Source organism: Gossypium hirsutum, chromosome D05 (assembly GCF_007990345.1).
Source record: "Gossypium hirsutum isolate 1008001.06 chromosome D05, Gossypium_hirsutum_v2.1, whole genome shotgun sequence".
NCBI lineage: Eukaryota > Viridiplantae > Streptophyta > Magnoliopsida > Malvales > Malvaceae > Gossypium > Gossypium hirsutum.
In genome coordinates this window covers 45,564,218-45,636,306 of record NC_053441.1, presented here as the reverse complement: position 1 = coordinate 45,636,306, position 72,089 = coordinate 45,564,218, and the positions used below count along the sequence as shown (strand labels likewise).

Genomic DNA, 72,089 nt, shown 5'->3' with positions numbered 1-72,089 from the left:
ATTGATTCTCTTTTATGTCAGGCAGCTCGCTATTGCATCAGTTAGTGTTCCTTTGTTTTAGATATTACTTACGAAGAAGTGATGTCGATGGAGTTAGAAGAATTTAATGATGACTTCCTTTGTAGTGTATTAGATTATCTTGTGGGTTGTAAATCTAAGGCCAAAGCTTTTTTAGCTAAAAGTACGAAGCATAGAAAAATTTGACTTCAAAAATTTTCTCAAGGTTGAAGATATTGACGCTTTAATATGGTGTAGTACTAATTATGTTGTGTAATACTAGTTATGCACTTGGAAAATATTGTAGTTATCATGTGATATATACTACGAATTATGCGCTTGGATAATATTATTAATTTGTATTATTAATTGTGGTTTGAAAGCTAATTTTTTATTATTATTTAATCTTTGTTTTTTTATAATACAATTAGTAATCATCTATTCGCTTTGGTTGTTTTCAAATTTTTTATTGTTAATATTTTAGCTTAATAATTCAGTACTATTATATATTTAATTTGATGTATTTATTTATAAATAAATCATTACAATATATATAAAAATAATGTAAAATATAAATTTAATAGATATAAAATAAACTCAATTAAACAATAAAAAATAATAATAAATTCTCAAATGTATATTTGTTTTATTTAAAACAGTTTTCCTAAAATATTTTCAGGAAATCTACCAAACAACAAAAAAATATTTTACACAGATTCATCCAATCACCAGAAAATAATAACTTTTCAAGAAAAGTAAGTCATTTTGTAGAAATCATTTTCCAGAAACTATTTTCAGTCAAACAAACGGACACTAAATATCAAAATTAATAACATTGTGCCCAAAATCGACTAAAATAAAACACATAAATATGTCAAATTCACACCTGGGTAACCATCATATTCTTCACCTGAAATCATTAGTGGGTTAAAACCATTCTAATTAAATCTGGAAAAGAAAATAAGGCAATTGGGTGATGAGGAATAATTAATATGGCAGTTTGTAGCCTTTTATAAACCAAAAACACAAATTGAGTTTTGGTAGAAAGAATTGTGAAGATCCTTGTACATCAAAGTCTAAAACTTTTTAATCACTCTATTATTCTCCTTCACTCTTATACTTATTTGTCTAGCTATTGAGAATGCATGTCTCAATCATGTCTTCGACAATGTTTTCAATACAACATCGACAGATTCAATTCAAGCCAGCGACACCTTTGCCTTTCCTTGCTCTTGTTTTTTGTTTTTGTTTCTGATTTTTTATTAAGATTTGGGGACATTGAATATTTGATTAGCATATTTAAATTAAGATATGACTAAAACAAATATATATGATATGCTATGATTAATTCTCAATTTGAATTCATCTCACTAGGACTTAGGACTTACAATTGTATATCTTATACTTACCAGAATATTTATTAAATTAACGTCTAGAAAGAACCTATCAAGGAATAGACGATATGTGTCAACCCATTTGTTAACTGAACCAGGAGGCAAATAAAATTGTCACTTTCTAGCAGAGTCAGCTAAAGAAAAAAGAAAAGCTCGAAGTTTAATTTGGTCATTGGTAACTCCAAATGGTGTCATACCCAAATAAACCATGTGGAATTCCTTTCAAATTCTTATGCAAATTTTCATCCTACATACCGTGCAAAGGGGGCAATAAGTGTATCAAGATTGATTTAAGTTTAAATGGTACATCTACAGTTGGGTAAGCGATACATAATGATTGTTGTTCATTCGGTGCTGCAACAATTTGCCTACTAGTACGATCAGCCATGAGTTTCGATTTTCGAGGTGGATCTTCGTCGACTGTTGTATCGTTAGGTAGTTCGTCGATGACCTTTGACACTTGTACTTTTCTGGTTTCCTTGTCAACAACTTCAGAACCGTCTGGTAGTTTACTGCGTCTTATTGTTTCTTTTTGTAACGCCTGGGAAGTTTTCTCGATTCCGAGGTCAAAATCTAGTGGTTCTCTTGGATTTGACCTAGTCATAAGAAAAAGTTAGATTATTGGCAATCCATGCAACAATTCCAAAATTTGATGGGTGTCGAATCCACCAAAAATAAATCCTATACCAAAAAAAATTAAATAAAATTCATAATTAACATATTAGGGTTGATTCTACAGGGATTGGTCAACAACGTTCGAATTTCTCACAACTAGGGCACTTCGTGGGCAATTTAATGCCCACGACTCTTGCAATCTTGCTTAAAATAAATAATGGACGATTAAAGTAATACGAACTTAACTAAATAGAAATCAAAGAATCATAAAACAATAAATAAAAACTTATTTCTAAATTAAATAAAATAAACCAAATTGATGATTGTTCCAGCCCCAGAAATGACTTTGGTCTCAGTTCCAGAATTGTTCACGAACAATTGATGTCTTCTATCTCACTTGTAATCTAATTATAATGATCGAGGACGCCTCAACCACCAATTTTTTCTTAATCGTAAATTAACCATAGGAACCACCTAACAATTAAGCCTTATCAAACAAATAGTCCCGAAATTCGCTTCCATGGTTTAATCCTTCTGGAACCTTCCTTAATCGTAAATTAATCATAGGAAACACATGACAATTAAGCCTTATCAAACAAATACCCCAAAAGTCGCTTCCATGGTTTAATCCTTCTGCAACCTTGCGAACTATAAGAACTCCACTCTAATTAATGATTTCAACCGTGTAGATCATTTAAATTAGATCACTTAATCTTATGGCGTCACCCAACTGTAGTCCTAGTCGAACCACGCCAACTTGTTCTTCGGTAAAGTAATTTGACGCCGAATTAATTGTACTAACTATGTATCATTCCCAATATCATCCAAGGGATCCTTCTTGAAAAAATGCTAAAAATAATACTATGAGGTAATCCTATTTATGAAACAGAGAAAAAAACATATACCCAACTAAAAGAGTTAATTCCAGTACCAAAATTTAATTGACCTTTAGTTAGAAAATAATTTAGTTACACATAAAACAAAGAAATTTAGAGTTGAACAAAGCTAAAAGGGAAAATAAAAAATAAAATAAAAGAAAGAAAAGCAAACAGGAGCATGGAATGGCGCATGCCAAAATATGAAAGAAAGAAAGAAATTCAGTTTTGTGTTTTCTCTCCAGCCAAATCAAGGACGTCATTCCCTTTACAGTTTTCAGTTATTAAATTGGGAGTGAAATTTTAGTATTCAGTTCCTACAAAATTTCTTAGTAAGAAAATTAAATATTTATTTAAATAAAATATAAGAAATAAAATTTAACCCTAATTACATTTTTAATAAATATCATTATAAATAATATTTAAATAAAATAAAATAAAATAATAAAATAATCTTAATTTTTTTTAACAGTCTCATTATAGTTTCAGATCGTATCTACTCTTTTTGATACAATGCCTAGAGCTATTCATAATCTCTCCGTAATCCATATATAAGAAGATAATGTGCTTCAGCGCACTCAAACCCACATCCTCCTATATTGGCAATAATGTTCATACCAATTGTGTTAAGACTCAATCGACAAAATAATCCAAAAAATTGAAACGGTCTTGTATGTCAAATTGTTGTTCCCATACTCAAATCTTCCATGTGACTTCATAATTTCATTTATTTTCCGTATTTTAGATTTACACTGCACCTATATAAAAATTAAATAATAAATATCAAAATTAATAACATTGTGCCCAAAATGACTAAAATAAAACACGTCAAATTCACACCTGGGTAACCATCATATTCTTCACCTGAAATTATTAGTGGGTTAAAACCATTCTAATTAAACCTGGAAAAGAAAATAAGGCAATTGGGTGATGAGGAATAATTAATTCGGCAGTTTGTAGCCTTTTATAAACCAAAAACACAAATTGAGTTTTGGTAGAAAGAATTGTGAAGATCCTTGTACATCAAAGTCTAAAACTTTTTAATCACTCTATTATTCTCCTTCACTCTTATACTTATTTGTCTAGCTATTGAGAATGCATGTCTCAATCATGTCTTCGACAATGTTTTCAATACAACATGGACAGATTCAATTCAAGCCATCGACACCTTTGCCTTGCCTTGTTCTTGTTTTTGTTTTTATTAAGACTTGAGGACATTCAATATTTGATTAACATATTTAAATTGGGATATGATTAAAACAAATATATATAATATGTTATGATTTTTTACTTGTAATAGACAAGTATGCATGTGGTATCATATCCTCATTTGTTATCATTATTATTTAACTTTATAATAAAATAAATTAATTCAGTGTTAGTTTAATTGATATTATTGTTATTATAACATATAAAAGAAAATAAGTTTAAGTGTATTTAAACATATATCATCCTCCAATTTAAGGGTTGAAAAATTATAAATAATAAGAATTATATAAAAAACTTTATAACGCTCAATAAATGTTTATGAAATATTAATTTTTAAGTTTTAGAATCAACACCTTTCATTATAGTGTTGAATAAATATGTAAACAAAGTATGTTCCCAAAGAACTTAAATTTGACTTGAAAATTTAAATTTAAATTTGTTATTATGAAGCTTGAGAGGTAAATTTGAGTATATTACATTTTTGTAGTCATGAGTATCTCATTTCTTTATTTTTAATTGATATTGACTCGAGTTTTAATTTAAATATAACTAATTTAATTTAAAATTTGAGTTAGTTTTTAGTAATGAAATAAATGTAATTCAGTAAGCTCGAAAAATATAAATTTCTAATTGAACTAAAACATAAAAAAAGAAACACTCAAGTCAACTCTAGACTTATATATGGAGTTCCATATCAAATTTGATTTTTTAAATTTGTTGGCTTGTTTTTAAAGTTATCCGTTGTCAATTCATGTTAGAAACTTTAAAATTATGTTTACACGCATTTGTTAATTTAATTTAAATGAATTTATTCGGAAATTGAACAAATGTATTCATGAAAAAATAATTCAACATTTTTTTGAACGATTAAATATATGTTGATGAACAAGAAGCATATGTTTTTCTTTAATTTTTAGATATGAAATAATGAAACATAAATATTACAGATTATATCATAAACAAAATAAACCAAATAATAATGATTATATGATAATTCAACAATTAACAACTTTTAAATGAGTTTTAAACCATTCGATAAACTGAACTTAATTCCCAATTTGAGCCCATCTCTCTAGGACTTACATTTCTATATTTTATAATTATCAGAATATTTGATCTCACTTCATTTTGAAAAATTAGATTAACGTTTTGGAAATGATATTTGTATTAATATATGCAATGATCTAACTTTTAAGTGAAATATCTTAAAGAGTTAAAATTGGATTATTATAATACACTACATAAAATATAAGATATCAATTGAGATATAAAACGAAAAGAATATTAGAAAAATAATTGGGGCAATTTACCAAAAAAAGCTTTTCTTAATTACCGAAATGGCCCCGGTATTTTATTATTTACCGGAATGGGCCTTTTTCGGTAAATCGCGTCCACGTCAGCGCGACGTCAGGGGACGTGCCAGGAAATCGCGGCGACGTCAGTGCGCGCGATTTGTTGCCACGTCAGCAAAGCGCACTGACGTGGCCGCGACTTGCCCAACGCGTGAACAGTGCAACTAATGAAATTTCATGTATATAGTCGCACTAAATTATTTAAATTATTTATAATGCCTAAATTATCCTTATTTATTTTTATATTACATAAAATACTCCGTTGAAAATACAAAACATTATGATAGCTAATTTAAAATTTATTCTCCACAACTAATGAAAATAATTTAAAATACTAAAACGAGATCTGTCTGAACAAACTATAAGAAAATCCCTGAAATGCTGTGATTTCTTCGTCTTCAACGAAAGATCTCGAGAAAGATCACGGTGAGGAAAGCTTGTGCTTAATGAGGAAGCAAATTTGGAGACTCGGAATCATCTAACAATTATGCAGAACAGCAGCTGTCTTTCTTCACAGCTGAAACATCATCCCTAGAGCCGACATTGATGGTTTGTCCCTTGGGCAATGTTTTTGATCATTCCCTCCTTCGAGTGCTTTTTGACTGATCACATGATGTATTTGAGTTAGTACTTCAGTGAATGCATGCTCAACATTTGTAGATTCAAGGGTATATGTTTCCATAAAGAAGCATGTACACGTGGGCGCGACTTATCTGTTTACTTTTTTCTCTAAATCCCTAAAAATCCTAAAAACCCTAAACCCTAAACCCTAAAATCCAAAAACCTACAAATCAGGAAATCGCGGCCACGTCAGCGCGCTTTGCTGACGTGGCAACAAATCACGTCCACGAGGGGGCGATTTGTTGCCACGTCAGCAAAGCGCTCTAACGTGGCCGTGATTTCCTCGCACGTCCCCTGGCATCGCGCTGACATGGACGCGATTTTCCAGAAAATGGCCCATTCCGGTAAATAATAAAATACCGGACCCATTTCGGTAAATTTATAAAAATTAAGCTTTTATTGGTAAATCAGCCAAATAATTGAAACATTCACAAAAAAAATTTAAAACTTATAAAAACTACCATTTCGCTTGTATTCACCTTCTCCTTACATTTTGAAATTTTATAATAAAGTTTATAAATGATATTTATAATAATTTATGCAATGTTCTAGTCATACTAACTTTTTGGTAAGTTTATACCTTTTGGATTTTAATAAAAGTTTTACTTTAACAAAGAAAGAATAATTAAGGTATAATAAGAAAACAATATTGGGGAATAATGGAAACAATTCATAGAAATGACATTAGCACAAGACCCATACATAAAATGAAGTACCATTATTACAGAGAAAAATAAAAGTAAATTTTGCTGTCTTGAGCAATTTATTGTCTTGGTCCAATATATATATATATTGTCTTTATTTAAAACAAAACAACAAATTTCTATAAAGTAGTGACTTTTGCCCTTGTTCCTTTCATTCCTTTTCTTCAAAGTTAGAGAGCTTCTTAATTACAGCATGGATCGCCTCCCCCTCCACTTTCCGTACTACCATATGTGTCGGAAGGGCTATCGTAATATGGAGGATTATTCCGACCTTGGGAAGGGCTGTAGTAATATGGGCTATTGTCATTTCGAGGATGTCTCCGACCTGTAACTCAACATCATCAGGATGAAAATCAAGTAAGATTATTTAATGAACCGCAATTAGTCTATGAGCTAGAAGCACATTTTCATTGGTGTTGTGTTTATTGCGATTATGAATATGATTGATGCTATTGAAATTAATTATGAAAAAATATGAATGACGAAAAAAGTCAAAACCGTAATGTCTGGATCGGCTTCTTGCAGCTGCTGAGGACATGAGAAGCATGATGGCCAAGAAAACCACCATAATCTTCACTTGAAATGAGTTGTGGGTTAATGCCATTCTGAAGAAATCTTGTGACACAAAATAAGGGCGTTAAGCTTGGAAATATAGCAGAGGCGTGCAATGGGGTTGATGAGCAATAATTGGCACTTTGTAGCTTAGTATTTATAGACAAAAAAATTCATTGACTTTGGTATAAAGATGTCTCAAGAATTCATCATCTGTCTAGCTATTGAGAACACATGGTTGAAATGTCAATGCTCAATCACATGTTGGACGAACCTTCCAAAATGTCAATCCCAACATGGCCCCATTCTATTCAAGCTATGTGTCGCCGCCATACATACCATGAACCTGTTTTGTATTCCACTCCTTTTTAACTCAGCCATCAACATATTTAAGTTATCAATAAAAAATATAGTACCATATTTTACTTGCAACAGAAATGATGCATATGTACTCGCAACATTATCAATGGTTCTTGAGCTATTAAGTAAATTAAAGTTCAAAATTCTAATATTTGATTTTAATAATTTACAAATTTAATTACATTTTTAAATTATTAATTAATATTAAATCCAACTCAAGCTAAACTTGATTCAATATTCAAATTTTGAATCAAGTTTGAATTTATTTTCAATTTGAATTTAATGTATTTTTTATCATCTACTAATTCTTGAAATAAATTTTTTAACTTTTTGTTCCATTCAATTGTTACGCTCTTTGTTCAAACAGCAACTGAAACATCAATTTAGGATGGTTAAAATGTGTCTTCTTTTGTTGGCATTTCTGACTTGCATAAATTATTGAAAGTTTTTAATCTTATCACTTGGTTGACTTTTAAATTAATGTTTGAAAAATGAAAATGAATATATGTAAAAATTAGAAAAAAAATTTCATTAATTGTTTTTGCTTTGTAAGAGTGAAAATGATGAAAATAAGAATTTTTAACCTTAAGTGAATTGACCTAAACTTAAACCAATATAAACACAAAAATATTCATTTTTTAAACAAATTTTCACATATTAAATTTAGTTGTTTGATCTGTCAAAATTCCTTACGGCAAATTAGAATATTTTCCACACTTAAGGAACTTGTTTTTGAGTCTATAACACCCTAAAACCCTAATATCTCAATCCTGCTATTTAACTCCTATATCCAAGCATATAACATGACATCGCAAACACAACTACAATCCATGAATTCATAACCAATAACGCTAACCATAACATGATCAAACATTGTTCCAATACATTTCAAATATAATTCAATTACCAACATACAACAATTCAAAACTGTTGACTTGTAAAACAAGGTCGACTTGGATTTTGAAAATGAAAACGAAAATGGGAGTCGCCACCAACCTTTTTTGATGAGGTGTGATCGGGTCACCTAAAAAAGTAGTTGTTTTTAATAAACAATTTGATTTTATTAAAGCAACGATTTTGGGTCGACAAAATTCAGGAAAACGGGTTCGAGAGTCGGTTTCGTACGAGGAAGGATTAGCACCCTCGTAACGCCCAAAAATTGGTACCTAGTTAATTAATTAGTGTCTCAGTGTCGAAGATTAAAAATTTTGAAGAATTTTAAAAATACGATCCTTTATTGAAATGTTGAAAATTTTCGAGAAAAGGGCATATTTTACGTTAATCGAGGAAAAGAGTTATATCCAGTAAGTTAGGACACAATGTCTTGAATTCCCGATGCGCGAATGGATGCCAAAAATTTACTTATTTAAAAGATATTTAGCTATCTCGGATTAAAAAAAGGGATCATGCCCATTAAGTTAGGACACGATCTTTTCTTAATTCCGGAGATCGTTTAAAACTTAAGTTTGAAAAGATTCGTGTATTTAGATTTATTGTGAAAATCGAAACCCCGTAAGTTAGGGTACTTCCTTCTCGAATTTAAACACGAGATTTTGCTTATTCAAAAAGATCATAATTTATGCATTGAAATTAATCTAACTCGGAATGGTAGAGCACGGCGTTAATGTTCGTAGCAAACAATGTTGAACACGATAATGTAAGCATAAATAATACGCACGACATAGTAAACGAGATAAATAATAGGAGAGACAAATCAATCATATCACAACAAATAAATAAATGAATAATTAAGACATTCCTTTAAAATAATAACGAACATATACGCAAATAAATAAATTAACATCGAGTGAAACAAAAATGCAATAAATAAAATTAATAAAACTATAAAAAGTATAAGAATATGTGTGCACATATATATATTTTAAAGTTGTCAAAAATATAACAAATATATATGTATATAAATTATAAAATATATGTAAATATATGTATTATAAAATGTATATAAGTATACGTATATTTTAAGATTATAAAGTATATACAAAAAAAAGAATATATGTATGTATATATATAGGAGTTATAAAATGTAAAACACATATATTATAAGAATGTATGTACATATATATATTAAAGTTATAGAATATAAAACACATATGTATGTATAAATATATAAAACATAAAATATATGTGCGTATGTACATTATAAAAACGTGTGTATGTAGGTGTATAACAAAGTTTTAAATAAATATATAAATAAGCAAACAAATAAATGAATGAATAAATAAAGAATTAAGATAAAAATGGCTTAATTGTAGCTTAAATTAAATTAGCAGGATAGATTACAATAAAAATAAATAAATAAATAAAGGGACCAATTTCAAATGCGCAAAGAAAAGCAGGGATTAATTGGGAAAATATCCCATGTCGGCAAAACGGCGTCGCCCAAGGAGGCACCTACGCACGGTCTATGGACCAAATCAAAAAAGAAACAAAATTATGTGGCCAAAATCAAAAAATGCAACAAAGACAGCGTCGAAAACGCCGCAAAGGTGAGGGGCCTATTGCGCAAATAGCCCCTTCGACGAAAACACGTGGATCCTCAGGGCCATCGGGTCGGGTTGTGGGTTAATGTTAAAACGACGCCGTTTTGGCACCTAAAGCTTAGGCCCAAAATGAAGTCGTATTGGTCCTATTATAAATAATAAAAACATAACAAAAAAATCATTTTGAATAGCTTTTTATAAAAAAAAAATCTTCCTTTTTTCTCTGTTCTCTCTCTGGAACTGGCCCTGAATCCGACCATTGGGTCGCTGGACCACCGTGACGGCCGCCGGTTGCCGTCGACAGCGTCGCCGTCCATGGTGGCCGGAGATCATAAAAAATTGGCCATTTTTGGCCTTTTCGACTCCCGATCCCAAAAATGTCGTCTTTCATCGGAGACGACAACCTCGGCCCCCCCACGACGGCGTAAACACCGAGAAAGGTAAGATCTGCTTCTCCTTTTTCGATTTTGTATTTATTTATTTTTTGAAATGCAAGTAAAAAACAATAATAGAAAAAGGAAGAAAAATGAAAGCATAAAAAACACCTTTTTGAATCTGTCAACTATTTTTTTGTTTTGTATTCAATTTTTTTTTTCCGAAAAAGAAGAAGAAGAAATACATTGATATTTCCAATCGTGTTAAAACTCAATCGACAAAATAATCCAAAAAATTGAAAAGGTCTTGTATGTCAAATTGTTGTTCCCATACTCAAATCTTCCATGTGACTTCATAATTTCATTTATTTTCCGTATTTTAGATTTACACTGCACCTATATAAAAATTAAATAATAAATATCAAAATTAATAACATTGTGCGCAAAATGACTAAAATAAAACACGTCAAATTCACACCTAGGTAACCATCATATTCTTCACCTGAAATCATTAGTGGGTTAAAACCATTCTAATTAAATCTGGAAAAGAAAATAAGGCAATTGGGTGATGAGGAATAATTAATATGGCAGTTTGTAGCCTTTTATAAACCAAAAACACAAATTGAGTTTTGGTAGAAAGAATTGTGAAGATCCTTGTACATCAAAGTCTAAAACTTTTTAATCACTCTATTATTCTCCTTCACTCTTATATTTATTTGTCTAGCTATTGAGAATGCATGTCTCAATCATGTCTTCGACAATGTTTTCAATACAACATGGACAGATTCAATTCAAGCCAGCGACACCTTTGCCTTGCCTTGATCTTGTTTTTGTTTTTGTTTCTGATTTTTTATTAAGATTTGGGGACATTGAATATTGGATTTGCATATTTAAATTAAGATATGACTAAAACAAATATATATGATATGCTATGATTAATTCTCAATTTGAATTCATCTCACTAGGACTTAGGACTTACAATTGTATATCTTATACTTACCAGAATATTTATTAAATTAACGACTTGAAAATGATATTTGTAATAATAGACGATATTTGTAATAATATATGTAGTTAGCTAATTTTAAGTGAAAATTTAAAAATTGAATTATTATAATACGTTACACAAAATATAAGATATCAATTGAGATATAACACAAAACAGTATTAGAAAAATAATTCAAACATTCACAAAAAATTGCCTTACATGTGAATAACATCTTAAAATTTATAATAATTGCCTTTTCGATTATATTCACCTTCTCTTTACATTTCGAAAAATTATAATAAAGTTTTAAAAATGATATTTATAATAATTTATGCAATGGTCTAGTTATACTAACTTTTTGGTAAGTTTGTACCTTTAGGATTTTAAAATTTTTTTTACTTTAACAAAGAAAAAATAATTAAGATATAATAAAAACAATATTGGGAAATAATTGAGACAAATCGTAGAAATGACATTAGCACAAGACCCATACATAAAATAAAGTACCATTATTACAGAGAAAAATTAAAGCAAATTTTGCTCTGTCTTGAGCAATTTATTGTCTTGATCCAATATATATAATATATATTGTCTTTATTTAAAACAAAATAACAATTTTCTATAAAGTAGACTTTTGCCCTTTTTCCTTTTTTTCCTTTTCTTCAAAGTTAAGAGAGCTTCTTAATTACAGCATGGATAGCCTCCCCCTCCACTTCCCGTACTATCATATGTGTCCGAAGAGCTATCGTAATATTGAGGATTCTTCCGACCTCCAACTCAACATCATCAGGTTCAAAATCAAGTATGGTTATTTAATGAACTGCAATTAATCTATGAGCTAGAAGCACATTTTCATTGGTGTTGTGTTTATTACAATTATGAATATGATTGATGCTATTGAAATTAATTATGAAAAATATGAATGACAAAAAAAGTCAAAACCGTAATATCTGGCTCCGTTTCTAGCAGCTGCTAAGGACATGAGAAGCATGATGGCCAAGAAAACCACCATAATCTTTACTTGAAATGAGTTGTGGGTTAAAGCCATTCTGAAGAAATCTTGTGACACAAAATAAGGGCCTTAAGCTTGGAAATATAGCAGAGGCGTGCAATGGGGTTGATGAGCAATGACTGGCACTTTGTAGCTTAGTATTTATAGACCAAAAAAACATCATTGACTTAGGTTTAAAGATGTCCAAAGAATTCATTATCTGTCTAGCTATTGGGAACACATGGTTGAATTGGCATTTCTCGATCATGTGTTGGACGAAGTTTCCAAAATGTCAATTGAACATGGCCCCATTCTATTCAAGCTATGTGTCGCCGCCATACATGCCATGAACCTGTTTTGTATGCCATTCCTTTTTAACTCAGCCATCAATATATTTAAGTTATCAATAAAAAAATATAGTACCATATTTTACTTGCAACAGAAATGATGCATATGTACTCGCAAGATTATCAATAGTTCTTGTGCTATTAAGTAAATTAAATTTTAGAATTTTCTAATATTTGGTTTTAGTAATTTACGAGTTTAATTGCATTTTTAAATTTTTAAGTAATATTAAATCCAACTCAAATGAAGTTTGAATTTAATTTCAATTTGATTTCTATTAGGCTTGATAATAACTAATTTATGATTACCTAATAATTCTTATAATGAATTTTAATTCGTTGTTCCATTCAATTCTTATGTTTTTTTGTTCGAACATCAATTGGAGCATCAGTTTAGGACGATTAAAATTTGTCTTCTTTTGTTTGCATTTCAGACTTGTATAAACTATTGAAAGTATTTGTACAACAAATGAATGTTGATTCGTGCAAAAGGTAACTATATATAATGAGTTTTTAATCTTATCACTTGGTCGACTTTTAAAAATAATTTTTAGAAAATAAAAATGAAAATATGTGTAAAAGAGAGAACAATAAAAAATTGTTTTCATTGTTTTTCTTTGTAAAAGTGAAAAAAAGATGAAAAAAGAATTGTTATGTAATACCCCAAAATTTAAGCTTTTGTTTGTTAAATTTTGTCAATAAATAAGTATATGTTTATGTGGTTAAGGGTCCTATTTGTGTGTTTGAGATCGTGGTCTTCAAGTCCCCTTTTTGGAAAATTTATTATTCTTTTGATTCAAACCTTATCTAGAAATGATCGGCTTAAGTTTAATTCTATGTAAATTTATGTTAAGGATGAGTCTACTGGTTCAATAGTTAAATTTGTATACTTTTTGGTCTTGTGTTCGAGTCTCTATGTAAGCATTAGGGGAACATTTTTATGTTGTTTTGTAATTTAGTTATCCTTTATTTTTAAAAAAAAATATTGATTAATGTTTCACTTTCCCAAAATTTCCCTCAGTTTCAACATGTCTTTTTTTTTCTATCGTTCCTTTCTTTTTACTCTTTTTTGCTTCGAATCAATTTCTTTTTCCTCTTGGTCGCATCGATTGGTTGTGGAATCTGTTACGTTACATTCCGTTGTGATGCTAGTTTTTTTTTTTCAATTAAACTGTGTAAGTATTCTTTACTCAGTTGTTTTTGCTTGAGTTTGTTAATGGTTAACGTGTTTTTCTTTTTCGTTTACTGTGAATTCCTGATTTGCATAATTCTTTAATAGGTGAAGTTCTTGAGAGCAACGTTTTTCCATCGACGTATAATTCTCGTAATTGTTGTTGTATGCAAAGGTAGGTGTTAATTTTGACTTATTTTCTGTCAAATTTATTCAACGTAAATTCTGTTTGGATGTGAATTTAACGTTTTGGTTCGATTTAATCGATTAATTGGGTAATTGATTGTCGTTTTTAGGTTTCAGGATCATCTCTATTGCTTCTACATCAAACCTGTGTCAGCTGTGTAACGAAAATTGAATTTTCTATGAATGGCAAAAGCAAAACTCCATGGATGTTGACACCACAATGCCGTGTGCCAGGTTGTGTGATAGGTCGTGTAACTCTCTGACTTAGGTTACACGGGCATGTGTCCAGGCCGTGTGAAGGACTATTTTGATTGTGAGTCACACTGGCGAATGACATGAGCATGTGTCTAGACTGTGTAACTCTTTGACTTGATTCAGACAAGCGTGTGTCAAGCCGTGTGAGACTATATGATGAGACATACGGGCATGTGCCAAGCCATGTGGACCACATGTGCCAATCATCCAAGTCGTGTGAATCCACACAGGCGTGTGAGCCAAAAATTGATTTTTTTTCCTAAGGCTGTAAATGTCATTCAAATCGAACATAAGCCTTCCTATAGGGTCTATATGATTTGAATTAGGCTATAAAACTCATTATCCGATGGTCTGTTACTGGAAAATTTGTTATATGAACATATATCTGATGTGTTATCTGATAAGCAAGTATGATCTATATTGTTTGAATCTGTACCACTATATACGCATATATGATTTCTGTTAATTATGCATCTACATTGGGATGAGATTTGTGATAAAGGAGGAAGTGTGGACAGTTTAATTATCTATTGATTCTGGTGGCTAAGTCACATATATATATGATTTTGGCAATTTATCGCACTCTAATTTGATAGCTAGTCTGCAACATTCTAAACGTGACATACTGTCACTATGTGGTATGTAAACATGGATGGGTACTTGATACCCTGTTTGGTGTATGGGGATGAACGGAGATGGTTTGTAGTCGAAGAGGGTAAGAAATCTTCATCTGTATCTGATATGATCTGTATCTATATCTGATATCTGATATATCATTTATCTGTATCTGATATATCTTGTAATTGTATCTGATATATCTTGTAACTGTATATGATATATCTTGTTTCTGTTTATGTATTTGATTCTAAGAACTGTCTGAGTAATGGGAACCCGAAGACTTGTCTGATATTTTCTGCTTAATTGAACACATAAGTTACACATTAAGTATGAAAACTCATTTCATTTGTCTGATTGAATTTCAGGTAACCCGCAGACTTAGATAGCTCGCCGTAGTAGGAGCTCGGTCATCTCTGTTTGATTACTTATTTGTTTTATCTGAATTTATACTATTGCATATTTTTTCAGTAAAGATTGGATTTTATGGGTTTTTTATGATTTTGTAAATGGTGTTGGAACATTTGAATTTTATTTTTAAAAGTTGGACTTTCCAAAAGTGTTTTAATGTAGCTCTCTAGATTCGATCATAACGTCTAGGCCGGGTTCGGGGTGTTACATTTAGTGGTATCAGAGTCAGGTTATAAAACTCGAGTTGTGTACTCCAGGCTGTTTTTATGAAAAGTATTTTTAGATAAAATATTTATTTGATTAATTCTAAAAATTAATTTTATGAAAGACTGATTCCCTAGCGCCGAACATGTAAGTACTTCTTCTTTAGCTATACTATTTAGCTAAAAAATGCTATAGTGATTAAACTTGTTTACTTTAGTTAGAGACTGTGATATGAACTGTGAAATAAGACATCTGATAAAAACTTCGAACTGATCTATAAACTTCTGATATTTCTGGATAAGTTGATATTATGAGTTCACGCAGTAGTCTTGGGCGTGGTTCTTATGGGCGTCGTGGGCGCCGAGGGGGAGCTCGAGCTGAGTCTTCCTTAATGGGAAGTATGCCCAATCTAGACACCAGTAAGACTGTTGGTACTCCTACTACTTAGACGGGATCTCAAACTTTAATGATTGGGGATGACACACTGTCTCAAGCCATGCTTCATGTTTTAGAGAGGGTCGTTGGGACACATTTTGAACGTGGAAGCTAAGGGTCGATTACTGAATGACTTTGGTCAAATAGTGTTAAAGTATTCAGGGGCGTCACTAGAGTCACCCCAACAGTGGTCGAGTACTAGTTAGATGCCACCGAGCACATCAAGAATGATATTGACTGCACTCCTGCATAAAAATTAAGGGGTACAGTGTCTCTGCTCCGAGATAAGGCATACCAGTGGTGGTTAACAGTTGAGGAGGGCACCTAGCCCGAACGTATCACATAAGATTTCTTCTAGAGTACTTTTTAAAGTAAGTATGTGAGGGTGAGTTATGTGGAGGCTCGTAGACACGAGTTTATAAGCCTAGTTTAGGGTGAGAGGACTGTGGCTGAGTTTCTAAGATTGAGTAGGTATGCTCGCAATTTGGTTTTGAATGATTATGAAAATAGTATCTGATTCGAGGAGGGGCTGAGATACGATTTGAGGGTTCTGATAGCTCCTTAGTGGGAGAGAGTGTTTGAGGCAGCCTTGGTTGACAATGCGAAGATAGTGAAGGAGGTGAAGCGCATTGAGCGCGAAAGGAGAGATCGGGAGAAGGGTCAGAGTAAGCTTAAGAGGGATTCAAGTCTTTCTAGTTTTGTTCAACGTACTAAGAAATGGGCTAGGTTTGATGGGCCTTGGAGGGCTGAGGCACCAACTACACTAATTAAGATTCAGATTTGTGGCAACTGTGGTAGACACCATCTGGGCAAGTGCTGAAAGAGGTTGAGAGCCTGTTTGCAATGCGGGTCAATAGAGCCCGCATTAAAGGCTGTCCCTTCTGATCTGATCAGGGGCAAGCTCCTGCGAAGTTGCCAACTTCGAGTTTAGTTCAACCTCCGAGGGTAGCACAATAACCACCTAGGGGTCGTGGTACGACCAGGGGTGATAATGGTTCTTGCAGAGGTAAGAGAGCACCAGATAAAGGTTTGGTTTAGACTGAGGCACGATAGCCTACTATCGTGTATGCGGTAGGACACTGTAAGGACAGAGACAATGCCAACGTTATATCAGGTACATTCTTTATTCATTATGTATTGTATTTTACTTTGATAGATATTGGTTCTATACACTCGTTCGTAGCTAGTACTGCTTCTATGTATTTGGGAATATATGTTGAGAATACTGCTGGAGAGGTTTCTATGATTAGTTCTCTGGGTCAGTCAGTTTGGGTTAATAAAGTTTATAGGAGGGTTTCGTTAGAAATTTAGTGTCTTATGTTTTCGGCTAATCTGATGGAATTGTCGTCTGGAGAGTTTGATCTAATTCTAGGAATGTATTGGCTCGTGGAACATCGAGTCAATTTAGGCTATGCCTCTAACAGGGTAACTCTGAAATCTGGTAGTGATACTAAGACTTTTATGATCGGCGAGCGTCAAGATTACCTTTTTAATGTGATCTCTGTTCTAATAGCTAAAAGGTTAGTTCAAAAAGATTGTGAGGCAATATGGCCTTTGTGTCTGACTCTAGTTTTGCATAACTTTTTTTAGAAATATTAGGACTGTAAGGGATTTTCCAGATGTCTTCTTTAAAGAGTTATTGAGGATACCCCCAAATAAGGAGGTTGAGTTTGATATTGAATTTTTTTCAGGTATCGTTCCTGTATCCATTGCTCCTTACCGCATGCACCAAAAGAGCTTATGAAATTAAAGCCTCAGCTTCAGAAACTTCCCGATTAAGGGTTCATTAGATCGAGTGTGTCCCTGTGGGGAGCATCAGTTCTGTTTGTAAAAAAAGGATAGCACGATTAAAATATGTGTGAATTATAGTTAATTGAATAAGTTGATAGTAAATAATAGGTATTCATTTTCAATGATCGATGACTTGTTTGATCAGTTCAATAGGGCATTTGTATTATCTAAGATTGATCTTCGTTCTGGGTACCATCAGCTCAAGGTAAGGAGGTTGATATGTATAAGACTGATTTTAGGACTTGTACAGACACTACAAGTTTCTGGTCATGCCTTTTGGTTTGACGAATGCTCTGGCTGCATTTATGGATCTAAAGAATCTGGTAGCTCAGCCGTATCTGGATCAGTTTATCGTGACCTTCATCGATATTTTGATATACTTTAAGACTGAGAGTGAGCACAATGATCATCTTAGAGTAGTTTTGTAGATACTTTGTGAAAATCTCTATGCTAAGTTGAGTAAATACGAGTTTTGATTGCGAGAGGTTACCTTTTTGGGACATGTTTCTGCTGAGGAAATTCTAGTTGATCCTAAAAAGGTTAAGGCTGTGATCAAGTGGAAACTGCCGAGTAATATGTCTGAGATCCAATGTTTCCTAGGTTTATCGAGTTACTACTAAAGGTTTGTCGAGGGGTTCTCACTTACTGCAACTCCCATGACTAAGTTATTACGTAAGAATATGTCTTTCGTGTGGTCTGAAGAGCAGCAAGTGAGCTTTGAGAGGCTTAAGTCCATTCTGACTCAGGCACCTATTCTGGTACAGCCTGAATCTGGTAGAGAGTTTGTAGTTTACATCGATGATTTGCATGTCAGATTAAGTTGTGTTCTAATGTAAGATTGTAAGGTTATGGCTTATGTTTCTCGACAGCTTAAGTCACACGAAGGCAACTATCCTACCCACAGCCTTGAGTTGATTGTAGTTGTCTTCGCTCTAAAAATCTGGAGACATTATTTGTATGGTGAGGATGTATCATTTTCACTTATCACAAGAGCCTCAAGTATCTATTGACTTAGAAAGAGTTGAACTTTAGGTAGCATAGATGGATTGAGTTGCTTAATGACTGCGATTACACTATAGAGTATCATCCTGGTAAGGCCAATGTTATGGTCGATGCTCTTAGTGGTAGAGCGATGTCTGATTTGAGAGCGATGTTTGCTCACCTAAGTTTGTTTGGCGACGGTAGTTTGTTGGCCGAGTTGTAGGTTAAATCTACCTGGATTGATCAGATTAGAGTTAATGCTGTGATTCCAGTCACTTCATGTTACAAAGCCATTTGAAGATACCGAGTTTGGCTTAAACACTAGGGGCCCAAGTGCAAAATGAAAGTTGTCGTTCAAGATGGGTCAGTTTTAAAAGCTTTTAATTAAGTTTGTTTGCAATATTAATTCCATAGTTTCTGTTTGCATCTTATTTATGGGTTTCGTATGTTATTCGTGTTATAATTTCATAATTATATGCATATGGGATATTGTCATTACATTTTCTTTATATATATGTGTGTGTTAAGTGGATGCATGAGTGTGTCATTTGTTCATATGCCTATGAGTGTTTTCATAATGTGATAAATCTGGATTTTATGCGTGTGAGTCCTAGTCTAGAATTCTTGCCAAATTATGGTATGGAATGCTTAAAATAACGTCTATTTATATGTGTTGTAGGTGACTATTTGGTGGACCAAGGATAACTCTTCATCTTGTCGAATGCATACACAAGGAAAGCTTCTAGAATATTCAAGAATCAGCCATCAATATGGTGCATGTAACCGATTATATGGTGTGTTAAATGCATGTCTCCATGCATTTCCTAATGAAGAATAATTCATGAACTTCCAAAGGGAAAGTGCTACATAAATTCAGCACATTGAATTGTTAATATGCATGCACAAAAGGAAGGAAGAATTTACAAGATACATGCTGCTAATTCATGAACAAGCAAATTAATAAGGTACATAAAATTATGAAAATGCATGCTGATGCAAATACATATACGGATATGGGAGATGAAGGTGAACATTCAAGGCATTCGGAGTTTTCTTCCATGCTAAGGATTCATGCACGATTTTGGAGGGACGAACATGGTTATTCAAGTGATCCATGAATCTGATTTATTCATGCATATCATTAATTTCTTCATGCATGAAATTTTCCAAGAGACATGAATCGAATTTATTAGTTGTGTGTGAACATGTTAATGTTAAGTGTGAACATGTTTATAGTGTGTGAACATTTTAGTTGCTGAATTTTAATGGTCACTTAGGGTCCTATAAATAGTTGAAGTCTGGTCATTTGTTAGAGAACATCTTTCTTGAATATAAAACATATTTGTGAGATTTTCTCTTTATGGTTCTTAACTGAACTTATCAAATTGTCACGAGTTTGTGCTGTTCACCCTTTGTCTTATCATCCCGTAACCCATCCCGGGGTGCGACAACTTCTACCATACCAAGGTTCAAGTTACTTGACAAGTTTAAATTGGTCGAGGTCCTATATAACTTCAGTTCCTTAAAGCATTCGAGTACTTCAGTTTCCACCATCAAATTAAACCATTCAAGGCAATCCTTCCATCCAAGCTATTTTTTGAACATTCCAAGTCTCAAGAAATCGCATCAGTTAAACAGTTGAGTGATGAGTCTTTGGTGTCGCATTTTTGACAAGTTGAGGATAATGGGACTTCTGATTTTGGGCTGAACGACGACGGGGTCTTGTGTTTTAGAGGTCAGATCTATGAGCTTAACGATGCTGAGTTGAGCCAGTCAGTTTTGCGGGAAACGCATTGTAGACCTTATGCTATGCATACTAGTGGAAATAAAATGTACAAGGATCTCTAAGAGCTTTACTAGTGGCCCAGTTTGAAATAGGAGGTAACTGTCTTTATTTCTCATTGTTTGACGTACCAGCAGGTTAAGGTTGAGCATCAACTACCTTTAGGTCTGCTACAACCAGTTAAGATTCCCCTTTGGAAGTGAGAGCTTATGATTATAGATTTTGTTAGCAGGTTGCCTCTGGCACCCTCTAAGAAAGATTCTATTTGGGTCATCATAGATCGATTGACTAAGTCTGTTCATTTCCTACATATTAAGATGGACTATTGGTTATAGAAGCTAGCTAGACTGTATGTCTTTGAAATTGTAAGTCTGCACAGAGTTTCAGTTTCGATCATCTCTAACAGAGACCCACGTTTTAGTTCTTGGTTCTAGAAGAAGCTTCACAAGGCATTGGGCACTTAATTGGATTTCACTATTGCGTACCATTCTTAGACCGATGGACTGTCTGAGCAAGTTATTCAGATTCTAGAGGATATGTTACGGAGCTTTGTCATTGACTTTTGAGGTAGTTGGGAGGATTTTCTATTGGCTGAGTTTGCATATAATAACTTCCAGTCTAGCATTCAGATGACACCTTACGTGGCTCTGTATGGTCGTAAGTGTCGTATCCCTCTGTGTTAGACCGTGTTAGGTTAGTGTCGAGTGTTAGTTCCGATTTGGTTTCTGAGACTGAGAATATAGTTAGATTGATTCGAGACTGCCTTAAAGTAGCTTTTGATTGGCCGAAATCGTATGCGGATTTAAAGAGGAGACATATTGAGTATTCAGTGGGTGACTAGGGTTTTTTGAAAGTATCTCCTTAGAAAAGGTTCTACGGTTTAGACATAAAAGCAAGTTGAGCCCGAGGTTCATTGGGTCTTACCACTTTCTGAAACGTCTTGGACTTGTCGCCTATCAACTAGAGCTATCTCCTGAATTAGATCAGATTCACAACATATTCCACTTCTTTATGTTGATACGGTACTTGTCTGACCCATCTCACATTATTCCCGTTGAGGAGATAGAGGTACGACCGGATCTGACTTTCAAGGAGGAGCCTATTCAGACTCTGGATTGAGATGTTAAGGTCTTAAAAAGGAAAATCGTTTCTCCGATTAAGATGATTTGGCAGAATCACGGCATCGAGGAAGCCACTTGGGAACCTGAGGATTCGATTCAACAACAATACCCTAATTTGTTTAAATAAAGAAAATTTTGAGACTGAAATTTCTTTTAAGGGGAGAGAGCTATAACGCCCCAAAATTTGAGCTTTCGTTTGGTAAACTCTGTCAATAAATAGGTATATGCTTCTGTAGTAAAGGGTCATGTTTGTGTGTTTTAGATCGTGGTCTTCAAGTCCTATTTTTGGAAAATTTATTATTCATTTGATTCAAACCTTATCTGGGAATGATCGGCTTAAGTTTAATTATGTGTAAGTTTATGTCAAGAATGAGCCAACTGGTTCAATGGTTAAGCTTTTGTAGACTCTTCGTCTTGTGTTCGAGTCTCTACATAAGCATTAGGGGAATACTTTATGTTGTTTTGTAATTTAGTTATCCTTTATTTTTAAAAAATATATTTGATTAATCTTTCACTTTCCTAAAATTTCTCACAGTTTCAAAATGTATTATTTTCTATCATTCCTTTCTTTTTACTATTCTTTGCATTGATTGGTTATAGAATCTGCTCGTATCTACGTTTCGTTGTGCTGCTAGTTTTTTTTTTCAATTTAACTGTGTAAGTATTCTTTATTCAGTTGTTTTTGCATGAGTTTGTTAATGGTTGATGTGTTTGTTCTTTTTCATTTGGAGTGAATTCCTGATTTGTGTAATTCTTTAATAGGCGAAGTTCTCGAGGGCAACATTTTTACCTTGACGTAGAATTCTCGTAATTGCTATTTTACGCAAGGGTAAGTGTTAAGTTTGACTTGGTTTCCATTAAATTTATTTGACATAAATTCAGTTTGGATGTGAATTTAAGGTTTTAGTTCGATTTAATCGATTAATTGGGAAATTGATTGTCATTTTTAGGTTTCGATATCATCTCTGTTGCTTTTAGATCGTGTTTTCTATGAACAGCGAAAGTAGAAATCCATGGTGGTCGACACCACACGGCCGTGTGCCAGGTAGTGTGGTAGGTTATGTAACTCTCTGACTTGGGTCACACGGGCATGTGTCCAGGCCATGTGAGGGACTGTTTTGATTGTGAGTCACACGGGCGTGTGTCTAGACCATGTAACTCTCTAGCTTGTTGGCCACACAGGCATGTGGGCCAAAAATTGAAAAATTTTCCCTAGGGACGTAAATGTCATTCGAATTGAACGTGGGCCTTCTATAGGGTCTGTATGATCTGAATTAGGCTATAAAACTCATTATCTGATGATCTGTTACTGGAAAATCTGTTATATGAGCATATATCCGATGTGTTATTTGATAAGCAAGTATGATCTGTATTGTTTGAATCTGTACCACTGTATATGCATATATGATTTCTATTAATTATGCATTGAATCATAATCATAATCATATATATATATATATATCTAAAATTCAATTATCTGTCGATTCTAGTGGCTAAGCCACGCACACACACACACACACGTACGCACGCACGCACGTACGCGCACACACACACACACACACACACACACACATGCACACACACACACATATATATATCTGATTTTGGCAATTTATCGCACTCTAATCTAGCAGCTAGTCTGCAACATTCTCAACGTGACATACAATTACTATGCAGTGTGTAGGGATGGATGGGTACTTGATACTACCCTATTTGGTGTGTAGAGATGGATGAAGATGGTGTGTAGCGGAATGGGGTAGGAAATCTGCATCTGTATCTGATATATCATGTTTCTGTTTCTGTATCCAATTCTGTGAACTGTCGAGTAATAGGAACCCAAAGACTTGTCTGATATTTTCTGCTTAATTGAATACATAAGTTACACACTGAGTATGAAAACTCATTTCGTCTGTTTGATTGAATTTAAGGTAGCCCATAGGCTTAGACGGCTCAACGTAGTAGGAGCTCGGTCATCTCCGTTTGATTACTTATTTGTTTTATCTGAATTTATACTATTGCATATTTTTTCAGATTGCTGCTTTTAAAGACTGGATTTTATGGGTTGTTTATGATTTTGTAAATGGTTTTGAAACGTTTGAATGTTATTATTAAAAGTTGGACTTTTTAGATGTGGTTTAATGTAGCTCTCCAGATTTGGCCACAACGTCTAGGCCTAAATTTTATAGTCTAGTTTGAATCTAGATGAATGTAAAAAATTATTTATTTTATTTCTCATAATTCTATTATAAAAAATTACCAACCATATTTTCATGTTTTATTAATAATTTTTATTATTTTTATTTACCAAAGGCATGTTTCAATTTTAAAAAAATAAAAACTATTTTTTAAAATAAAAATGAAAACGTAAAATATTTCCAAAAACCAATCAGAGCCTTAAATTTCCTTAGAGGTAAAGCCATTTTCGAAAATAAAAATGGAGATATCTTGGAGGATAAAATTAGCTTAAATTTGAGAGATAACTTATCTTTGTGTTTAATTAAAGGTTGATCGAATAAAGTCTATAAATAGGTTGTTGCGTCCCACATGCTTGGTGTGCTTTTTGAGTATCTTAGTCTATCATTTTGTATTGTTTTCTCAATATATTTTGTATTCTTTTTAGGCTTTTATTAGAGAGTTTCTATTGAGGGCAAGTGAAGTTATTTTTAAAAAGTGACTCTAATAAATTTTAGAGCTGCAATTATTTAATATTAATTGTAATGGGTTAATTGTTGAATAAAATTAATTTTTGAGTGAAGTTACAAATTGATGAAATTGATAAAAATATTGTATGTTGGATATTTCTTCTAGCTTTATTCTCCTCGCATAATTGTTTTGTTTCATTTTGTGGTCTGGAACTCTTGTTTGAACAGCTATGAAACCTTTGTATTTTTTATTTAAAAAAAAAAGTAATTTTACACTCTTCCCTTAATGGCGGAAGATGCTTGCAACTAAATATACATTCCTATTCAAATATAGATTAAAGAATTTATAACTGCTTAGCAGACGTTTTAAAGAAACAAAAAACCAAGCATATGAAAAAAATTAATCTCACCGACAATAAATATTTTATTAACAAAACTTTTATATTTTTTAGATTTATAATCATACTTATTTAATATATGTGTAATATAAACAATTCATTTTATATTGTATCATGTTTCGGTTATTTCTTTTTATTTTATTGCATGGCATTTGAATATTTATTTCGTATCTAAAATAGATACATGAGATTTATTACTCGCTTTTAATATAAAATAAAAATATATTTAAAAGAAACTCATCAAGAATTAAAATACTTAATTAAAGTTGCTCAACTTCGCAATCTTGTTAATAATAACTTAGCAAAGTTCAATTTTTTAAACAACACTATAATTTGATAAATGCGGAGAGGTGTGTTCTTTCTTAGGTTGAACATCAATTTTATTACTCACTTTTACTAGAATAGTTGAACATCAATTTCAGTAGGAGAGTTGATGAAAAATAAGGTTTTATCTTATTATTCAAATCATAAAAATAATAGTGTAATTGTCCATTATGTAGTATACTCTATTCATGCATCGTTGTACAGTAGGTTAAAATATTGTGGTTGAATTTTTAGATATTTTAATTTTTTTTCCTTTTTTTATGAAAAAGAAACTGTTTATTTTTTAAAATTAAATATTTTTTTCAGCGGCGGTGTTGGCTTTTGGGTTAGTCGCTAGTCACAATTTCTCTAACATCTTTTTTTGTAGTTTTATTTTGTTTTAATTTCAGTCTACATTATCGTAATTTTGTTCACAATTTTGTGATTTTGTTTTGCCTACAGTTTTCGTGGTTTTGTTTTGTTCACTCTGTTTTCAAAATAGTTTTATTTTTACTTTTTAATTTTTAGCCATATTCTGGCGTAAATGTAAGATTTGCCAATATAATGGTGTTGCCAGATCTATTAGGAATCGTTTTCAAAGGATTCTATCATGATAGATCATACTGATGGTGATAGACTTGAGATGATGAGGAGAAGGATAGGCCATCTGAGACTTGGCTTTTACTGTATCATTGATGCAGTGGATCTCTTGACGCTTTTGGTAATTTTTTATTGGTTGATCGTTGTTTATCGTTAGGTTGATGTGATGATGGTGAGACTAGATGCAAAATTCAACGATTTGGTCAAATTGATGCATCTCTTATTTGTTTGGTTTTTTTTTAATTATTTCAGTGTTTAATTTATCATTCTCTTTGTAAGGTTACTTTGTTGACAAAACATTTTTGAATTAGTTTGTAAAAATTTATTTATTATTTATATTATTATTGTTCATAATTTTTATTAATTCTTCTTTCTTATCAAATCATTTTGGCAAACTAAACTTGATTGATTGCTTCCTATCTATTTATCTATCCATTATTATTAGAGAGACTCACAGGTGAAAAATTTATATAAAAAAATTATATTAAAATTATATAAAAAATAAAAAAAATGGGTTGAAATAATAATGTGTTGTAAGTTTAAATGGGGTATTTTTAAATTTTATATAAAAACATAAAAATAAAAAGTAGTCTAATAATATGACTCGGTAAGTAAGAATGTATAATCTCATAAAAATACTTAATATTCTTTTTATATTGGTAAGTAAAACATAAAAATGCTATAGAATTCAGTATTTAGATATACCGCAGAAAAGCCTTCCGACACTTTATTATGGGGATAAAGATGATGATGTTTCCATTATTCTTGATTTAGTAAGTAAGAATTTATATTGTTTTTATTTTATTTATGAAATTACTAGTTTGCAGTTATTAATGACTTTAGTTTTAACATATGATTATATTTATATGGGAGGATGAAGGAGTATGATACTCGTTGAAAAGTCTTTGATGCTACTTTTTCATTTTTATGCTTTGGAGATATGATTCATCGTTTTGAGTTATTTGGAATATGTTTATGTTGATGTATGGAGAATTCTTTTTCTTGTTTAAATATAATGAGAATCATAGAACCAAATTAAAATGAACAAAACTGATTTAATATTATTAATATATTCAGAGTACAAACCATAGTATTTATAACACAATGTATTATCAGGTAACTAACTATAGCTACCTTCACTACCAAACTCTAACTACCTAACTACTAACTATCATAACAACTTTCATTCATTAACATGCCTCCATCTTCTTAATACCTGCCGATTGTTCAAATTTTGCAAACACTTTAAGATGCAATCTAAATTTTGTAAACAAATGAGCTGTCAAAGGTTTCGCAAAGACATCCGCAACTTGCTCATGTGCTAGAATATGCCCCACACTAAGTTTTCCAGCTGCAATCTTCTCTCTAACAAATAACAGGTCTAACTCAACATGTTTGAACTTTGAGTGTAACACTTGATTTACAGATACAATAACTGCTCCTGAGTTATCACACCATCCTGTGGCCTTTCTTGAGGTAGAAACATGCAGTTTAGACAAAAGAGACTCAAGCCAAACCACTTTTGTAACAGTGTGAGCTAGCTCTCTATACTCAGCTTCTGCTGTTGACTTGGAAACAATCTATTGCTTCTTCGATCCCCAAGCTACAGGGTTACCCCCAAAGAACACATAAAACCCTATAGTAGACCTCCTATCATCAACATCAGTACCCCAATTTGCATCCGAATAACCAACCAAATCCAAGTTGGCAGCTGCAGTAAAGTGAAGACTATAGTCCATAGTACTTTGAAGATACTTGAGAATGTGTTTTACAGCCTTAAAATGCTGGTCAAGAGGCCTATGCATGAATTGACACACTTTATTAACAACAAAGGTAATATCTGGTCTGGTGATGACCACATATTGCAGAGCTCCTACAATTCTTCTAAACTCGGACTCATTCTCAATTGTATAGCCAACATGCTGAAACAAGTTTGATGAAGTGATCATGGGAGTAGGAGATCCATTTGACTGATCTATTCGAGCCTTTTGTGAGAAGATCAAGAACATATTTATGTTGGCTTAAAAATAATCCATTAGTGGTGGAAGTTACTTCAATACCAAGGAAGTAATTGAGAGGCCTCAAAACCTTTAAGGAAAATTGAGTATCCAAGGTTGAAACAAAGCTATCTATGGTACCTTGATGATTTCCAGTGACAATTATGTCATCTACATACACAAGAACATACAAAAGCACCCCTTCAATTTTCCTAACAAAAAGAGAACCATCTGACTTAGCCAAAACAAACTGTGAAGTGAGCAAGAAGTCTCGTAGCTTGGAGAACCAGGCTCTAGAAGCCTGTTTAATACCATACAGTGTTTTCTTCAACTTGCACACCAACGATCGGTCACCATGGTTCTGCTCAAAGCCAGGAGGTTGAACCATATAAATTTCCTTAGACAAGTCACAATTGAGGAATGCGTTGTTGATATCCACCTACCTTAGCTGCCAACCAAACTTGACAGCCAATGTTAAAACAACTTGAATTGTTGTTGCTTTCATAACTGGACTAAAAGTTTCATGAAAATCAATACATGCCTCTTGAAGATAGCCCTTAACTACCAAGCGACCCTTGTAGCAAGTAATAGTGCCATCTGAGCGGCGTTTGAGTTTGAACACCCATTTACAGCCTACAACTCCTCTGTTTGCAGGTAAAGAAACTAAATCTCATGTGTCATTTTTCAGTAGAGCATCATACTGTTATTGAGCTACTAGTGTCCACTTTTTGCTACCAAAAACTTCCTCAATTGTGACAGGCTCAGTTTCACTTAACTCAGCAACGAATACCTTGGGCTTAAAAATGCCATTTTTAGACCTAGTTTGCATAAGATGAGAGTTGATAGGTAAGCCTGATTAAGGATCATGAAGTTCCTCAACAACCAGACTACCATCAGAAGCTAGACTCAAAGGCATTAGAGGAATTACATCAAGAGGAGATGGGATTGGAGTATGAGTAGAATGGCTACTGCAAGCTTCATTCCCTGGTGAGAGGATATCATCTTGCCTTAATCTGAACTCAGTAGACTCTAAGGGAAGATGATCGGAAGGTGGAGTAGTAGAGCTTGACACAAAATTCGCTGGATTGAAGTAATAGGCATATTTGGAGCACCAAATCCATATTGGTCTAAAGAAGACACTACAACTGGAACTTTAGACTACTAATGCCAGAACCGAGGCTGAGGCCAAGAAGTGACAGAACCACCACCTGAGCCAGTAGAAATAGCAAAAGGAAAACAAACTTCATCAAACACCACATGCCTAGAGACAAAGATCCTACTGGTATCATCAAGACATTTGTATCCTTTGTGAACAAGACTGTAGCCAAGGAACAGATAAGGCCTGGAACAATATTGTAGCTTATGAGTATTAATGGGTCTAAGATATGGATAGCACCTACAACCAAACACCTTTAAATGCATGTAACTAGGCATAGTCTTATGCAACACCTCATAAGGTGACCTGCCAGTGATGATAGGTGTGGGAAGTCTGTTGATAAGATAAACAACACTAATGAAAGCATGAGCCCAAAAATGCATAGGCATACTAGCCTGAGCTAGCAATGTCAGACCAGTATCAACTATATGCCTATGTTTCCTCTCCACCAAGCTATTTTGTAGAGGTATAAGGACAAGAGAGTTGATGATGAACCCCTAGCTGAGAGAGTACCTTTGGAAAGGAACAAAATTCTCCACTCCAATCAGTTTGAAAAACCTTTATTTAACATCCAAACTAAACTTCAACAAATTTCTATAGATGAAAAAATTTGTCCAAGGCCTCAAACTTGCATTTTATAAGATACATCCAAGTGTACCTAGAATATGCATCAACAAATGAGACATAATAAAAATTGCCTTCAAATGCCATAGGAGCAAGACCCCACAGATCAAAAACAATGAGTTCAAAAGGAGCTGAATAAACAGTAGTAGAGGGAGAAAATAGAATCTTATGAAACTTTCCAAGTTGACATGCTGAACAAACCGAATCCAACTTACAACTATTTGAAACAACATTACACTTTTGAAAAACTGTAGTGACAGTTTTATTACAAGGGTGACCAGGGCGTTTGTGCCACAGATCAAAGATCAAACTACTAGAAACAGGTGACCCCATATGGGTGGTGTGAACAGTAGCTGGAGAATTTAAAGAAGTGTTGAAACTCTGAGTGCTTGACAGATCGAACTGGTACAAGCCATCATGAATGCGACCCACCAACAAGATGGTCCCTGTCTTGATATCCTTCACAAAGCAATGGAAAGGATGAAATTCAAAATAAACTTGGTTATCATTAGCAAATTGTGCAACAGACATTAAGTTTTTGTAGATTCGTGGAACATGAAACACGTTTTTCAAATGAAAAGCTCTGTTTGAGATTGCAAAGAAGGAGGAGCAAATATGAGCCACTGGTACAGACACACCATTTCCCATGAAAATTTTGTTGTTACCTGTATATTTTCCAGCCTCCTGCAAGTTATCGAGGTCATTGGTAACATGGTTGGATGCTCCCGAGTCCGAATACCATACTTTTGTGTTTAGGGAGCTTATGGGAAACTGTCCTTTTGTGGAGATATTATTAGCTTGCAAACCAATACTCTACACAGTGTTCCTTTGGGAACAACAATGAGAACCTCCACACAATGAAGTTGTAGAATCTTGAAACCGATGACAGTGCAGTTGTATTGTCTGATTAGAAACCCCTTCAAAACACTCATCAAAACGATAGTAAAACTTCTGTACCTTGTGACCAATCCTGCCACATAGCTAGCATTAAGGTTTGCTATGGATAAACCTTCTCCCTCGACCTCTGCCTCAAAATGCCCTAGAACCACTGCCCCTATAGGGTGGTCTAGAACCTCTGTCAAATTGCCCACCGCTCTTCATCAGTACCACTTTGCTGAGCAATATTAACCTGCAAGGGCATACTAGAAACACATTTTTGTTGTCGAGCTTCATAATCAGTAAGCATCTTAGGAAGAAGATCAAGAGGAACACTCATTGTTGAAGCCACAACTCGGATTGACTCATACTCCACTGACAAACCCAGAAAGAATGATGCTAATTTGTTCCTGCTCAGAAATAGCATTGCCTGCAGCATTAAAGGTATCACACAAACCCTTAATTTTGGCCAAGTATTCTTTAATAGTTAACTGCCCTTTCTTTTGAGAATACAAAGAATGCCTCAGAGTAGAAACTGTCATAGTGGATTTGATTGTGGGTTGGATAATGAGTCCGGTGTGGATCCACCTCGAGAGCCCGTCCCTGATAGTGCAGAAGTTGCATTATTTTCTGAACCAGGGCTTGTTCTAATCGAACCTTAAGATAGTGAAGGGGGTTTAGATGAAGAAGAAGAATATCCGTGATTTAGGGGATACTCGCCTCTAGCCCACATGTATAATGTCGATCTATCGACAGATGATGCGTTAGAGTTTTCAGATCTGCCACACAGAAGGCGTGACTGTACAAGTTCGTCATTGGATTCGGGTGAATTGGAAGTTAGTAAGGATTTTTCCAATAAGGATAGCTTTCTTGGTGCATTGAAACAACATAGCATCATGAATGAGATTAACTACAACGTGGTTAAATCCAAATCTGAGAAGTTCAAGGCCAAGTCTGTAGTGCAAGACAGTACATGTTCATGGAAAATCATGGTTTTAGTTAGGAAAAAGACAGGTTTGGGAGATAAAATGTACAAAGGTCCACATATATGTATTGCTAGTATAGTATCACTAGGTCTTTACGATTTTTGAATAATACTGTTATTACGTAATGTTACCTTCTTTAATGTACTTCATTGACAGGTGTTTCACAAGATTATCCTAAGATGGATTCAGATATGTTAGCTAGCTTAATACTACCAACGGTGAATGCGAATTCCAAGCCTTTCATTTCGGTCTTAATTGCCAATATTCGTAGCCAATTGAGGTACACGCCCTCTTACCGCACGGCTTGGATAGCTAAGCAGAAGGCGTTGGAAAAGATACATAGCGGGTGGGATGCTTCATATAATGAGGTGTGGTAGTAGTGTCAGGTGCTGGAGAGGTACGTCCCAAGTTGCATAACAAACCTTGAAACGACACCTATGTACTACAACGACCAATTGCTCCATGGATGCCAAGTGTTCAAGCGTCTGTTCTAGAGCTTTAAGTAATGCCGGGACGCATTTGTGTACTGCAAGCCATTGGTACAAATTGACGGTACCTTTATGTATGGTAGATATACCCATCGACTATTTCTAGCTGTAGCATAGGATGGCAGTGGAAGAATCCTTCCAATAGCATTTGCAATAACACTAGGGGAGTCAGGTGATGACTGAGATTTCTTTCTTTCTAGGTTAAGGAGGCATGTTTGCCCCCAACCTGATATCTGTGTTATATCGGATTGAGGTACTTGAATACTAGCTGCAATTGAGCGACAGAGAAGCCTATGGGATCGCACACACCATCAGTATTGTCTAAGGCACGTTGCGTCTAACTACTACGAGCAATATTGTTCTACCATTGAACGACGGCAAGTGACTAACATGGGCATTTAATCTTTATTAATATAATTTCATTTGTAATATTCAATTTATTCTAAATGGAAAAATGGAATGTAATTTTCGCTATCAACTTATATTGGCACGGTACGAGATCACTAAGGATTGTTTTCATGAGATGTTGGCGATTTTGTGTTCAGTTAACGAACAAGGCGTAGACTACCTCTGTAACATACCTTTCGAACAGTGGGCACAAACATACGACGGTGGCCTACGATATGGTCATATAACCTCAAACCTGGCTGAATGCATAAATTCTATTCTAAAAGGAACACGTCATTTGCTGATAACCTCGGTTGTGCGAGAGACATATTTTTGTTTAGTGGCATTATTTTTAAAGCGAGCAGCGAGTTATAAAGGTCAAATGCAGGGAGGCTACGTATGGTGGTGGAAGGTATTGCAAGAAATTAATAAGGTGAAGGTGCGGGTGAACACCATGCTCACAGTGTGTCACAATCGCAACAACTTATGGTTTCGTGTGATGGAGTTTGACAGACCGAACCAAGGTATTACAAGCGGGCAATATCGTGTACACTTGAGAAATAGGACTTGCGACTGTGGGACGTTTGACGCATTTTGTTATCCATGCGTTCATGCAATTACAAGTTGTCAGAATTTCCGTTTGGATCCCATGGGATATGTCGACGAAGTGTTCAAAATAGAATACATGTACAATGTGTGGAGACACGTATTCCCACTGGTCCTAGATGAACGTAAGTGGCCATCTATATTGCTTGCTCCGTTTAAGTTGTTACCGAATAGGGAATTGTGTCGCAAACCAAAAGGTCGACCTTGCTCGAGTAGAATACGTAATAATATGGATATTCGGGAAAGAATGAACCAACATAAGTTGTGAGGATAGTGTACAAACGCAGGTCATACAATTTAATCATGTCCAAATTGAAATAGTTGATAGTAGCTATAATAAAACTATGTTGCATTATTTCTATTTTATTAAAAATATAAAAATATTAAAAATATTGCCTTATTCAAAAGAACTTCTATTTTCTAAAAAATATAAAAATAAATTACTATTAAAATATTAAAAACAACTTTTATTTTATTAAATGAAACAATATAAAAACAATTTGTACAAATATATTAAAAAAATCAATGTGGGTGCCAGTCGGAATTAGTGCCACATGGGGGTCGTCGACAATTACGCGTTGGATTCCTCCTTGGTTCAGCTTCCAGCGGGGGTTGTGGTTGCTCCGGTGGGGGTTGTGGTTGTAGGTGTTGGGAAGATGACCCACCTTGATAGAATAAAGAATGCGAAGGTGTTTGCATCACCCACGGTGGACGTGTTTGAATCCCATAAGGCAATGGGGATTGGTAATGAGAAGAGCTCCCCGACAGCGCCTCGTGCGATCCCTCCTGTGATGGCGGCCTATATATCATCGGTTGAGTCAGAGTTATCGGGAAAGGAGATACACCGGGCCATGTATTCCAACCTAGCATAGGACTGAGAAAAGGAAACATATAAGGGTTAGGATGCATATAAGGGCTAGGATACGCACCTGGTATAATCTGAAGAGGCTGTGATGTGGGTGTCGTCGGTTGAGGCATTGGGCCTGGTGATTGTGTGGCCGCTGTTGATGGGCCCGTGCCGTCATTCCTTCTCCTTAAATTTAAAGGGCCCCGTCATTCTCTTTCGATACGAATTTACTGACACCTCTGCTCTTTCAACAGTAAATATGGCTTGGCATGGATCCTAAACCATGGCACGTAATCCAGTGCGCATGCTAACTCTAGAACGATGATCGGTTCCTGAGTAGGTATATGATCATACTGATTTTCCCACATTTCGATATATCTTACCAGAATACCAACCAATTCGTATTTGGTTGCCATAAGTCGATTTTGTGCTTATCATCGAGCACCTCAGGTGCCACAGGAATCAGTTGTCGAAATCTAAATTATTACAACATTCTATCCGTCTGGTGCATCTCCACGATAGCATAGTTGACCAATAGGACTTTCACATGCCGAATGTTCGGATTTTGATAGAATTCATCTGGAATTATTGCCCAAATTTTCGCATCCTCGTATGGTGTCCATTGAAACTATATGAACATGATAAAAATATTAGTTATATGCATAATACTAAATACTAAATATGAAAGAACTATTTTATTTATATATATATATTATTTAATACTTATTTGCGCTTCTGACTGTTGGTTTAATAGAAGCTGTATATCTTCAAGAGCGGTAGGTATTCTAACATAACTCGCCAAATGGTTCCACCTATTTAATAATTTTTTAGCATACACTTATATTTTAAATCTATGTAATAATTGTAAAATCTAATATAAATTGTACCTCGTTATGAGTGCGAATGTATATGGGTGGTCCACTCGATGACGTAAAAATTGAAAGCGAAATCGAGCCCGTAATTGTAGTAGTGATAGACAACTTCCGGTACAATGTTGTCAACACGGCAGACCCCCAACTAAATTCGCCAGTTGCTCTAAAATCAACGAGTTTCAGTAGCCACCTTAGATGTACTAGGTTTCGTGACAAGTCTGGCATCAGATAACCTCCAATCATCTCAAGAATGTATGCCCGAGCATATCATATTCTTTCTACTTTAGTCGAATCATTCCCCGGCTCCGGGAATGTGTCTCGTAACTAGCCCATCTCGATCCGACCTCCGTAAATATTATCCGAAATCGCACCCAAAAGATCGTAGCATACGACTCCCCAATTAATAGAATGAACGGGCTCGGTGAGTGCAGACCTATCCATCGGCAATCCCAATTGTAACTGCACGTCCTCCAAAGTGATGGTACACTCTCCGCATGGAAGATGAAATGTGTGCGTCTCGGGTCTCTACCTCTCTATCAACGCGTTGATGAGTTTCGGGTACAACTTGCACCCCTGGCCTATAGTGGCTAAATGCCAAAAACCCGCTTCCCACAAGTAATTCTCTTTCAACGGTGATGGAGGACCAGACATATTACGAATATAGCATTGTAACACCCGATCTACAGACTGTTATAAAAAATTATAAAATAAAAATTAATTAAAATTACATAAATGAAAAAATATTAAATAATATTGAAAAATTAAAATTAACCCTTACCATTCTCATTTGTTTGACGGAGAAATGTTTATGATCAAGACGAATTAATTTCTCGGTCGTTGCTAACACGATCAAATATTTTTAAAATTATAAAAAAATACTAATTCATAAAAAACTAAAGAGAGCTTTTTTGCCAAAATTAAAGAGAGCTTTGAGAAATTTGAGAGAATTTTGAGAGAAATTTAAAGAAATAATGTGTGAAAAAAATAGGAGGGGGTTTATAGGATTTTTTTTTACCGTTAGACCCCTCAACGATCAAAAAATTAAATAGTCATTGGGAAAAAACACGGGCTAAAACACGTCCTTGGGGGAGTAATTTTGCCACGTCAGCAAAGCGCGCGTCCACGTGGGCGCTTTTGTGCTGACATGGCAAAATCGCTCTCCCAAGAAAGCGTTTTGCTAAAATTTCCTCCAAAAACATTTCTATGTAGACGCGTTTTGCTAAAATCGATATTTTTGATAAATAATAAAAAAAATTAGTCCATTTCCATAAATAAATTTAGAAATGGGCGTAAAATGATCGTTTAGAAGAGTTGACTTGACTAAAGAATAGCTGACATATATGATTAAAATAAATAAATAAATATTGGCTGGGAGATGAAAAGAATATTTCAAAAATATAATTTAATCAATCCAACTCACCTAAGATGATCTGTACATATGGAAAGAATATTTCAAACATATTGACTTGCACTTTTGATATGACTCGTATACACGGGGATTGAAAAAAAAAATGTCCCTTTCAAAAAAGAAGAAGAAGAAGGGTACATCATTTTAAATCATTGAATTTAATGGAGTGCTCTTTACATAGATATGTACAAATTGTGAAACTCCCAAGAGCAGGCAGCCATATTAGTAAAGCATGGAATACGTGCAGTTTTTGGTGCTGCTTTTCTCCTTGTTTCAGATTCACATAAACTCTTGTATGTGCCAGCATATGGGGGAGTTGGATTCAACAACCGACAAAGCAGCCTTACTATCATTCAAACTCCAACTCAATGATCCTCTAAATTCACTTTCAGGTTGGACCCGCAACTCGACTTCTCACTGCAACTGGTTTGGTATATCTTGCACCAGCAAAGGGTCCCGAGTTGAATCTCTCCAACTCAGTTCACTCGGCCTTGTTGGCCCCTTACCTCCTTCTCTCTCAAACCTCACTTCCCTTCGCACGCTTAACCTTTCCCACAACTTATTTCACGGTCAATTTCAGTTGGAGTTTAGTAAGCTTTCCCATCTTCGACATATTGACCTCAGAAATAACTCCATTAATGGCACTCTTCCTGTTGCTCTTTCTCATTGCCTTAACCTTAAAACAATAAGATTGCAAGGGAACAAATTTAGTGGAAACCTTCCACCTCAACTAGGCAACTTCCAAAGGCTTAGTATCCTTAGCATCTCCATCAATAATCTCACAGGTTCAATCCCCCCTACATTTGGGAACCTTTCCTCTTTAACCTATCTTGCTCTGGCAAGAAACATGTTAATCGGTGAAATTCCAAGTGAGTTTGGTCAGCTTAAAAAGCTTCAACATATTCAGCTTTCTGAAAATCATCTCTCAGGCCAAATCCCTTCTTCTATTTTCAACATTTCTTCTTTGGTTTTCTTGTCTGTCACACATAATAACCTTTCAGGAAGCCTTCCAATTCCAAATGATAATCATAGATTTCAGGCTCTCCCAAATGTCAGAGAAGTATATTTGGCACTAAACTGGTTTGAAGGAATCCTACCTGCTTATCTATCTAACGCTTCAAACATTGAATGTCTTGATCTGTCTAGGAATAGATTTCATGGTCCGATTCCGTTGTTTGGTAACATGAGAAAACTTATAATGCTGGACCTTGGTCAAAATCTTTTCTCCTCTAGCACTGCTCGGAATGTTCACTTCATTGATTCCCTTTCAAACTGTACTCAGCTTGAATATCTGAGGATAAATTCCAACAGACTTGCCGGTGAATTTCCCTCAGTGGCGAATCTGTCAACCAATATCCAACATTTATGCATTTCTGACAATTTCTTGACTGGTGGCTTCCCTCAGGGGATGGACAAGTTCCAAAATCTGATATCTCTTTCACTTGAGATGAACTCTTTGACAGGTGATATTCCCAGGAGCATAGCCAAACTCGGAAACTTGCAAAACTTTTTGGTGCACCAGAATATGTTCTCTGGAGAAATCCCAGAAATCTTTGCTAATCTTACACGAGTTTCTAGTATCGTAATGAGGAATAACCAGTTTTCTGGTAAAATTCCCACCAGCCTTGGAAATTGTCAGCAGCTACAAACATTGGACCTGGCTTGGAATAGGCTAAATGGAAGCGTACCAGAAGAGGTTTTCAAGCTTTCTGGTTTAAACTACTTGGTTTTGGAGCATAACATGCTTTCGGGTCCTCTCCCCAGTGATGTTGGCAACTTGAAGCAGCTTCAAGTGATTGATGTTTCCGATAATAACTTGTTCGGAACTTTAACTTCATCAATCAGTGGCTGTTCAAGTTTGCTATACCTCAACATGTCAAGGAACAATCTCAGTGGTGAAATCCCGAGTTCATTAGCAAATATATTACCACTAGAGGTTTTGGATCTCTCTTCCAACAATCTTTCTGGACCAATTCCACAAGAGTTGGCAAATCTTAAGTCACTCAAGTTCTTAAATTTGTCTTCCAATTATTTGGAAGGAGATGTTCCTACGGGAAATATCTTCTCAAATCTCAGCTTGACTTCGATCCGGGGTAACGACGACCTTTGCAGTGCTGACAAAGAAATTGCCAGAAATCTGCAACTTCATCAATGCAAAACAAAGGGAAGACAGAGTAATCATTTGATCAAAATTTTAGTTCCAATTTCCGGAGCTACACTGTTTATATGTTTGGTTTTTTGCTTTGTGTGGGCATTGATATCCAGATGGAAGAAAAACAGGGTGAAGGGCAGTCAATCTTTACTTTCATTGAAAGGGTTACCGCCGTTGATATCTTACTCTGATATCCAGATTGCTACAACCAATTTTACAGCTGAAAACCTGCTTGGCAAGGGAGGTTTCGGGTCGGTTTACAAAGGTACGTTCAACATTGGTGACGATGGAGCTTCCATCAACAACGTTACATTTGCTGTCAAAGTTCTTGACCTGCAACAAACCAAAGCCGTTCAGAGTTTTCTTGCTGAATGTGAGGCCTTGAGGAATGTGAGGCATCGAAACCTGGTGAAGATCATCACCTCATGCTCGAGCATCGATCATAAAAGAGATGAATTCAAAGCTTTGGTATACGAGTTCATGCCGAATGGCAACCTAGATAAGTGGCTATATCCAGAGGATGAGGAATCAGGGTTTTGTTTGACCTTGATGCAAAGACTGAATATAGCCATTGATGTAGCTTCCGCCATGGATTATTTGCACAACGACTGCGACCCGGCTGTTGTGCACTGCGATTTGAAGCCTGCAAATGTACTTTTGGATGAAAATATGGCAGCTCATGTGGGGGATTTCGGCTTGGCGAGGTTCCTTTCTCAAAGGCCGTCCCAAAGGGAGAACAGCACAATGGGATTGAAAGGCTCGGTTGGTTACATTGCACCAGGTGAGTAAACAATAAACCGAACCCTTATTTTACCGACATTAAAAGAAAACTTGCATATGCATTTTCAATCTAATTTATTGCTGAATTTATGTGCAGAGTATGGCCTAGGGAGCAAAGCTTCAACCAGTGGAGATGCCTATAGTTTTGGAGTTCTTGTGCTTGAAATGTTCATTGCCAAGAAACCAACTGATGAGATGTTTAAAGAAGGATTAAGCCTGAACAAATTCGCATCAGCTGTGGATATAAATCAAGTTTTTGAGACAGTTGATCCAAGGATATTGAAGAACCATGGAGGTTCAGAACAAAGCTCATCAAACCCTAGCTCTAGTAATGACAGTGATCACATCTGCAGGAAATATGAAGAATGTTTAGCAGCTGTTATAAGAGTTGGATTAAGTTGTGCAGCTCAATCGCCCAAAGATCGTTTACCCATGAGAGAAACCTTGACAAAGTTGCATGATATTAAGAAAATTTTTCTTAATTAACTACCCGGACGCATTTAATTTAATTAATAATAATAATAAAATTCTGCAGACCGTTTATGGATTCAATTTGTATGTCATTATGTTTATTTCAAGAATTACGAATTATTATGCATTTATAATTTTGATTTTTCCACAAAGGATAACAAATAGTCCTATTTTTCTCATTGCTAGTTTCTAATGTTGCATGAAAAATTTAGCGTTTAATTTTTAATTAATTCATAGTCTATTTTTAATTATTATTATTTATAACTAATAATAATAATTTATCTAATTTTTAAGTAATATATATTTGAAAATATATAAGAAAGTAAACTATAATGTTAATTTGAAAATAAAAATAAAAATAAAAACCTATAGGGACATGCATAAATTATAATGATAGTTCATGATAAATAGCAAAAAATTATAATGATAGTTCATGATAAACAGGAAAGATATTTAAAATAAATTAATAAGCATATTTAATAATTGTTTAAATTTGACTTTCTTTCCAAAATAAACCCACAAATTTTTTTTATTAGCTCCAAACAATAATAGATAGTCAAAAAAAAGGAAATAGTTTTAAGATAGCTTGTTTTACATAGTATAAACATAAAAATTTTAAAAATGATATTAGAATCTTATATTATCTCATCATCAATTAAAATAATTTTTGATCACTTTTCGATGCCATTGTTGTTCGAATATGATTCGATATTGCCTCTTTGAAGAGCCATAACTTTAATTCTTCATTTTTTTTATATAATTCTAACTTGTTAACGCTAAAAATCTCTATTTTTTTACCAATAAATTTGTTTAGATGCTACTTGATTGAATATGCCTAATTACCGAATGCTATCTATAAAGCTAAACTTAAATTTTAATTGTTATTGAACTCTAATATTAATTACGTGATAATTAGGAATAGGGATAAATCCCAAAACTATACGTAAATTATGGTTTAATATGCAATTATATAAATGAATTTTGATTTTGTGAAATTTTATAAATGAAAATTTGATTTGATCTAATTCTTGTAAATTATTAACAAAATTATTGATATAATATCATTTTATATTTATATATTGCTTACACAAATAATTATATTTATCTAATATAAAAATAAACTAATGTATTTATATCTTTCAATATGTATGATTGAATAAAAATTAAAGTTTCATGTATACATTTGAACTACAATCAAAGTTTCATGTGTATGATTGCACTAATTAAAGTTCATGTATCAAATTACACAATGAATCAAAGTTTATGTATAATTTTGAAGTTAATCCCTAATAATTAAGATGATTAGAGTTCTATTCAATAAAAAATTCTATTTTACATCAATAAAACTAGCACGATTTAAAAAAAATTAGTTGAACTTTTTTTTACGTCAAATTTTAACTAATAATTATGAATTAAATTATAATTATCATAAATTTTTTATATTTTATGCTTAGAGTTCTATCCAAGTAATACTATTTTAAAAGTAAAATTAAAATTGTTAAAGTTTCAAGATAATAAAAACTCCTCAAAGATCATCAAAATAATCTTTGTCAAACTCTTCCGTACTATCATCGCCTTCCTCGTCAAAAATGATCATATTCTTTTTCCTTTTTCCTGAAGTAAATTGTGCTCTATTTGAAGCTCGTGGAACATTGGATGGGTCACGGATGATGATCCTTTTCTCCTTTGGTCTTGAACATGTACCACCACTCATTGTCGAAGTGGGCTGCTGTGGTGGTGATGTTGGATCTAGGTGCCTTAAGTGTAGTATATTCATTTGTATAGTTGTAACTTTTACGAACAAATTAGTTTAATAAAATTATCTATGAGTTGCATTAATATTTTTTGTATATTGTCTTCAATGATTTTTGCACGCAAAACAAAATTGAAGCAAATATTAACTCACTGGTTATCTAATGTTTAACTAATACTAAGTGATATTACGTGGTTAGATCTTAATACAAAAAGACAACTTGAATTAGTAGATAAACCTAAACATGTCATTAGTTTGATTAGAAATGAGAAAACCGATTGAAAGGCTAATATGTTGTCTATCAAGTCCAATTGGGGAGATGCTTTATCTTGGGCATCGGAGTGGATGACTCCCAGAAGATAGAGACAAAGATGTGACTGATTGGATGAAAGAACGGGCAAGACCCAAGTAGAATAGATTTTGGATTCGTTTATAGATTTATTCACTTGTAACATTAATAGTGTGACATACCTTAATCCTGAGTGGATAATGGACTATGTATACGTGACTCATATACTTTGATGTAAGTAAAAGCTTGAGTTCAAATAGATAAGAAATCGAAAAGTTGGTGCATTAGGTGTATGACTTCTATCGGATGTAGCATCATTCACAATAGTGGAATTAATAGCCCAAGAAATGGTGTATCCTTTCATTGGTTGTAACACCACACGCTCGACCCGAATGTCGGACCCGGGTATGGAGTGCCACAAGTTAAAACCATTGAACTGACAATACCAGTTGAAAACCAAACATATTAGCTAGGCGGATACTCTTCTTACTAGAGAGATGTCTCGATATTTTGAAAAACATATGATAAGTTGAAAGTGATTTAAAATAGTACTACACCATTTATAGTTGGGATATGAGTTCACTACATTTGACAAAAACTTTATAAACATTCACAAGTTTGAATAAAAACGCAAATGAGTTGTCACTCAAGTAGTAGTTTAAAGTTCATTTCCAAAGTCTGACAACACAGGAAAACAATATGGCATAAAGCCCAACAAGGCAGCACATAACAATTCAAAACTACAAAATAATGTTTTTGAATACAGGTTGTTAAGTTCCAACTGGCGACAACTAATAAACATCCTAATACCCTACCAATTACATGTTACATTAAGACAAGATATAGCTCACAAATAGTGTAATACCCTATACCCATATTCGTCGCCGGAATAGGGTATGAGGCATTACTAAATTTTACCGAATTAATTTCCCGGCTTCCTCGGGTTGAGCTCGGTCGGCTGGCATTTACTATAAGAAAATCACATTTCAAATGGTCAGGAGATATCACACTATCAATAATAATTTAAATGGCATGTATAGCTAATCCTGTATTTGCTGCGTCGATCCGGGAACTGACTAAACCGTAGCTCTAATACCAACAAATGTAATACCCCCTACCCGTATTCGTCGCCAGAATAGGGTACGAGGCATTACCGGATTTTACCGAATTAATTTCCCGTTATTACGAATTAAATACTATTCATTTACCGAAACATATCATGACGTCCCTTAGATGGGCCTCCGAAGCCCAAAACATACATCGGGACCAAACCAAGATTAAATTGAAACCATAAGAAATTTTTCGCAAAATACTAAAGTTTTTTTATGAACTCAATATAACCCATTTATAAATATCTAACATTCCCTGCAATTTTAAACCGAGACCAATCCAAACCAACCAATCCATTTCAACATATTTTCAAGATAGATTCAAACATATCCATAAGATAACCTCATCACATACCAAAACCAAGATTTGTTAGCCATACCTATGGCTAACCTTACATTCATTTCACATTAAAATTTACTTTATTAGCTTATACATGCCATTGATTTCCAAAATAAAGTTTCTTTATATACTGAAATCTTGATGTTGATAGTGTGATACGTCTCCGACCGAATCCAACCTTTAAGCTCTTAACACTACAAAATAGGGGAAAAGGAAATAGGGTAAGCACTTTGTACTTAGTAAGCTCACGTAACAAGAATTATACTTACCTAATATTTTCAATACAATGCAATAAACATTCATACATCCATTCAATGCATTATTCCCCTAACATGAACAAACTCAACATTCAAGTTAGTCCAATAATTTCCATGTATCAATAATATATACCATGATTGATGAGCTCACCAATACCATGATTTCCATTCCCTTGTTCTTTTTCCATATTTATCCCGTTGAATTTCTTAGAATTTTGATGGATTTTCAGGGGTACACTATAGTGTACAAATCCAGGTCCGTCAATTCATATTCATGTGTGCACATTTCCATTTCAGAGAGCACACTCCCACGAACCTCATCCTTACAGCGGGATTAACAGTCCAGGCTAAATCCCCTACAATGACAATTACTCTAATGAGCTTGGATCTGAATTACCAATCTAGGCTAAATTTAGACCCTAAGTCGGATTACCCGTCCAGGCTAAATCCATTTTCCACATATTCTTCGGGAGGGCTATATCAGGATAGGATCACCCATTCGGGCTAGATCCTTTTTACCGTCAATTCCTTTTCAGAAATCCATCGAATTTTCCTTTCATTCAACCGAGATTTATTTTCCCTTTTCATCAGGAATATCAATACTTCATCAATTATCATACAATAAACATCCAAATCATATTCACATCAATAAAAATATATTTCAAGCATTTAAGAATATAATTCAAGTTACACGAACTTACCTCGATACTTGTTCGTATACAAAAATCTACTAATCCCAAACTTTTTCTTTTCCTCGATCTAACTTCGTATTTGAATTTTCTGGATTTAAATAAATAAATTTAATTATTAATTTAACACATTTAATGTTCATATGTAATATTCTCGATAATTCCATTATTATTTATGTTCATTTAGAGCTGTCTCCTTGAGTCATAATCGCTAAATTATTTATATCTTGAGCTACGGAACTCCAAATTAAGATCCACTTGATTTTTCTGAAACTAGACTCACATATCTTCTTACCATAAAATTTTCATAATTTATGGTTTAGCCAATAAGTACAGTTAATTCTTGAAAGTCATCCCTGTTCTGCTGTCTGACATTTTCGACCCTTCTTCACTAAAAATTTATTTTCTCCTAGTACAAGATTCGGATGATGTTTCTATTTGTTTCTATTGAAAATAGAATCATTAATAATTTTAAACATATAAATTTAAGCCCCTAATTATTTTTATCCAATTTTTTATTATTTTCTAAAGTCAAAATAGGGGAATTCGAATTCATTTTGACCTTGTCTCGTAAAATTTATTATATCTCATTATTTATAATTCCATTGATTACACCGTTTCTTCTATGAGGGCTAGACTTAAGAAACTTTAATTCCATATTTTTTCATTCTCTAATTCGATTTACAAAATTTATGGAGGTTTTTCAAAGTTAGCCTACTGTTGCTGTCCAAAACTGTTTTAGTGCAAGATGTTAATTACCATTTTTCCCCTAAGCTTTCAGTAAATGATAATTTCATCCTTGCTCAATTAACCTCTCAATTGAGATGATTTTTCTCAATTAACACTTTATTCCATCACTTTTAACTACTTTATAACCTTTGGAAATCAGAATTTTAGCACTAGACTTTAATTCTAAACTTTTTCACAATTAGGTCCTACAAATCAATTTCTATTGAAACTACCTAATAAAATCATCTCATAAACAAATTAAAGCTTCAATTTCATGCTATTTCATCATAAACTTACAGCACTCAACCATGGTGAATTTCAATTTCATCCATGAAATTAAAAAAAAAGACTAATGAATTTAGTAATAGGACCTAGTTGGAAAAGTCTTAGAAACACAAAAATTACAAGAAAAAGGCAAGGATTAACTCACTTGGTGCAAAAATTATGAAATACCAGCTTGAATAAACCCTTAGGACGTTTTTGGCTGATGATAATGAAGAAAATATGAAGAGAATTCTAGATATTCTAATTTGGTCCCATTTTTATTCTAGTAAATTTTGTTATTTTCCCATTTTGCCCTTATTTCACCAATTCTCCTGATTTTTCTCAGCTTATGCCGCCTAAAATATCTCCTTTTGGGATTATTTTAAATTTATATCCCTCCTCATTTAACAATTGAGCTATTTAATTCTTCTAGTAACTTTTACACCCTTTTCAATTTAGTCCTTTTCACTTAATTAACTACAGAAACGTAAAAATTTTCTAACGAAATTTTAATACCATACTACTAACACTTCATAAATATTTATAAAAATATTTTCAACTCAGTTTTATGAGATCGAGGTCTCGATACCTTGTTTTTACCTAATTTTCTTCAATAATTTCTTTTTTTGTAAAGTAACCACTAAATTGGTAAATTTTTTTCTATCGATATTTTCATACGATTTTTCTATCATATCAATATTCATGTAAAAATATTAAAATAAATTTATCTTTAAATCAGATTTGTGGTTACGAAACCACTATTCTGATAACCCTGAGTTTAGACCATTACAAGTAGGCCGCAAATCTGGTTGAATCCCTACTCGATACGTCCAACCTACAAGGCTTGGAAATAATAGGAAAAGAAACTAAGTAAGTTCATACGAACTTAATAAGCTCCAAAGAAATATAACCCCGCCATAGGGTTTAACAAACTTTATTAGGGTAAGACTTAGATAGACAAAATGGTTCGCCACTTCTAGCAGATACAATACTCCTTGTTCCGAAGTATCTGCTGGCGAATACTTCTATAAACAGGCTTAGTCCCATGGTGAACACTACCTTCTTTTGGAGACTCACATATGTCAGACACGAGATACAACTGTTCTCTATGTATGCCACATTGATAAGGTGTAAAAGTAACATATTTTAATTTTATTCTTAATTTTATTCTTAATTATACAAATTAAGCAACAAATGAGCCAAAATTAGACAAATAGAGCTATTTTTAGGAGCCACACGACCTGGGCATTTCCACACGGGTTGGGCACACGCCTGTGTGAGCCACACGGGCTGGACACAAGCCCGTGTGCCAGCCTGTGTCGATTTTGCATCCTACTTCCCAAATACGTGGAAAAACCCAATTTTTAGGCTTTCTAAGCATTCTAAAGTCTATAAATACCCATTAGAAGAAGACATAAGGGAGAAATCAGAGAAGATCGAAGAAAACACTCGAAGAACACCATCAGAATCAATTATGTATGCTTTTATTTAATTTCTAAGATGAAATCTATGATGAATCCTTTTATTTAATTTCTATTGTTATGCGATAAATAATTGATTCTTGTTCTCAATTATGTATGCTAATTTCTTATTTTAATATTTCTAGGATATTAATTCATGTTTAATGTGCTTATTTCAGTGGAGCAAAAGTCCCTGTTTAAGAGTAGATCTAACATAATTGAGTGGAGTTGCATGCAATCGTAGAAATAGGACGACATAAATCTACCAGATTAGAGTCAAATCTAATAGGGGAATCCATAGATCAAATTAATGTGACGATAGGGTTTTAATTAGAAAGAGATTTCAATTAATCAACCTAGAGGTAGTTGTTTTTACTCTCGAAAGAGATATTAACATAATTTAGGGATTTCTACGAATCAAGTTACAAGTGGGTAGATCGTTTAATTCAGATTCATAATAATAGGTGAAGTCTAGGTGGATTCTTTCCTGGGTATTGTCTATCTCATTATTTAATATTCGATTATTTCCTTGATTCTTTCTCTATTACGTTCTTAGTTAAATTAGTTTAGTAAATTTAGATTAAAACACTTCACTCCAAATTGTCAGCTAAATAATAAAAAAATAGTAATTGCTAAGACTTTTAGTCCTCGTGGATACAATATTCTCTACTCACCATAACTATACTATTGTTCGGTAGGTGCGCTTGCATTTGTCATATTTATAGTTAGTTTAGTAACCATCAAGTTTTTGGCACTGTTGCTAGGGACTAAAATATTAGGAATACTCGATTTTCATTAATTTAGTCATTTTTATTTTTATTATAATTTTTTTTAGTTTAATTTTACATTCTAGGTTTTTTTTATTAGCTTATGGCAAGTTCTTCTAGTTTATGACTAGAAGAAACCCATCGGGGCAATTGTTATTTGATATTGAAATTGAAGGTACAACTCGTAGAAACCATAGAGAAGCAAGGAAGAGTCGAGAAAATTTAGTAGACGAACAAAAGAACATTGTTATTACTAAGAAGATGAGTGATAGTTAGAATAATCTGCTACCTCCTGTGGTTGTTGTAGATCCAGATCTTGTTCCTCGTATTATGTACTATTACACCAAACCCACTCTAACTCAGGCTATATAGAGTATTATGAGACCTACCATTGCTACAAATAATTTCGAACTGAATTTGAACACTAATCAAATGATTCAACAGTTTGTTCAGTTCGATGGTTTACAAGACGCAGACCCAAATACTCATTTGGCTAATTTTCTGTAAATTTGCAATACTTTCAAGATTAATGGCGTCACTGACGATGTCGTTTGCTTACGGTTATTTCCTTTCTCGTTGAGGAACAAAGCAAAATAGTGGTTGAACTCTTTACCACGAGGTTCCATCACTACATGGGCTCAAATGACCGAGAAGTTCCTTTTGAAGTACTTCCCACCTGCGAAGACAACCAAGTTGAGGAATGATATATCTTCCTTTGTGCAGATCGATTTAGAGACTTTATATGATACATGGGAGAGATACAAAGATTTATTGAGAAGGTGCCCTCGCCATGGGTTACCTTTATGGTTACAGGTTCAAACCTTCTACAACGGTTTGAACCCTTCAACTATACAGTTAATCGATGTAGCAGTCGGTGAAACTCTGAATAATAAAACACCTGAAGTGACTTATGAATTTATTAAGGAGATGGCACTGAATAATTATCAGTGGTAAGTTATGAGGACGAAGCTGATGAAAGCAGCTAGTGTTTTCAACTTAGATGCAGTCACATGTTATCAAATTAGGTAGACCTTTTTAATAAGAAAATTGATGGTTTATATATTTCTACATAGGTACATTTGGTGACGCAATGCGATACAAATGGAGGAGGAATGAATAATCCAGAATGTTTACCCTTCGTTCCTAGCATAAAGAACAAACAAATCAATTATATGGGTAACAATTCTAGGCCTCAAAATAACCCTTATAGTAATTACTATAATGCAGGTTGGAGAACCATCCCAATTTCTATTGGGGTGGTCAAGGAAATCAAAGAGCACAATCCCCTCCGGGCTTCCAACAACAACCTTACTAGCAAGAGAAAAAGTCAAACCTCGAGGAGATGTTAACGAAGTTTATCTCAGTGTCAGAAACCCACTTTCAAAACACTAAGGTAGCACTTAAAAATCAACAGGCATTGATTCAAGAACTCGAGAACCAAAATAGGCCAGCTTGCTAAGTTAATCTCAGAAAGACCACAAGGTAGTTTGCCTAGCAATATCGAAACTAACCCAAGAGAGCAGTTTTATGCAATTATTGTGTAAGATGAAGAAGGGTTAGTTGAATCTAAACCAGAACCAAGGCAGGAAATTATGGTAAATAACGATAAGGTTGAGGTAAACCAGAACCAAGGCAAGAAATTATGGTAAAACGGATTGTTAAGGAATATAAACCTCAAGTTTCATATCCTAATACGACGAAAAGAGACCACACAAACGAAAAATTTGGTGAATTTCTCAAGCTCTTAAAGAAATTACATATTAACTTACCATTTGTTGAAACTCTTTCGTAGATGTGCAATTATGTCAAATTTTTAAAGGAGCTTTTGGTAAACAAAAGGAAGTTAGATGATTCGTCGATTGTGAAACTAAATGCACTTTGCTTGGCCATATTGCAAAATAAACTACCCAACAAACTGAAAGATCCAAGGATTTTTACTATTCCTTGTTTAATTGGTAGTTTAAATATTGATAATGCTTTGGCTGATTTAGGGGCTAGTATTAATGTCATGCCCTATAAAATGTTTAAGCAATTAGGTCTTGGGAAACCCAAACAAACTAGGATGAATATTCAATTAGTGGATTGAACCATTAGATATCCTAGGAGTATTATTGAGGATGTGCTTGTTAAATTAGATAAATTTATATTCTTTGTTGACTTTGTTGTTTTAGACATGGATGAGGATAGTGAGGTACCTTTAATTTTAGGATGACCCTTTTTAGCAACTACTAGGACTATAATTGATGTTGGTACGGATGAATTAGTACTTCGTGTAGGTGAGAAACAATTACTCTCTGAGCTCGTGATTTTATTAGAAAATCTAATTATCGTGATGATTTTAAATCTTCTGTTAATGTTAGTGACCATGTGGCTCAACATTCTTTGTAGGAAAACCCTCGAAAAATGTAATGGAGCCATGTTTCTATCAAGAAGAAAAAAACAAAACAACTTATGAACGACGAATGCTACAACTTGATAAATTAGATGAATGGCAAACACATATCAAGGAGAAACCGAGAATACACGATGAAGAGCCAAAGCGACTCCATGATGAGCATATGAACGTGATGAACAAATTTCTGGTTGGGGACAAGGTACTACTAGATAAAACGGACCCACGAATCTCTCATTTGGAGCTTGATGCAAATGGATCAAGTCCTTTTATGGTACTAAACATCTTTTCATATGGTACAGTCGAGGTAACCCATTCTAAATTTGGCACATTTAAGGTAAATAGTACGCGACTCAAACCTTATTTTGTTAATAGAATTGATAATGAGAAAGAGGAGCTTCAGCTCCGCGAACCACCGTGACCGCGCGTGCATAAGGTAAGTCGAGCGTAAACTTTAAATAAGTGCTTCTCGGGAGGCAACCCAATTGTTAACTCTGGTAATTTTTTATTTTATTTCATGTTATTTGATACCACTAAATGTAACACCTCTAATCCGTATTCGCTACTAAAATAGGGTTTCAGAACATTACTAAAAAAAGTAATCTAAATAATTCATTTCAAACATTTCAATAATCATAATATAATTCATCATTAAACATAAAATACGTCCCTTATTCAAGCCTTCGAGGCTTTAAAATCACTTTAGAAATGATTTAGGATAAAATCGAGAACATTTGAAAAATTTAGGAAAAAGTTAGAAAAATTCAACTGTAGGGGTTGGGACATGGCCGTGTGTCCTTACTTTGAATGTCCACACCGCCTGAGACACATTAAAACTAATTAATTTTAAAACTAAAAAAAATGTTTTCGAGCCACATGGCTTGGACACATGGGCGTGTCCCAGGCTGTGTGCACAATAAGGGGTTCAACAATGAGTTACATGGCCTGGTGACATGGCCATATGACCTACACGGCCTGGACACACGGGTGTGTCCTTGGGCGTGTGGATCTTGAGACTTAATTTTTCAAAAAATTAAAGGTTACATGGCCTAAAATAGTCCATACGGCCTGGACACACGGGTGTGGCAAGGCACATGACCGTGTGAGAGACATGACCTATCACACAGGCATGAGAGAAGTGAAGGAAATCACACACGGCCTAGACACACAAGTGTGTCTGAAGCTGTGTGAAGACTGGGCTTATAGTTTTAAATCGCACAAGGCTTGAAGAAGGTCCACATGGGAATGTGATGCGACCATGTGGCCCAGCACGGCTCTTCACACGACTGTGTCACTCTCTTTTAACCCTCAAAACCCTAAAACTTTGTTTCAGTTTGTCTTCTTCTTTGTTTTTCACCTTAATCGTTGCTTCCCCCTCCCTCGCCTTTTCCGGCCACCACTCCGTCACCCCACACCCCCGACTCTTTCCTTCACCAGTTCTATTCCAAAATCCATTTATTGTTTTCCCTCCCCTTCCTCCCCATCACCTCCCTAGCCACAACTCCTTCCCTCACCTCGTCAATCCCCCACATCCCACACCACAACACCCATCGACCACCTCCTCGCACCACAACCCACCTCCCTTTCCCCTTCGCCGATAACAACCGTCTCGATCTCCCCGCCGTCCATTCTTCCCCTGTCGACCACCCTAATGTACACCACCGTACCACCATCGATCATTCCCTATATTATTATTATTATTTTATTTAATTAATTTATTCATATGGTTATTTATTTTATTTTTATGCTTTATTTTTATTTTATTTTGTTTATGATATTTAGTTATTTTATTATTATCTTTGGTCTTATTTTACTCTTCTCTTTCTTGTTACATTTGGTTTTCTTGTTTCTATGACTATTACTTTTATTTTTAGTTAGTGCAATCTATTGCAGTACTTATTTATTTTTATTATTTTTACACTATCCATGCTTGTTATGAAATTTATTAGTTTCGTTTGATTCTTCCAATCATATTATTATTTTTCGTACTATTTATTCATGATTTTTAATATTACGACCTATTTCTTTTGGTATTCTTTTAGGATTATTATTTATATTATCTTCATTATCGATTTTGACTTCGATTATTGCATGATTTTGTCCACTTACTTCATGTGATGTTGATATTTGGTTATTTCATTGCATATTACACTATGACGAACACTAGAAGCAAATCTAAGGTCACCGTCCTCGTTTCGAAAAAGCAAAAGAGTCCAGGCGCAACCTCCTTCTCAAGCCATTTCACCAAGGCTTGCCATTCATACCTCCACTTTTCATCGGGTCCTCAGGAGGACTTATATTAGCTTCTTCGACTAGGGCCACTCGGCTTAGGCTGATGTATTGATTGGGCAACTTTGGAGCAGGTCCAGTTAGTTGATCATGTTTGCGCCATCATTGCTATAGCCTCGTGGGATCAAAGCACAGGTGGTGATCTTATTAGTGGTAAAGTCTGCCTAGTAAGGTCCTCGCCCTAAATACGATCTCACCATCACTTAGAATGGTATTCTGCAGTATTGACGAAGTTCTTCGCCACAAAATTACTAGCCTTATCTAATTTAAGTATCGCAACTTAAGCGGTCTTTGTCAGCGTAGTCTTTCGAATCGGTCGGGCTCGTCAAACTAGGGTGTGACATTCAAATACACTCGAGGAGCTTATTCTCAAGAAATTTAAGTATATTTTATATGTTTTTGTTGATTTTTAGTTTCAAGCCTTAATAAACATTTTTGCTTAATTTTGCTTTTTTGAGACAATTGGCCAAATAGTGTCATGAGGAGCCTAAGAATGTGATTGGGTAATTGTAGGGAGAAGATAATGGTCTAACTTCAAGGGAAACATCACTTATAATGGGTGTCATGGCACCGATTCCATGGAAGTCACAACACCAAGACCTTTCATCTTGAGGACGCAAAACTTCAACACAAAATCAACCTGGAGCATACGATCGTGGGAGTTGTGATATTGAGGGATGGATGTTGCGACACTAAACCATCATAGTGATACTAAGCCCTCGAAGTCGTGATATCCTTGACGGTGTTGAAGTGGAGAAATTTAGGCTAACTGTAGTGATGTCGTAACACCGAAGAGTGGGTTTCGCAACACTGAGGCCCCAAAATAATGCGATTTCCCGAGCTACCCAACATCAACTTGGTTCACCTTGATAAGAATTGATTCAGCCTTGGTGTGCGGAATCACATCACAAAGCTACATAATTTACCTACTGTTTTGGGTGTCGTGACACTATTTCTTGACAGGTGAAGAACTATAGGGGCAATTTTGTGTCAAAAAAGCTTAAGGTTTTTTTTCATTTAAGGGCATAATGGTCAATGTTAGGTTAAATGTTAATAGACTATAAATACTATTTTATAAGCTTTTGAAAATAGATTTTGTTGGTTGATCATTTTGTTCTTTATTTTTCATATTTCTTAGCTTAGGTTTTCATTTCATTTCATTTCATTTATGTTCTTTCTTTTTCTTTTCTTTTTTTTTGTTATAGCATTTTTTTTAAATTTGTGCTAATTATTTCTGACTCAATTAGATTAGTAATTGATTAACTTTTAATTAAAATGATAAACACATTTACCAATTTGACAATATCTTGGGTTCGATCCTTGAAATACTTGAATGTTCCATTGTAACAGTATAGATATTACAGCTGACCTGTCACACTTGTAGTAAAACCATTAGATATTTAAGTATAATAGTGTTGATTCATAGCCTCAATGCACGCACACCAGAGTACGATCACACATGTTGTAGCACTAATTCCTTTCACATTTGCTTCTCAACAAGATTAAATCATAAGCTATGTCATTAAAAAGTTAAACATGCCAACTCAAAAACTTTAAGTGCACCAAAATTGTCGTTCTATCTATTGTTCGAAAATGAAATGAAACAAGAGAAGCAGTAAAAGTTCCAATACAATAAAGTAAATAAATTAAAACCAAATTAAAGACAATGATATAAACATATAAAGTAGAAAATGACCTGATTGTAAACATTAAATTTGAAGGAAGTCTTAAAAAGCAATTATTCCCAAATTAAAAAAGTTGAAAACTTTGAGGAATGGATATTTAATTTTATTTTTAATAATTTTCTATTTATTAAATATCAAACATTTTTCATTTCATTTTTACTCTCCATTTCAATAAAACCATTCACCAAGAGAAACTTCAAGGCGTGCGGATTATACATTTTATCAAAAAAATTGTTTATTTTTTGTATATTTATCAAAAAAATGTATAAATATAACTCAATTAATTAATTTTTTTTAATTTGATTCTCGCCTCAATGTTTCCCCCAAATGTGGACATGATTTATTACATTTCTTGGATTCCTACAAAAACTAAATAACTTCTGTTGGTCTATCTTATATTGAATATCCATATTGTTGTGTATCTAGCTAGATTTCAGTTAACCTTTTGGCTTGCGACGCAACTAAATATTCGATAGCATTTCAAATGGAGCAATTGCATACCTTATATATTCATTTTAGTTTTACACTTCATCAACATGCTTTATGCAATCCATATGTTTCAAGACACATGCAGCAATTGCATGTGCGTATGAAAAACAAAGTGCTTGAAATCTCTCACAATCGCAGGTCCTTTGTTTCAGGTATACAGGATACGATCCTCCATGATTCCTTTATCCGATCTATGGAACCCCATGACTTGAAATATTTCATTTGGACACAGGTGACACGCTATAGACATAAAGTTCGTAAGATGGAGATAAAACTATACCCCAAAAACCCAAAAACAAAGAACACTCAAAACTAAAGACAAAATTCTCTAAAAGTTTTATGAGTTCTAATCTCTAATAGGTGTATTTTCTAAGGTTGCAAAAGAGCCTATTTATAGGCTAAATTCATAGGTCAAATAATAATAAAATAATCTAGATTAATTAGAGTTTGATTGAAACAAATAAACAGAGTTTAATTGGACGATTATTTCTCAAATTTGACTGAAATAGGAGTCATACTTAACAAATCTCCACATTGATTCATATTTCCACAATGTCATCTTTGCCAAAGCCTGCCACGAGCCTATCTTGAAATATGCGGGGAATGAACTGAGTCGAATCTGTGCTTAGAAGCTGGAAGATTTCTAGCCTTTGACTTGTACATTGCCAAATCAAAACTTCTCGGGTCTAATTTTCACAAGTACAATGCCTTAACTTTTTGAAACTTGCATCCAAAAGAGAACCTCTTTTCAACGAAAGGTTCATATATTTTTCTCTCCTACGACCAAGTTGCCTCCACTCCAAACGAGTTGACTTCGACTTCATAACGGACGAGGGCCGTCCAATTTCACCAGTAACTGTAGAACCCTCCAGAATATAAAGACTGCTAGTCCTTTTACCTTTTAATAAAACGAAAGCTCTACAAGATACTTTAATGCTGCTCGAATCGATGTTGATTCTGCATCCTTTCAAGTCTAAAATACTAAAGGAGATGAGATTCTTTTGTAAATCAGGTACATATCTAACATCTGAATGTGCCCTAATCGTCCCATCGTGCATCCTAATTTTAACAGTACCAATACCAATTACCTTACTGGATGAATCATTTCTTATACACACAACTCCACCTTCAACCAAACTGTATGTGGAGAACCATTCTCTATTGGGATGCTTGTGGAAAGAACATCTCAAGTCTAGGATCCACTCGAACGTAAGCTTGGAGTTATTGCTCGTTGACACCAACAAGAAATTATCACCGCTTTCATCGGCCAAATTAGCACCAGCTACATCTTCCTCATTACTCTCAGTAGCTCTTTTATTTCGCAATTAATAACAATCTACTTTGACATGACCTAACTTTTTACAATAGTGACACCTTTTGTCTTGCTTCTTTGATGCTACCAAAACGGAAGCTTGCCTATCTGCTTTGCTATCCGAACCAAACTCATTGTCAAGTTTGTCTCTACTCAACAAATGGCCCTACACATCTTCAAATGAGAGATTTTCTCTACCATAAATCAAGATCTCCCTAAAAGACTTGTATGAAGGGGGTAAATAGCATAATAATAGCATAGCTTGATCTTCATTGTTAATCTGAACCTCGACATTCTTTAAATCATTTAAAAGAGTAATGAATTGACTTATGTGATCTCTAAGAAGTTCACCTTCATTCATGCGGAACATAAATAGACGTTGTTTCAACACTAAATGGTTAGCCAGAAACTTAGTCACATAAGGAGTTTCTAACCTTTTCCACAAGGAGGATGAGGTATTGTCCATCAATACCTCCTACAATATCGTATTCGCGAGGCACATCTGGATTGCAAACAAGATCTTTTCATCAAGCTCTTCCCATTCTGTTTGATTTAGATTCTCGGGCTTTTTCCCGATAACAACCTTTTTCAGACCAAGTTGAACTAGAATTGTCATCATTCGAATGTGCCACAGATTAAAATTTGTGACACCATCAAACTTCTTGATTTCAAACCTTGTTGCTGCCATATTTGAATGGGCTGATCTACAAAAATTAAACTAGCTCTGATACCACTTGTTGAGGATCGACCCGATTAAGCAATGAATAAGTAAAAATAGTAGAAGAAATTGAGGAATTGAACACAAATTTAACATGAAAAAACCCCTCTAAAGAGGATAAAAAACCACAGGCAAAGATAATTTTACTATAATGGCAAAAGAACGAAGAGTACAAAAGATGGAGATAAAATTAAACCCCAAAAACCCAAAAATAAAGAACCCTCAAAACATAAATACAAAATTCTGTAGAAGTGTTATGAGTTCTAATCTCTAATAGATGTATTTTCTATGGTTGCAAAAGAGCCTGTTTATAAGCTAAATTCATAGGTCAAATAATAATAAAATAATCTAGACTAATTAGAGTTTAATTAAAATAAATAAACAAAGTTTGACTGGAAGATTATTTATCAAATTTGACTGAAATAAGAGTCATACTCAACAAATTGAAAATCCCAAACAAAAATCGGTGATAATTCTAGTTAATAGTAAAGTCATAGTTTATTTATGTAACTTATATTGTACTTTCTCCTTTTCTATCCTTACCTAAGGTATTAGATTAGTCCATAACACGAATACAAAATAAATAAATTTGGGTTTATTTTTATTGATAAGTATTTTTAAAAATTAAACTTAAACTTAAACTTTGGAGCTGATTCAAATTAAACCCTAAATAAGATACAAAGCTCAGTTAATGATATTTTTTCCTTTTAAAACTCAAATATTACTTAAAAACCATTCAATTTCTTATTACTCAATTGAATAACTATAGATAAAGAAAATTCTATATTTACGATAAGATTGCAATAATTTTATAGTAAAAAACACACAAATACATGTGCACAAGATCTAAAATTTCGCAATTAGAATGTGGTACCAATCCTTTTCAAGCAAAACCCAATGCAAAATTGAGACTTATTTTAATTGAAAGTACTAATTTTGCCTATCATTTTGAGGCATGCCATTTCTCCTAGATTTAGTGCTTCATAATAAAATCAAGCTTCCATTACATGGAAAGAACAAAATTATTTGTATTTTATCTAGAAGGGGGTTGAAGGTTCTGAGCCCTATTACAACAATTATTCCATTTAATTACTAAAAAACAAAATGCGAACTTGATATTTTGAGCAATAAATATTAAAAAGCAAGCTATGCCATAATTTTACCACTCAGATCCATAACATATATTATTTTATTTTGACCATGAAATCAATATGTATATGTGTGTGTGTCATTGGTATTTCATGAAGCAATGCTAGATATCAATTTCATTATGGTTTGCCTCCTTGTTCCTATTCAAATATAGATTAATGGATTAAGAACGGCTTAGCAGACGTTTAATAAAATAAAAAACCAAAAAAGCTTATGAAGAAATTCCATCCAACCGACTAGGAAATATTTTATTAACAAAACATGTATTTGTTTGCCTGTCTATTTTCTACTGCTATCACTACTATGATTACTATTATTATTATTATTATTATTTAAATTTATGAAATGGGTGGAAAATTAGATTAAAAATTTAAATAAAAACTAAAGAAAGTTTTGGTGGAGATGATAAGTTGTTGTAAGAATAAATATTGTCATATTTGGATTTTTTATATTTTATATAAAAATGTAAAAATTAAAAATATTCTAATAATAATATGGTTTATATTTTGTAAAAGATATGGTATTATCGTCATTTCTTAATTGAATTGATGCATAGTTGATTCGTAATACTAACTCAACTGTCACGAATTTTAAACTTAAAACCATGTATTTATATGATTAGAAAAGAGTAATTTAAACACTGCTCAAGAAAGAAAATACAAAAATAAAATAATACTAAAGTGGTTGTATGTGGTTGTGTGGCTCTATGTGGCTTCCTCTAATTCTAAACCTAAAACCATGTATTTATTATATGGGAAAATTCATATAAAAGAGAAAAGATAAAATGTCCTTAAATTGGAGTTTTTCTAGTTTTTAGCATGTCTACGTCCTGAAGTTCTTGGCCATTTTGGGCACCTTACAAATGTTTATTAGGTTTGATTGATGAAAAAAGTTTAGTTAAATATTTTGATTCTCTTCGAAAACAAATATTATGAGTCCAAATCGGAGTTTTGTAGTTTAAGATATGGTTAAAATATTGAAGTAGTGTCAATTGAAAATCCAAATCACAAAAACTCGCCAAAATTAATTATTAAGCTCACTTTTCTCTAATCATTTCTCTTAATATATAAAAAGTCAAATTTGAGACAAAATAATATAGGTAAGGACTCAAATAACTGTTGGACAAAAAACATGTTAGCGAATATATAATTAATTACAAATAAACACATATGAAATAAAATATAAATAGAATGATTTATAATTAATTCACCAAATATGAAAATCAAATAAAAACCATAATGAAAAGTTGAAATAAAGAAGAATAGGGATTTTACGAAACGTTGAGGCCTATGAAACACAGCTTCCTTAAGATAGGTTCGGCCGCTCCTACGGTACTTGGAGAAACGTTAGTCGAATGTCTCTCAGGATACAACAACAACAATGATCAAAGTAGTAGCACCTCTACATAGATCAACGAACGAATTTTGCCTTTTTCTATCACCGGAATATTGAAAAAATATGGAGAGGCAAAAGAAGAGTTTTGAAATGAACAGAATTTCGGTATAAGGAATTAATAGAAAGTTAGTGTAATCCTACATAATACATAGCCTTTTATAGGCATTTAGGATAGTGGAAAATTTTGGAAATAACTATAAAAAAATATCCATAGACCCATTTGGGCCCGATCGGTCAGGACATTTCGCATTGCCCACGTTGTACGGGTGCACCCCAACCCTGTCGGGTTTGGACCTGTACCCTCCTGCGCGCGAGGTAGGGTTACAAGCTTAGTCATTTAATTACCTTTTAAGAGAGTTCACATATATAAACACATCTCACACATGGTATTTAACCAATGTGGGATCTAAGTCTTTTACTTTTCCTCAACAATATTTCCAAGTAGCTTACTTTGAGCATCAATTTCTCATTCATCACTCAACCATTTTGAGCATTTGATATACCGTTGTAAAGGTCTCATGGAATAGAATGTGAAACCATAATTTTATGATTCAACTCTCCACCTTTACCTATTGAGAATATGCCTCAAAGTTCCCATAAAAGCAATTTTTCCAACAATACCCCACATGAATGAAAATTGATAGTTTTATCGAAAAACATTGACTCTATGTGGTGATAAAATATTCAACCAATAGTTGCATAGGATAGGCAGGTATCCAACCCTAAACCTTCCCTTGCAAAAGTAAATTTACTTTACTAGCTGACTAGTAGACGTGATGTCCTTGCAAAAGTATATTCTATTTTTTCCTTTAGAGTCTGATTTTTTGCTCGGTTACTCTATTTGAGGAAAGTATGGTGGTGTTATAGAAATGATTCAATATATCCACCACCACGATCACTTGATCTTTTTATTAAGTTGGTTTTCAACTTCTTACTTATAGAGAATAAATTCTCTTCGTCTTTACTTTTAAGCAAATATACATAGCAATGAAGGTAATAAATATTTATTCCTTCCTCTCATTTAAACAAGCTTTACAAGCATTGCTATGTATTAGATCAAGTGTTTTTTACCTTTGTTAATTTTTGCCTCAACACATGTTCCACATTTATAATTAAAATTATAGTGAAACGAAGGAATGTTCTCTAAGTTAATTTATGTACGTAAAATATCATAATTAACATGTCTGAGCCTACTATGCCATAAATTAAATGACTTAATCATATAAATAGAAAAAAAACAACATTCTTATTCAAAAATTTTCTTTTACAGAGATAGCATTTAGTTCAATACATATTCCATTCCACAAACATTCCCCCTTTAGAAAGAACATTCTTATTCATAGTTCTTGCGTATGTTAGGCGCATAATTCCATATCGGACACTTCCTTGGCAATTTCTTTCACAGTATTAGCCTTGTTTGCTCTAACTTTCTTTAGGATTCTATAGTCAGATAACTTGATCCCCATCTTGTTACAATTGAAGCATTTTCCTTGAAATTTTTGCTTCTTGGAAACGCCACCTTTTGGTCCCAATTTAAACCCATTTTGCGGTTGTTTTCCCTTCTTGAAGTCTTTCTTGACTTCTACGCTGTTTGCCCTAGAAACATTGTCATTTGCTGCTTTGTTGAGCCTCTTTTTTGTACCTCTATTGTCTTTTTCAATCCGAAGTCTAAAAATTAGGTCTTCCACTGACATTTTTCCTTTCTTTTGTGCTTTAGCTAATTCTTGAAGTCATTCCAAGCAAGAGGCAACTTCTCAATAATGGCTGGCACTTGGGAGGATTCACTTATTATCATCCCTTCAGCAAGAATTCCTTGAATGATCAGTTGAAGTTCTTGCACTTGATTTACAACTAATTTAGAATCAACCATTACAAAATTCAAGAATTTAGCAACTAAGAACTTTTTAGTTCCAGCATTTTCGGCTTTGTAGTTATGGTCAAATGATGTCCATAATTCCTTAGTTGTTTTCTTAACACCATACACTTTGTACAGTGCATCCGATAATCCATTCAGGATGTAGTTTCGGCATAGGAAATCAGAATGTTTCCAAGCTTCAATAGTAGTGAAAGCGGTAACTTTATCTACCTCGCCCTCTTTAACATGGTCAAGTTTAACATGGTCAAATAAAACATCATTTTCTATTGCCAAGTCTTGAAATTCTGTCTCGAGAATGTTGCAGGTTTCTCGTTATAGCTTACAGCAGCTACCACTGGCAACATTGAGTTTTGGATCGAAGATTGCATTTGAACCAAAGCTTCAGATTGCGAATTGATTAAATTTGGGGGAGTCTGCATTTTTCTGTTAAGAAACAAAACTAGAATTAGAAAACTTATCAACTTTTGTTAGACTGAAGGAATCTAATAAAACCCGAAACAATAGTTTATACGGTCTAATAAAAAATACAATAAAATAATGCACCAGGTAGGTAACCCTAAAAGAGAGGTGGTGCTCTCGGCACGCTTAAATACCAAGTATTTCAAAGAACCAATTTTAGACATGCATTCTCATACTGTCTTTTTGATTCACCGTTGATAAAATTCTTTTCATTCAATTTAAAGCCACAATTAAGCCCACCATAAACAAAAAGATTTCCCTTTCATTTGTTAAAAGGAAAAATAAAATTCTAAAACGAAATAAATAATAATAATTTTGTTAAACAGCAGGATTAAATCCCAAAAAAAAATTATATCATTAAATCAAATTAAAATATGTTAAATGGCGGGAATAAATCCTGAAACAGAATTATTTTATTACGTCTTTGTTTGGAAACAAAATAATATCGAATAAAATCTTGTTAAACGGTGGGAAGAAATCCTGAAACAGATTTTATTTAATTCAATTCAAATTTGGAAACAAAATAAAATAAAATCTTGTTAAACGGCAAGAATTGTAACACCCCTAACCCGTATCCGCCACTGAAATAGGGTTACGGAGCATTATTGGAGTTTAGAATTCAAAACAAACAAAAATTTTAAACATTTTAATTCATATCACTAATCATAGCAAAACCAAAAACTAACATGCATATCGTCCTTATACGAGCCCTCGAGGCCCTAAAAACACATTGAAAACAAGTCAGGACTAAATTCGAAAACATTTAGAATTTTTCAAAAAAATATGAAAATCTTCAAACTGCAAGAGTCACACGGCCGTGTGGCCATTCGAAATAGAGATACACGACCATGTCCCAGCCCATGTCCATGCTCATGTAACTCTCTGACTTAGGTCACACGGTCAAAACACACACCCGTGTGCCAAGCCGTGTAACTCTCGAAATGCAACCTTTAAAAACCTATAGGGACACACGACCGTGTTGCCTAACCTTGTGTCACACACAGCTGAGACACACGCCCGTGTCTCTGATCGTGTGGACGAAAAATAGGTCATTTCCAAGCCATTTTTCTCACCCATTGATGCACACACCGATAACATATTTACCCTATGTAATCAAGCACTCCAAAGTGTACCAAACCATGAGATAACAAGCTATCCAATTAAGATACATAAGCATACAACCAATGTGTCCAAAAAGCGCCTCAATCACAATCATTAAACATGTATATACATATACATAAATTGGCCAAAATTTCGACTAACTTATAACTAAACTTATGTCATAACTTACCACTTTGTTTACCTATCAAATTTCACACTAAAAGTACCAAACATGCCATTTTGCATCTAGCACCAAAAGCCATACATGTCATCTATAACAATTATACCAATTCACCACATTCAAACATCAAAAGACCATTTATAATATACACTTTTATTTACCATTTGAACATCCATCATATAGTTATTATGCATATCAAATATACATATATCTAACTTATACATAATTAACCATAACTCATTCGTATATATATATAGTTTAATTCCATACCAAGTTATACCATAATTGGCCACATGCTAAAATTACATTCAAACATACCAATTTGGTTATTCAAAAGACCACTTCAAATGACCATATCAACTCCAACCATCAAGGTCATCTAAATGACACAAATCTAACCATATCTAGATGGTTCTAACAATCAACATGTATAGAAACCATATTTCAACCATGCACGTCTATTCAAAACCTTTCCAATGCACACCATATCTTGACCATGTTGAGGTCAATTCATCATATATCATTTTAGTCGTTCAAACATGCTTTAACAGATTATTAAATTAACACATATCAACGAGGCACCAAATGTACCAAGGCTACATTACCTAAAATGACATATACATGTTAAACACATCAATTAACATTCAACTAATCATCAACTATAAGTTCACCTATACATACCATTATAACCTTAACCAAAATATCAAAATCTACTGATATAACTGTTGGATAGTATGATAGATCTCTGATGAACTTTTGACCCGATCGAGCTTCTGATAATCTAAAAAGTAACGGAAAAACATATTCGTAAGCAATGAATGCTTAGTAAGCTCGTATAAACTTTAGTCATATCAATCCATTTCAAATATGAAATTTATACATATCAAGAATGATCATATAACAATACTGCAAGGTTCATGAACCCAGATCCAACATCTCACAAAGTGAATAAATCCACAGCGTCAGATATACATATCATCCCTAGCATAGTAGGACTTTATAAAACTTTAAATCTTTTCAAATCTTTTCTTATTTTCATTTGCATTTCATTACTTTTTATTGCATTTACTATCAATAGCTCAAATAACAACATCAATTCAATTCATCATTCCTTTTTTCATCATTCACACTTTAGGTATGAACTTACTATTCTATTACCTTTCCACACCTGTTTCATATGCATAACACACAAGACATAACCATGTCATTCAATCATAGCCACAAGATAGTGCATTAAAACATAACTCCCTTTGGAATTAGTCACATGTAAAGGCGATTCTAGGGAGGCTGGCATGGGCCCTAGCCCCCTTAAATGAAAAATTTCCATTTAGGCTGTAACATCCTAAAATAGGGCCTAAATGGAATAGTGGTTGTGAAACCATGAACCAGAGATAAAAAAGTTTATTGTGATTAATATTTATGATTTATCGATTAGTTGGATGCATGTGTTAGAATATTGATAAGAAATTTCAGCGATTGCATGCCTGAATTGCATATTAGGGTTTAATTTCAAAGGTGGGTAAATATGATCTTTAGATGATAAAGGATTTAATAAAAGTGCATAATTGAAGTAGAGGTCCTTAAATGGTAATTAGACCATTGGATTTTCATGGACAAAAATGGGCATGTATAGATAAAAATAAATAAAGTTTTAATGAAGGGCATTTTAGTCATTTGGTAATAAAAAGAATTAAAAGGGAAAAAGATGAAAAAATGTGCTCATCTTCTTCCATAAGGGCCGAAACTTCAAGGGACTCCATAGCTAGGGTTTCCTCACTTTCTCAATCTCATAGTAAGTGCATCCAAGCCCCGTTTTTAATTTTTTTTACGTTTTTAGAGCCCTCGTAGCTTGGTTTAGCTTATTCTACCATTAATTCATGTTAGGGTTCATATTTGAAAATTTTACCCATAGTTGAAATGTGTTTATTTTGATGTTTTATGATAGAATATTAAGTTTGAAATTATGTTAAACATCTTTTGCTAGGCGATTTTAAGTGAAAACGAGTAAAACGACATAATCGGTAAAAATACCTAATGTTCATAAGTAAATGTTAGAGTGGGAATTTGATGTTGCCATGGAAGGGAAAGATGTTTAGCATATCATAAAACATAAGAATAAGGGATGAAGTTTAATTTCCGAGCTTTGGGGCAAAAGTGTAAATATGAAAAAGTTTAGGGGCAAAATCATAATTTTTCCAAAGTTCGAGTCAATGATAGTTTTGATGAATGTGAGTATTAAATAAGCTAAAATTTGCTATTACAGATCAAGAGGAACAAAATCTAGAGTTAAACCAGGGAAAGAAAAAGGTTGAGGACTAAGTTGCTAGATTTGATCGTATTTTGTACCGGGGTAAGTTTACGGTAAATAAATGCAATATTTCAATAATTATTATTAATTTTGTTATTTTCCTGCACTTATGTACTTATTTCATGAAATTATTTAATGTTGACTCAAGTATGAGATGATAGAGAATCAGTGTTAAAAAGTCTTGTTGAAACATTAGGAATGTACCGGATACAAATGTCATGACATTAGGGGGATGAGACCCCATGTAAGACCATGTTTGGGGCATGGAATTGGCATTATTGAGGTTATGAGAGGTCCCACATAAGACCATGTCTAGGACATGGCGTTGGTACCGAGATGAGAGGTCCCTCGTAAGACCATGTTTGGGACATGGCATGGGCACCACTATGAGAACTCTCATGTAAGACCATATCTAGGATATGGCATTTGCAGTACAGGAAACATCTCATGTAAGACCATGTCTGGTACATGGTTTTGGCATGTTATTTTCAGATAGGAGACCCGAGTATCCTTAGTATTCCAAGTGGTTCAACGGGCTAGTAAATAGACTATGTTACATGAAAGTTCAGGTAAAAGAATAATAAATAGATTCAGGTGAGTTATAAGAGTTAAGAATATCTCAGTTATCAATTGAGAAAAAAAATTTCAGCAAGGAAGGAGTAAGTTATAATCATGACTTATTTAAGTAAGCAAGTAAGTAAACAAGTAAGAGAGTAAGTAAAGAATAAAGTAAAGATCATGATACTTGATGATAATTTATGAGTATAATTATTTATGATAAATGTTGTTATTTATTTGCTTGTAAGCTTACTAAGCTTTATGCTTACCCCCTTTATTTTTCTTCTTTTTTATAGTATGGCCAAGCCATTTCGGGGATTGTAAGGGCATCGAAGATCGTTTCACACTATCAATAGACCATCTCGGTATATTGTGATTTGAAACGTTTTAAGTTATGGCAGGTATAGAGACTTAGTCATCTTATGTGTGTGTCCTTATGATATGGTTAATGAATAGAATGTAAATACTCGATAATGATTAGCTATTGAAATGGCTATTTAAGAACATGTTTTGGTGTTATGTATGCCTAAATGATAGTTAATACAAAGAAATTATAAAAGAGTAAAAATTTGCAATGGAATAGTTTTTGGACAGCAGCATTGACGTGAGTTTGAAAAATCACCAAGGATAGTAGAAATGGAATTACAGAGTGAATGAGATATAGAATTAAATCTTATCAAGTTTATTTTCACATGAAAGAAACGGTGTAAGCAAATGAATTTTATATTTTATAATATTTGAATTTTAGTGAGACAGGGTCAGAATGGTTTTTGAAGTCCCCTGTTCTGACTTTAGGAAATCATTAAAACTTGTACAAAAATAATTATGAGTCATAATTTATATGTCTAGATTCCTTAGTGAGTATTTTCAATAGAAAGAAGGGGAAACACCAAATGAATCTCGTACAATGAGATAATTGATTTCTAGTGAATAGAGGTCAGAACCATCAGATAATGAAACATGGGAGAATTTAAGGAATTAACTTTATTATTTGGCTAACCCAAAAATTCTGTAAATTTTATGATAAGAAGATATATGAGTGTAGTTTTAGGAAAAAATTACGGATCTAAATTTTGAGTTTCGTAACTCGAGTTATAATTAAATTAGTGACTGTCAAGCAAGTGGACAATTTTATTGTGAATAGTGAAATAAATTATTTTGATTTATTTAAGTGCTTGGAAAATTTTTAATGTTCCCGGTTTAGACCTGAACCATTTTTGTTGCATGTTTTAGGGTCTCGAGGGCCCTATTTAGGGACACATTGATTGAACGTGAGTGAATTAATTTTAAAAGCAAATTTTTATGCTCCGAATTAGCAAGTTAAGTCAGGTAACGACTCGTGCTCGACTCTGACAACAGTCTTGGGTATGGGGTGTTACATTTATTGGTATCAGAGTGAGAGTTTAGTTAGTTCTTGAAATATTCAGTATGAATAAGAGTCTAGCTATACATGCCATACTTGTATTTTGATAGTGTGACGACTCCTAACGATTTTTAAATGTTTTTCTTTTATAGTTATAGATCCCGAACGAGCTGGTGTAGATGATATAGAGAGTAATGTGTCCGCTCCCATAGAAGGGATGGTCCCATCAGATAGTAGTTAAAGGCTCGTTACAGTTAGTCAGTGAGGAGGTGCTTGAGAAGTCTTCTTCCAAGTTATGAATGAATGGTTTGCCGAGTTCGTTTGTACGAATCTGACTGTTAGACCTCCACCCCCTTATGATTCTCCGATCCCCCATGTAGCTCCCCTAGTGATAGGTATAGTTATAAGAGAAAGGGCACCAGTTGATAAGATCAGAAAATAAGGGGCTGAAGAGTTTCATGCTACTAAAGATGATGATGCAGAGAGAGCAGAATTTTGGCTCGAGAATACTATCAGAGTCTTTGATGAGTTATCCTGTACACCTGAGTAATGCATGAAGTGTGTTGTCTCACTCTTTAGAGATTCAGCCTATCATTGGTGGAAGACTCTTGTGTCAGTTGCACCGAGCGAGAAAGTTACTTGGGATTTCTTTCAGGAGGAGTTTCGTAAAAAGTATATCAGTCAGAGGTTTATTGACCAGAAAAGAAAAGAGCTCCTTGAGTTAAAGCAGAGTAAGAAGACTGTAACCGAGTATGAACATGAATTTGTTAGACTCAACAATTATGATTGAGAGTGTGTGTCTACAAAGCCTATTATGTGTAAAAGAGTTAAGGATGGGCTCAATGATGATATCCGACTATCAGTTGGCGTTCTAGAGATAAAAGAGTTTGTTGTTCTAGTTGAAAGAGCCTGTAAGGCAGAGGAGTTGTTAAAAGAAAAAGAAAAGAGCAAAGTTAAAATTAAGGTTCAAGACAAGAAGAAAAGGCAGATAAGCAGATCATTTCAGTCTACATCCAAGAGGCCTAGAGAGTTCTCTGTTAGATCAAATTTTTTAACCAGGTATCCTAGCCGAAACAAAGTTAGAAGATTTGTGGGTTTAAGAGCTCAAACAACTACAGTCGCAAGTGTGGGTAGTAGTCGACCACCTAGACCAGAGAGTGCTCAATGTGGTAGACATCATCTCGGTGAGTGCTGAGCAAATTAAAGTGCTTGTTTTAAATGTGGTGCACTAGATCTTTTTATTCAGGATTGTCCCGAAACAGTTAAAAGAGAAGTAATATCGAGTAAAAGATTGGGAAATGCTCCTACTAGAGGCAGACTATAGAGGAATCTGGGAGTTGGAGCAAGTAACAGAGGTATGTCTAGAGACTCAACAACTAGATCAGATGCTAGAGCACCCTCAAGGATTTATGCTATTCGCGCTCGTGAAGAGGCATCCTCCCCCGATGTTGTTACGAGCACATTTTCTCTCTATGATACTAGTGTTATTGCTTTGATTGATCCGGGTTCAACCCATTCCTATGTTTAAATGAGATTGATGCCTAATATGAACATGCCCATAGAATCTACCAAATTTGTGATTAAAGTATCGAATTCATTAGGTTAGTATGTATTAGTAGACAAAGTATGTAAAAATTTCCATTTGATGAGTTTGATGTGATTCTTGGTATAGATTGGTTGACTGCCCATGATGTGATAAGTAATTGTGAAAAAAAATACATTGTGTTGAAATGCAAAAATGGTGATATTATCCGGGTTAATTCAAATGAGTCAGATAGTTCTCTTGCCATAATTTCTGTTATGTTTGCTCAAAAATGTTTGAGAAAAAGGTATTAAGCTTATCTTGTATTTGTATTGAATACTAAAGATCCAGAGTTGAAAATTAATCAGTGCCAGTAGTTTGTGAGTTTTCCGATGTGTTTCCGGAAGAATTGTCAAGTTTGTCTCCTATTAGAGAAGTTGAGTTTGGTATTGAGTTGGTTCCAGGTACCACTCCCATTTCTATTGCTCCTTATAGAATGACCCCATTGGAATTAAAAGAATTGAAAGCTCAGTTGCAGGAATTAACTGATAAAGGTTTTGCAAGGCCTAGTTGTTCTCCGTGGGGCGCACCAGTGCTTTTTTGTGAAAAAGAAAGATGGTTCGATAAGGTTGTGTATAGATTATCGGCAGCTTAACAAAGTAACAATAAAGAATAAATATCCACTGACTAGAATTGATGATCTGTTTGACCAATTGAAGGGAGCCACTATGTTCTCCAAGATAGATTTGAGTCCAGTTACTATCAGTTACGGGTTAAAGAGTCAGATGTTCCGAAGACTGCTTTTTGGAGTAGGTATGGTCATTATGAGTTTCTTGTGATGCCATTTGGCTTGACTTATGCTCTACCATATTCATGGATTTAATGAACCGAATCTTTCGACCGAACTTGGACAAGTTTGTAGTTGTGTTTATTGATGATATTCTGATTTATTCTCCTGATGAGATTGAACATGCCGAACATTTGAGAACAGTTTTACAGATTTTGAGAGATAACTAGTTGTATGCCAAGTTTAGCAAAAGTGAGTTCTAGCTTCGATAAGTCGGATTCCTTGGACACATTGTCTTAGGTGATGGTATTAAAGTTGATTCGAGTAAACTTTCATCAATTGTTGAATGGAAACCACCTAGAAATGTGTCAAAGGTTAGAAATTTTCTTAGATTAGCTGGTTATTACTGATGATTTGTAGAGGGATTTTCCATTATAGCTACCCCGTTGACAAGGTTGTTGCAGAAAGTTGTCAAGTTTGAATGGACTAAGAAGTGTCAGCAGAGTTTTGACAAGTTAAAGGCATTGTTGACTGAAGCTCCTGTTTTAGTATAGCCAGAACTGGGTAAATAATTTGTGATTTATAGTGATGCATCCTTGAATGGATTGGGTTGTGTACTTATGCAGGAAGGTAAAGTAATAGCATATGCTTCCCGATAGTTAAAGCCACATGAGAAAAACTAACCGACGCACGATTTAAAGCTAGCTGCCATTGTTTTTGCTTTGAAGATCTGGAGACATCACTTGTACGGTGAGAAGTGTTGAATATTCACTGACCATAAAAGTTTGAAATACTTGATGACCCAAAAAGATTTGAACTTGAGGCAAAGAAAATGGCTAGAGTTGATTAAAGATTATGAGCTAGTGATTAACTATCACCCGGGTGCAGAAAACGTTGTTGCTGATGCCTTGAGTAGAAAGTCTTTATTTACATTGAGAGCTTTGAATACTAGTTTGGATTTATCAGATGACGGTTCTATTTTAGCTGAGTTAAGAGCTAAACTGATGTTTCTTAAAGAAATTTGTAAAGCTTAAAAATATGACAGTGAGTTGTAAGCTAAAAGAGCTCAGTGCGAGTCAGGTGTAGAGTTTGATTTTCAGATCGATTCTGATGGTTGTTTGATGTTAAAAAGTTAGATATGTGTACCGAAGAATGATAAGCTTATTCGAAAGATCTTACAGGAAACAAATAGCAGTTCTTTGTCTATTCACCCAAGTAGTACAAGGATATATAATGATTTGAAGAAAACATACTGGTGGGCAAGAATGAAAAGAGATATTTCAAAACTTGTTTCTAGATGCTTGATTTGTCAGTAGTTAAAGGCCAAATATCAGGTATGTTCAGGTTTATTGCAGCCTGTGTTAGTTCCTGAGTGGAAGTGGGACTGAGTTACCATGGATTTTGTGATAGGCTTGTCATTGACACTGAGAAAGAAAGATACAGTATGAGTTGTTATTGATAAGTTAACGAAGTCAGCTCATTTTATCCCAGTTCATATGGATTATTCACTTGACAAGTTGGCTGAGTTGTATATTTCAGAGATAGTCAAACTGCATAGAGCACCATTATCGATTATCTCAGATAGAGATCCGAGATTTACTTCACGATTTTGGAAGAAATTGCAGGAAGCTTTGGGCACAAAGTTGAGTTCTAGTACAACTTTCCATCCTCAGACCGATGGTCAGTCAGATAGAGTTATTCAGATACTTGAGGATATGCTCAGATGTTGTGTTTTAGAATTTCAAGGTAGTTGGGAGAAATATTTGTCGTTGGTAGAGTTTGCCTATAATAATAGTTATCAGTCGAGTTTGAAGATGGCACCTTATGAAATTTTGTATGGATGTAAGTGTCGTACGCCTTTATATTGGATAGGGCATAAGGAAAATCGGATTTACGGGGTTGATCTAGTCAAAGAAAAAGAAGAGAAAGTAAAAGTTATTAGAGATTGCTTGAAAGCAGCTTCAAATAGATAGAAATCCTATGCAGATTTTAAAAGAAAAGAGATTGAGTTTCAGGTTGCTGATAGGGTATTTTTGAAAGTATCCCCGTGGAAGAAAGTTCTTAGATTTGGCAAGAAAGGCAAACTAAGTCCACGTTTTATTGGACCATTCGAGGTGACTGAAAGAGTTGGGCCCTTAGCATATCGGTTAGCTTTGCTGGCTGAGTTAAAGAAGATTCATGATGTATTCCATGTGTCTATGTTACGCCGTTATCATTCAGATCCGTCACATGTGATTTCTCAGATAGTGGTTGAAATTCAGTCAAACATGACTTATGATGAAGAACCGGTAAAGGTTCTAGCTCGAGAGGCCAAGCAACTAAGGAACAATAGTATTGCACTTGTGAAAGTATTATGGAGTAGGCATGGGGTAGACGAGGCTACATAAGACCCCGAAGAGGCTTTGTGAAAACAGTACCCAAATCTCTTCACAGGTAAAATTTTCGAGAACGAAAATCCCTAAAGGGGGGAGAAATGTAACACCAAAATAGGCCTAAACGGAATAGTGGTTGGGAAACCATGAATCTGAGATAGAAAAGTTTATTGTGATTAATTTTTATATTTATTGATTGATTGGATGCATGTGTTAGAATACTGATAAAAAAATTTCAACAATTGCATGTATGAATTGCATATTTGGGTTTAATTGCAAAAGTGGGTAAATATGAGCTTTAGATGATAAATGATTTAATAGAAGTGCATTATTGAAGTAGAGCTCCTTAAATGGTAATTATACCATTAGGTTTTCATGGACAAAAATGGGCATGCATAGATAAAAATAACTAAAGTTTTAATGAAGGCCATTTTAGTCATTTGGTAATAAAAAGAATTAAAGGGAAAAAGATGGCAAAATTTGCTCATCTTCTTCCATAAGGGCCGAAACTTCAAGGGACTCCATAGCTAGGGTTTCTTCATTTTCTCAAGCTCATAGTAAGTGCATCCAAGCCCCGTTTTTAATGTTTTTTTACGTTTTTGGAGTCCTCGTAGCTCGGTTTAGCTTATTCTACCATTAATTCATGTTAGATGATAAAGGATTTAATAGAAGTGCATAATTGAAGTAGAGGTCCTTAAATGGTAATTAGACCATTAGATTTTTATTGACAAAAATGGGCATGCATAGATAAAAATAACAAAAGTTTTAATGAAGGGCATTTTAGTCATTTGGTAATAAAAAGAATTAAAGGGAAAAAGATGCTCATCTTCTTGCATAAGGGCCGAAACTTCAAGGGACTCCATAGCTAGGGTTTCATCATTTTCTCAAGCTCATAGTAAGTGCATCCAAGCCCCGTTTTTTAATGTTTTTTTTACGTTTTTGGAGTCCTCGTAGCTCAGTTTAGCTTATTCTACCGCTAATTCATGTTAGGGTTCATATTTGAAAAAAAATACCCATAGGTGAAACGTGTTTATTTTAATGTTTTATGATACA

General features: G+C 33.9%; 1 protein-coding gene, 2 long non-coding RNA genes and 1 other non-coding gene across 4 annotated transcripts; 2 read left to right on the top strand and 2 right to left on the bottom strand.

Annotated features, from left to right (window-relative positions):
* Positions 1-6,732: 6,732 nt before the first annotated feature.
* On the bottom strand, positions 6,733-7,420 carry LOC107903754 (uncharacterized). The gene is made up of 2 exons (XR_001685941.2): positions 7,266-7,420; positions 6,733-7,092 (listed from the first exon to the last, which is right to left on the bottom strand). It is a non-coding gene; the product is annotated as an uncharacterized lncRNA (long non-coding RNA).
* Positions 7,421-10,036: 2,616 nt separating this feature from the next.
* LOC107903755 (uncharacterized) lies at positions 10,037-12,978 on the top strand. The gene is made up of 3 exons (XR_001685942.2): positions 10,037-10,620; positions 12,234-12,344; positions 12,512-12,978. It is a non-coding gene; the product is annotated as an uncharacterized lncRNA (long non-coding RNA).
* Positions 12,979-36,165: 23,187 nt separating this feature from the next.
* LOC107903753 (putative receptor-like protein kinase At3g47110) lies at positions 36,166-39,504 on the top strand. The gene is made up of 2 exons (XM_016829904.2): positions 36,166-38,953; positions 39,050-39,504. The coding sequence occupies exons 1-2, from the start codon at positions 36,253-36,255 to the stop codon at positions 39,436-39,438; spliced, it is 3,090 nt and encodes a 1,029-aa protein (XP_016685393.1). The 5' UTR covers positions 36,166-36,252; the 3' UTR covers positions 39,439-39,504.
* An 8,266-nt stretch (positions 39,505-47,770) lies between these two features.
* Positions 47,771-47,877, bottom strand: LOC121218095 (small nucleolar RNA R71). The gene has a single exon (XR_005914358.1). It is a non-coding gene; the product is annotated as a small nucleolar RNA R71 (small nucleolar RNA).
* Between the last annotated feature and the right edge of the window lie 24,212 nt (positions 47,878-72,089).

Excerpts from the sequence above, each read along its gene's own strand:
- LOC107903753 (XM_016829904.2), top strand. The coding sequence starts at position 36,253 with ATGGAATACGTGCAGTTTTTGGTGCTGCTTTTCTCCTTGTTTCAGATT. Across the intron at positions 38,954-39,049 it reads GGTTGGTTACATTGCACCAG|AGTATGGCCTAGGGAGCAAA; the intron begins GTGAGTAAACAA and ends ATTTATGTGCAG.